Source organism: Cololabis saira, chromosome 6 (assembly GCF_033807715.1).
Source record: "Cololabis saira isolate AMF1-May2022 chromosome 6, fColSai1.1, whole genome shotgun sequence".
Taxonomy (NCBI): Eukaryota; Metazoa; Chordata; class Actinopteri; order Beloniformes; family Belonidae; genus Cololabis; species Cololabis saira.
This window is the reverse complement of record NC_084592.1, coordinates 10,146,660-10,198,963: the sequence shown is the minus strand read 5'-3', so window position 1 is coordinate 10,198,963 and position 52,304 is coordinate 10,146,660. Positions and strand designations below refer to the sequence as shown.

Here is a 52,304-nt window from a genome sequence, read left to right as displayed (position 1 = left end):
AATAAAGAAAAGGATACAATAAAAAAGGTCCAATAAAAGAAAAGAAAAAAACGGGACTGTCTCACAGTTGCATTCAGGCAAAAAAATGTAAAAAATGTAAAAAGATGGGATAAAAAGAGACCCCAAGGTTTTCAGCCACAGCGGTCGGAGAAGCAGGGACCAGCTGGACGCTTCTCTTTCCTACCGAAGCTTCCTGCTCCTCCTCGTCACACGCTCCATCACTGTTGGGAAAAGCGCGGCCAGCACAGCTATCCGTGGCCACGGAGCAGCCAGGTAGAAACAACTTCTCCTATTCTTTCCTGACCGGGGAAAGCAGTCAGTGATCAGGGTCTTGTTGCTGACGGTGGACCACTTAATCCAGGAAAGGGATGACGCATGATCAACCGACTTCTGTTGTTTCTATTTAACGATGCAATCCTGTTTTTGCAGGATTTCTGCATTTGATGATAGAGTTGAAGGTTCCTTATGATTGGATTATTGACTAAAGGACACATATTAGTTAAATTAGTTGGATTTGACACTACAAGTTGTACTTTCATGAAGCTGTAAACTCAACTGCAGACAAATCCCTCCCTGAATAACATCAGCCCGCCTGGTTTCCCCGCTGTACCGCTGAATTCACAAATGTCGCTCAGGTACTTTTCTGCATTCGTTAAAATTAGGATGTGTATAAGTAAATATGAGTTGAGATGTGGTATTTTCACTGGTTTAGTCTCGTTTAAATGTCCAGTGTGAAACATCAAAGCGTCTACTGTGGGTTTCGTAGACAATCTCTGGAACGGTTGCAGCTTCGCCACAGCAGGTCCACATCCTGTGTCTGGGAGTGCAGTCGGGTCCTCTGTGTAGCGCTCGTCTCTTCCCAAGTCCCTTTCCCATCACCTTCAATGGAAGTCAAGGAAAAGCCAAAGGAAGTAAGTCTGCTTCGCAGACAGTTTCCAGCTCCGCCCAAATATTCGAGCAATGATCCCCGAATTATATAAGCAGTTTAGGAAAATTCAGTGCAACCTGAGCGAGTTGACTCAAAAGTAAAAAATGTGATCATGCAAACGCATGCATTAGATCAAATATGCCATAAACCAGTCGTTGGTCCAATCCTGCATCTGAGAGCCAGTCGACTAAAGTTTTGCTGCAGATCCTACAGAGTCAATGTCAGATTCCTGCATTTCTGTCAAAGCAAATCAATGGGATTAAACCATTCCTACCAACAAGCAGCTTTACTTCACGCTTATAAAACTTAAATTTGGCTTTTAGCAGAAGGAAGAATTATTTTACAAATATCTTCAAAACAGCTAAGCAGAGCAACAGTATCTGAAGACTTACCTGATGAGATGCTGTGACCAGGATCTCCCAGTGCAGGTGAGCGATGACTTTAGGTGACGAGGTGCAGCTATACATACACGAGAACCGCGCTAAGAAACCAACTAGATAGTATTCAATGATGAATGTGTGTCAGACTTTTATAAACAACTAAAAAAATGAAGTGACATCTATTGATCTCCTGGTCTTTTATGATCCGCATTTATAAAATTGATTTATTTTCATCTATAATGGAAAATTAATACCCCTATCAAGACCCAAAATGTCATCAAATACAATTGTGGTGTATATAATTTATTCTTTTTAGAGTCATCAGCTGAGTCACTGGATACTAGTTCACTATCTAGCATTTGTATGATGTTGGTATTTATATTTGTTTCCTAATTATTTTAGTCTGGAAATTCCCAGCAGGAAAACTGTGAAATGCTGTCCTTTCAGAGGTGGCCTGAAAATGGTTAAAAATAACACAGGCAACCTTTTTAAGCATTTAAGGAGCCGTCACATGATAAAGCGCGAGTTTATCGAGTCAAAGGGAAAGAGGGATGGACCGCAGCATCAAACACTGGAGGTTGTTTTGAAGAAAAGAGAGAAATTCCCCAGAGAAAGCTAGAAAGAAAGCCACGGCGGGACGGACAGACGGTAAAATTCATGACATTTCACGTCTGCTAAAAGAAGTGCAGACGGTCAGCTTTGCGGTTCAAGTGTGTTCAAATGTCAAAACATAAGGTTAATTTATGGGTTTCTTCATCTGAAAGATGTTAATGTTTGTTCGTTGAAAAAAAAAAATTTGTGATTTAAAAAAAAAGAAGAGTGAGAAACAACTCTGGTCAGCTCACACCTAAAGCTTGGATATCAAAATAGAAAAATAAATTATATGGTAACAGGTCTACTTCTATGACAGAAATGTAAGGGACCTTTGCTTACGTCACTGATTAGGGATGGGAATTGATAAGATTTATGATTCCAACTCCATTTTCGATTCTGCTTAACAATTAGGTTCTTAATTGATTCTCTTATCAATTCTCGTCTGGAAAAAAACAACAACAATGAGGCAAATGGCGCTAATATGATAGGAAGTGTTTGTTAGTTAATTAGTTACCTGGAGTATTATTAGCCAAGGACATGCTAACGTTGCTGCTGCGTTGCTAGGTCGGATAAAACTGTCATCTCTCCCGTCCACTTCCATTGAAAAAACAGGGTTTTACATCACTTTATTTCTAATAATTGTACCAAAGAAAATCAACAGCAATTAGATACAAATAAAAAGGAACTCCTTCGGGTACAGCGTAGTGAGTTTAAAAATCTGAAGTTTTTAGTGAAAACTAAATCTTTTGATCAGTTTAGCTGATAGCACAGTGGAAGGGTTGAACTGCAAGTCTGGCCGTCCACATAGCTTTATCCATATTTTTATAATTTACCTTCGGTTTTGGGATGAAATGTATTCCTGTCATTCTCTCTGGGTAGCGGGTGTCACTTTTACAACTATTAATTCAATTTCAATTCAATTCAATTCAATTCAATTCAATTCAATTTTATTTATATAGAAGTTCTTTCTAGGCGCTTTCCAGAGACCCAAAGCATGACCCCCGAGCAATTATTACATAAACATAACATAAACAGTTACCATTTTAAGATAAATGAATAAAATGCTTTCAAGTCTGTAGCTATCGGTTGTAGCTGCTGCCGTGCCGACTGTTTTTTGACGTACGTTTCGGATTTCTGCAAGTTTGGGATAAAGATACGCTGCACCCTCACTACACTGTGTGCAGTGTATTTCCAAGTGTTCCTTTTACTAATCTACAAAGTTTTACAAAAGTAATCCGGTGATTTAAATTTTGATCCAAGGCAAGTAAAAACATTGCTTTTTCCATTGATGTGAACGAGAGAGACGGCTGTTTGGTGCAACCGGATATTCTGACCCGGATGTAGCAACGGAGAATAATTTTTCTGATCGGTCAGTCAGGGACCAATCAGAAGGCTGACAAAGGGTCAATTACTGACGTTGGTCCGGAGCTGATCAGAAACGCAACATACATTGATTGTTATTGCTCTTGTGTCTGCAAATGTTTTTGCATGGTGGTATACTGTATTTCCTCCCTTTGATGAATTATCCACTTAGCAAGTATTGCAAGTTGCCCTGTTGTCGTGTTTTTTACTGAAATGTAACCAGACTTTCGATCATTTGTGAAGCGTTTGCTATTGACTGCTGGCTTACGCACGTTGCCAGCAGTCACGTTGCGTAGCAACATGCGTAAGCTACGTAACGTGCGTGATGACGTCATTCGTGTCCACTGGAATAGAAAAGGGAATCGTTTGCAAAATTTCCAATGAATTGAAACACTGGGAATCGGATCTGAACAAGAACCAGTTCTTGATTCCCATCTCTATCACTAATATAACCCCGTCACGGCGCCTATTTCTTATGAAAAAATCATCTGCAATTCTGAATCTTCGGACCAATAGAATAGACGTCTCCACTTGTGGTGGACCATCTCAGATACCGCTGAGCCCAGACATGTCGACGTTGCCCTCAGACAAACCTCCGCTTTGCACAATACATTTTAAGTACCCAGCCGCCAAGGAGTGACAAATCAGTGGTTTTATACTGCCGATCCCAAAGTTGGACAAAAATGGGGAACGTCATGCGAGACCTGTCAAATCAACATGCACGACATGAACTGTGTCTTTATTTTTATGAGCTTAACTCTCCCCGTGTCTCTGTATAATATATATCATCCTGCGAGACCCTTATTCAAATCAAAGAAAAACAGGATCCCGACTTTACAGACGGTGGATGAAGACATCTTTAGTTTCGGACAAATTATTGCAACTGCTGCTGCCGCCGTTGTGAAAATAAGCAACAGATGACGAAGGCAGCAGATGATCACTCAAGTGATTATTCAGAGGCAAAGCCCCCTATGAAATGCGGTGATGTATTATGATTAAGTGGTTTTATAGCACAACTAGCTCACATAAATGAGACTAAAAACAGCTGGTAACTAGATTTGCATGGTTTTGCATTGCACTAAGTGACCCAGTGATGCTGGAGACGTGTACGGTAAATGTGAAAAAAAGCGTTTCCATTCCACTTTTGCGCTAAAGTGGATTAGCAACATGTCTGAAAATCATCCTCATGTAAGCGTAAAAAGGTTTTTGAAATGTTTGACAGTTTTTATTTCGATTCTAGGCGTTTCCATTACAGGTTTTCCTTTGTGATATTCAGGTTTTGCACAGTTCAAACGGGGATGGGATCGTGACTCAGCTGATGCTATCAGCTCCTTACTCGCACTAAACTCCCCATCCTTACTTTATTTTTTTTCTTATAACGTGGCAGGTCTGAAAATGCCTGAAAAGCAAAGAATAAATAACATTTTAATTGATGAGAAAAACGGTCTCGGGTTCACAATTTGAGCAAAGCTTTTTTACTACCACGGTTTATCAAAATGTTACTGAAAAAAACATGACAGCGTATCCCTTTAATTGTGTTATGGGTGAGTCCGAGGAAAATAAGAAAATACAGCCAGATAAATAAGTCACATCATCCAGATCACGAGTACTGAAAAACACATTGATTCAATATGTTTCACACAGAAACGGAGCAGGACAGCAGGTTAGCGAGCGAACAACGAGACAAACTCTTGTGTTTTTCATCGCCTGGCTAAATAAAGAAGAGACGATGTGGGAATAACAACGAGTACAATGCCAAAAAAAAAAAGAATTGTGAAAAGGAATAACGTGGGCTGTGTGAGGTTGACAGCATATGTTCAGATACTCACTGTATTGTGCACAAACTCACATGTATACACACACACACACACGCACACACACACACATACGCCCTGGTATGCGGAGTCAAAACTCTCAGGGGAAATGAGGGGAGCAAGCTTCACCACACTAAGTAGAGCTTAGAGGGTCAAAAGTTTAAGAAGCGCAATTACCTGAAGGACCTCGGCTGACCCCCAAATTTCTCACCTTCTGTTCCCCCACACACACATGAACACACACGCAAAGGCCTTTGACAGCGACGATTTACAGCCGGCAGCAGGAGGGACTGAAAACTTATACACCACCAACAGGCTCGGCGAGAAAAAGACCAAGCGTCCCACGTAAGCAGAGTTTATATTTTGATTACACTTTCAGGAATTGTAAACGATCGCCGCAGCGAACGGCGTCAAATTAAAGCGCCATAAGTCACCTGGACAGGGTCTGACAGCCTCTCCTCAGCCCACTCAGCCTGTGTCCACAGAGAGGTGGTGACAGCAAGCAAATGGCTTCAGATAATGTATCGTAATATCACATTAATAAAATGCTCAGTCAAGCCAAATGTGATTCCCAGATGCGGGGACAGGAGGGTGGAGAGAGAAGGCAGAAAGCGGGGGAATAAGACAGAGGATAGATGTAGCAGGAGCTTGCGTTATTCTGACATGACAAAGCAGCTTTTTCTGACAATGTGTAGAAATACTTTGACTTTTCTGCAGCCGGTAAATGAACAAGCGGCCGGACGGCTTTGGGCAGGTGTGTTGTTTTGTTGGAAAAACTCTTTTCTTCCCGGATTGTTGCAATCCATTTTAGTGACGCATCACTACCTGGTTAGCATTTTGCACTGTACCCCGAGGCCCCAGTGATTAGGGCTGGAGGTCAGGTTGCACCCTTGTTACATCAGCAAACAAGCCACTGACTATTAAGACTGGGATGCGAGAGCCGTCCCAGTCCAGATCACGGCCCGCCTGTGCTGCAGGCGGTTTGATGCAGCTGTCCACATGCATGTATGAGTGAGTTGTGACCAAACCTGACCAGACATGGGCCCATCTCCTCATCAGGACGGGATTAGCAGGGCAGGGCTGCGCCATGACGTAACCCTACCTGAGTCCCAACACTAACCAGCTCCCTTTCTGTCTAAGAATGTGCAGGGATGTTACGACCCAAAATGAGAAACACTTGGGATGATTACAAAAATTCAAATGAAAGAAGATCCAGTGATTCTGGCATTTGTTTCCCCTCGCTGTAGGAGTCTCTTGAAGCTGGTGGGTATTATCTGTGAGAGACAGAAAGCTGTAAAACAACTGACAGATGTATTTGGTCTTCATTTCAAAGATTGATTTTCAACCTTATTTTAAGCTACATGAAAAAAAATGAAAGTGGGCTATAACTTTGGGAGATTTATTTGAAGTGGTGTGCAACAGAAAAACAGGCGTCTTTGCCTCGAAAATGGTCTCCACTGGGAGCCAAACATCTGACAAAAATAGTCCTGTAGCTGTAATTTACAACTGGAGTAGAATTGTTTTCTGACCAGCTAAAGAAATGTCGCAGCATCTGCCAAAGACAACTGATGTTTGATGAGCATAGCAGGTCTAGTAATGGTTTTCAGGGGGAAAACATAGATGAACAGAGGAACGATACGAAGCACAGGGATAAAACACTGAAATCAAACAGAAGCTGGACTTCTCAGGTAGCAATGAGGCTGCAGTGAGCGCAGACAACGAAGCAGCTAATGATCTTAACACTCATTCAAATGCAAGCATGGATTACCAAATGCATCATATTTCACTTGGAATGAGAAGAACAACTCTGGGTGGGATGCAGAGACGGAGGAAGAGAGATGGGGAATGAAACAGAGAAGGAATCAGAGACAGAGAAGGAGATGTGGAAGAACAAGAGAGCAGCTAAGTGTTTCCCCATGTGCACTGGGGGCAGCGGCTGACCCTGCACGGGCCGGTCTGAGCCGGAGCGCTCGGCCCCTCCACCCTGCTCTCTGTGCCGATGCCCATCGGCACCGGGGAATCGCTGGAATGAAAGAGAGCCAACAACACTAAGCTCTGTTCGGCTCTACAGACGTTACAGAAGAGCGTGGTCCCTCCGGGAGGCGCTTATCTGTGCAGGCGCAGGGTCCGACACTAACCAAGTTACAGAGAAGATGCAGAGAGAGAGAGAGAGAAGCCAACGGGCAGAGAGGCATCAGTTTCAGCTAAAGAGAGACTCCAGCTGACACGCTCAAAAACCTTGCAAACTGCAATATTTGAAAAGTTGAAATTTGTAATATTTGAAAAACGTGCTATTTTCCATTTTAAATGATATAAATATTACTTTCACAGCAATATTTATATGTGGTTATATTATTAAAGGAAAACATAATTTTTATTGATTGTCATGAGAAAAATAGAAATATACAATTTGATGTATCTCAAAAACTGATATTAGGCTGTCATTTCTAAACAAATAATCTTACTGCTGATTTTAATACCACTTTGGCAATGGCATCAGTGTATTTCTATCAAAGATTTAACAGCTTATCACTGATTTAAGTCCGGACTTTCTCAGTTACTCTGTGACGTTCAGAAGGTTGTCCTTAAATCTTCAAATGCCTGATTATCTAATTTTCTGACAAACTCAACATAGTCAAAATATACATAAGATTCTCAGCAAGCTTCTAGGATTTTTTTTTTTTTACCATTCCTAGTATAGTTTAGTACTTAAATTGATGCTAAACGTTTCTGGAAGGTGGGATAAAATACATTTTTTAACTCACTCAATATTTGGAGAATCAGAAGACAGTTTTGTATACGGTTCATATAAGAATCAATGTAATCATTATTTGATTAATGTATATTTTATATATTGCAATGCTGCTTGCAGAATTACTTCCCAACATATCTATGTTTCTCTAGACCTGATGAAATGTTCTTTTTCAAATGGCAAATTGTTAAATGTCCTTCAAAAGAGATCATTTGTTTTTACAGAACTATGTTAATTATAATGTTTTAGATGTTATTTCATATCAGATGTATTCAAGGATAAGGTGATGACCCATAATTTTCCTTTATGTATAACATCTTGTGTAAGGTTTTCTAGCATCTTTATTTATTTACAAAAAGAGAGAAATATTTTTTTCAAAATATTTCATTCGATCAATAAGAATCTTAAAATTTTTTCACATATAATGTATATAGGTTAGCAAATTTTGATAGTTTTTTTTAGATATTTTAGGTATTTTAATATTAGCCCATATATTTAGGTTTCTCAAAACCATACATGCAAAAAAACATTGGAAGAAGTAGCATATGATGAAATAACACCAAATAAAGGTCAAATATTTGTCTGATGCTCTTGTGCTTATTTTACAGGTTGACATTTTAGTTTCGGTGCCTACTAGAAGCGATGCTGCATGTAACAGCTATTTAACGAATGCAAAAATGATGATTAGATGTCTGTTTTCATGGAAAGATCGTTGTCCGCTCACTATTTACTGATCTTCAAAAGTCCATTCAAATGTACCGTACAAGTAAACATATGAAACATCCATTAAATGAAGAATCGTTCATTGGCACAAAGATCTGTAAACCACGTCGGGAGAAATTAAAAACCCAAAGGGCAAAATGTGACCTCTGTGGATGTTTGTCTCCACCAGGAATGTCCGGGGCAAAGACCTGAACAAGGATCTGAACCGCTCTGCGCTGGGATTGTGCTTGCGTGGGATTTCTCCAGGTACTTAGGCTTCTTCTCAAAGTCTGAAAACACATCAGGTTCATCTGTGATTCCAAATCCCTCATAGGAGTGAGCATGTGTGGTTGTTTTTCTGTGATTGGGGGGGGACGTGTCCAGGGCGTAACCCTGTCGTTCATCTGGAGAGAGCTGGGATCTGCTCCAGCAGACCCTGAATAAAAAATACACAGGAATGGTTGAAAACCTCTGACATTAACATTTACACCAGCCTCATTTGTAATTCATGCTTTATGTTGTGATAGTTTGTAGAATGATCGTTAGGAATGGTTTCAGGGTATAGGCGGGGTTTTATTTAACTTTTCCTGTATCATTTAATCCAGTATGTTTCCCTGTATACAGTATGTATATTTTAAGTTGTTTACATTTTGTGAATGAATATTATAACAAAAAAATAAAAATAAAAGTGCAAATTTAGAGTTATAATTTTAAATTGAATAAAAATATACTGAAACTGACTGAAAGTATTTTAAGAATGACACATCTTGCCAAAATCCTCAGCTTTGGGGAACCAGTGTGGAGAAAAACAACGTGAACACAGGTGCTCCCGAGGCATGTGGGTCCGTGCGCTTCCAGGTTTAAGATTTGTTGTCATGAGTAGAGAAAGGCACGCAGCCAGTAAACAGAAAACTTCTTCTCAGGTATCTGTTTTGACTAGAATAACCATTACTCTATCACACTCGCATTAAGTCATCCCCATCCTGCACGTTAATTTCCATGTACAAGTGCATGTGCACATTTCCAGGTGCACGAGGCACTCGGATCCTCTTCACTCCAGAGACATTCATAGATTTCAGACATATCGGTTTTTACAGTGGCCCTGAGCAGAACAGCAGTAAAGAGAAATGAGGACAAAACAGGAGAAGCTGGTTCTTTCCAACAAGTCTCTGTGTTGTGTTTGTATTCAGCGGAGACATGCTGAGAGAAGACATCATCACCAGGAAAGGGTGATTCATGACACCGTTTGGTGCAAACTGCTTCCCATTCTACTTTTGGAAACTTTAGGAGTCTGAGAGTGAAGTGCTTTGTTAGGAAAATATGAAACTGTGGGGTCTTCAGGATGTAATTGAGCTTGGTTATTAGTGGGTGACTCTCCAACCAGAGGGTTGCTGGATTGATTCCCGGTCCCGTCACGCGTCAAAGTGTCCCTGGGCAAGACATGGAGCCCCACATTGGCCCATCCACTCGCAGTGCCGATCCCAAGCATGGATAAGGGAAGAAGGTTGTGTCGGGAACATTATCCAATTTATTATTATAAACTTATAACTTATCCAATTTTTTTTTTTTTATTATTATTATTTATTTAAATCTGGAACGAGCTTCCTCCCCACATCAAAATGGCCCCCACACTAGAAATTTTTAAATCTCATTTTAAAACGTATTTTTATTCTTTGGCTTTTACGGTAATCCAGCATGAGAGTTGTGTGCTCTCTGTCCTGTCTTTTATGTTCATGAATCACTGGTTGTTGTCTGTTTAGTATGTTTTTATTTCGTGCTTTTATGTGCTTTTATCTATTTTACTCTGTTTTTAGTTTTTACTATTTTAATTATGTCTTGTTTTACTCATTGTGCAGCACTTTGGTAACTGTGTTGTTTTTAAAATGTGCTGTATAAATAAAGTGGATTGGATTGGATTGGATTATCCAATTTATTATTACTTTTTTCAAAAACAACAAAAACCAAAAACCCTTACGCCAAATCACATGTGGAACACAATGATCCACTACGGTGACTCCTGCAAAGGGAGAAACCGACAGGAGTTTCTATTTTATACTATAACAAACAACAAATAGATTCATATGCAAAAGAGTCACATTTAACTGTGCAGAAAAGTCAAAGGGACCATTTTCACACCTTGACTGTCACTGATTAAGCCACATGAATGTTAACTGCTTATTTTAAAAGCACAATTTCCTGATATCTTTTACATATGTTTATATTTTTACAAAGTATTACCTGTGTATTCAAAGTATGCGTAATAGATACAGACCTCACCATTGTTCATAAAAGATTAAAATGCCCAACCATTGAGTCACTCTGTTGTTCACGCTGGGTGATAAGCTGGAGATGACAGGAAGCGCTGAAAGACGTCACGGTCTAATTCTGGGAGATGTTCTCTTTTATGGAGCAATCGGGCTTCAGAGGCCGGCGGTGGCGACGCAACGTCTTTGGTTTGCTGTTGCTGTGCCAACTGAGCATGACGGGGCAGAAAATGGGTGAGCAAACTGAGATGACTATCAGGAGAAACAGGAGCACTGGATGAGCAAGGGGGAGTTGTGGAAATTCCTCCCTCATCCGTGACGAGCTATTGAAAGCGGAAAAAAAAAAAGAAAGAAGCCCAAGCATGTGTTCGATAAGCTCCCTGCCACCACCGGCCACATCCACGTCTCCCATTGTGACTCGGTGCGTCACTGAGGAGGCTAATATTTTAGTATGTGTGAAAGCACACCGGCAGTAAGTGATAATGTCATCGCTGATGTAACGTGCTGTTTCTGTGCTGAGAGCTAAGGGCTGAGCTGCTGTCAATGCATGTGCTTACACAGACAGTTTTACATGTTTTAATACTTCTCCCAGGTTCTACCAATATTCTCTTCTGTCTTTTTATTTATTTACATTTAGCATGGGAGTGTAGATACCAAACTGACTAGCATTCCTCATCAAGGGAGGGATGGGAGGTTCAACCACTTGCGATGGGACTTATGTTTCAGGACTACAGGGGCCAGTTGCCACAACTGTGCGTCGTTAAGCCCCTGCACACTCAGAATAAAAGCTATGTTGACATGCTCTGCTTAACGCTGGACAACTGTGTCCAAAGAGGGATTTTGATTTTTTTTTTTATAGGTAGTAACTGAATTTTAACGAGGACGTGATTTAAAGGAGTGGGAAGTGGGAGGCAACTGGCAAAGAGATGTGAGATGTTGTCGGTTTTGGCTTCATTTTAGGAGTTCAGCACTTAGCTGAGCGATTTGTGGACAAGATTATCTCCTAGTAAAAGGAAGGCATATGACCATCATTTGATGACGAATGGGATAATAAATCAACCAAAGGTCTTCTGCAGTGGTCTTGAGCTGTTTTACACCTTTAGGTCAAACTCCTGAATTGCCACATAAACTCTGTCCCAACAGCGAGGACCACTGTGGGCATCCCAAAGGACAAATATGCAAATTAAAGTTGCCGGAATACGTTTTTTCAACAAGGTAGCTAGGCTTATATACTCTGCGATCTGGTGAGAAGTTCAGCAATTCAGAAAAGACTCCGAATCAGAACAGCTCCTGCATGCTGCCAGGAGCCAGTCGTAAATGTCGGTCCTTTTGAGGGACGCATGCAGAGCTAAGATTCGTTGCAGTTCCTGGATTGGCCGCTAGACGCTGGCCTGACTTCCATTTCAAAATGTCTGACTTCAGAGCAGAAATAAACATTTTTACAGCCTGGTTCAAAAAACAATTTCGGTCTCAATCATTTTATTTCACACTCATGACCAGAGGTGTCAAGTAACGAAGTACAAATACTTTGTTACCTTACTTAAGTAGAAATTTTGGTTATCTATACTTCACTGGAGTAATTATTTTTCAGACGACTTTTTACTTTTACTCCTTACATTTTCACACAATTATCTGTACTTTTTACTCCTTACATTTTAAAAACAGCCTTGTTACTCTATTTCATTTCGGCCTTTAAATAAAACTATCCAGTTAAATTGCTCCATCCGGATAGAGTGAATTTGGTTGTGGTTGTTTCAGATGTTCTTGTCCAGTTTTGTTCTTACATCCGTTCCCTCAGATTCCTGCAACTAAACTTGGATGTACATTCCAATAAAGGTTAGGATAAATGATAACATGCCTCTGAAGTTTGACTTTTTGCACCATTACAATACTTATAGGCAACTAGTCATCATATCTCCTGCTCTCTGAAACACATGTTAATGCTCAATAGTACACATATATGGTTCTTTAATATATTTGCATTATACTAAGATGCATTCATTTTCAATGGCTTTTGTCCTTAATGGCTTTTTTCCCCCTTACATTACTTTTACTTTTATACTTTAAGTAGTTTTGAAACCAGTACTTTTATACTTTTACTTAAAAAACTTGAGTTGATACTTCAACTTCTACAGGAGTATTTTTAAACTCTAGTATCTATACTTCTACCTGAGTAATGAATGTGAATACTGAAGACACCTCTGCTCATGACAACTCATGAGGGGGCGAACATTTTTGTACCACCCCTGGAGAATATATAGGATGCATTAAATGTATTTTTAATATGATGGATTTTCAGCCAATGGCTGGCCACTATCACTTCCTCATCCGTAATCATCATGCTACTGTGCTTAACGAAGCAACCAGACGTTTTTACTAATGAAACGTCGGCTAAACACGATTTCACCACCGAGTCAACATGTTAAACAGTATATTCTGCTGTAAATATCTGCCGTCAGCTCTGGAGATATTTCGGGGTTGGGCTGAAGAAACTGGGAGCAAAGCAAACTTTGATTGACATGTGGCGGCCGCGTTCCTGGTTTCTTGAGCAAATTGCTGCGTGACCTAATGCTTCGTCCATTGTGTTATACAAGCTATGTTCAAAGCTACTCATTAGAAACTATTGGGTCACGTGATTTAATGCTCCGTTCATTATTTTTTACAGTCTATGGGCAAAACACTCAGGAGAGGCAGATATGGAAAGAAAGCCAGAAACATTCACAATAAAACAAAGCAAAGGCACCACACAAAGGATAAAAAGAAAACCAAAATCAACTAAACTCAGGACAAAAGCCTCTGTATTATGCTATTTTGAAGTTCATGTATTCTGAAAAAAGGGTTGCAATGAACTACTTTAACATAGACTGTTTCTAAAAGTAACTATTGTCCCTTACTTTGACTTTGACTTTGACTTTCAGAGGACAAAAATGCAGTGCTTTGTCTCTGGAGGCTAAAAAATGAGAAAAATGAGAATGAGTCTCTATTTTTACTGAGCCTCTTCAAACCCTTGGTGTGGCCTTCTGGACTCTTAGTCCCCCACCACAACATCCTCACTCCACTGTAATTGGTCACTTTTCTGAACCAATCAAATGCAGGGTGCGGCAGGACTCCTGGGAGGGGCGGTCGGGCGGAGTTGCTCAGCACGCCTTCCACACATGCATGTTAGCGTCACCAAGCATTATTGGTGGAACGGCTGTATCAGTGACGGTCTGTTATAGAGCTGTTGGATCCCGAGGCCGATCTGAAAAACAGCCCTCAGCCTCCACTACAACTGTTGCTTCTGAATGGTAATAAATTAGTTAAAGACATAAACAGTTTTGGTTGCTTCATGGTGCTTCTCCTACCATTCACCTGGCAGGGCAGCAGACGATGCCTATAAAGCCTCCCACGATGCTAATAAGCCAGAACATTGTCTGCTATCCTTTCTCCGTGAAGATTACTCTGCCTAACATGTAATCCTGGGGCAAACATTGCAATTTATTCATACTAAAAGATGCATCATCATCAATCATGTCAGCTTTTCCCTCTGAGCAGAGGTGTTAGATCATAGTCATAATAAAAAATTGATATGTGGTAAAAATGTGCTGTAAAAAAATATGTGTTGTAAAAAAAAAAAAAAAAAAAAACAGGAAACAGCAAAGCACAATCTTGCACCAACGAAACAGAAAGCCCACGTGGGGTCCAGACGTGATTGTTCAGTGCTTGTAGTCCAGTCATCGAGCCCAGACTTCTCTTAATGTCATCGCAATTATGTTTTGGGGGAAAAAAGGTCTAAATTCTTGCATTTTGTGCATTCTGATACATGTTTACTTACTACTTCATCAGTACTGTACCACTTGAAATGCAGCTACATGGCATAAAAGATGTAGAGCAGATGCTGCAAATCAATAGATGAAAGTCAGTAAAGGTTCTTAAATTATACAGACTGACATGATGGAGCATTCCCACAACCTCTATAATCTCCACTTCCCTCGACCACCAGGTCCTGTTGAAAACACTTGTGCTAGCACTGATAGCAGTGTGTGTCACCAAGCCATAATGAACAATGTGTGTGTACATGTGTGTACATGTGTTTCTGCACTATGTAATGATTCTGGTGAATAAACAATGCTATAGAATGTTTTAGTTTTTGTTGGTGTTTAATTAGAAACATCAACCTACCTATTATTCCTTTAAAGTTCTGCAAATATTCTGTAATATAACCTCTTTTTTACATTTCATATTTTTTTGGAATGAGTTTGTGGAATGAGATAAATGTTTCTTTGTTAAAGAAAATACTTAGTCTTATCAAAACATAATGGTTTAAGCAAACATTCAGGAAAAGAAAGGAGCCACATTGCATACATGTTACAAATTGGTTTAAAATAGGCTTAAACCAGGCTAACAATGACACAACGGGTCCTTTTTGTTCATCTGATCATGGACAAAGAGGAAAGCCTCCAGCTTTTGGACTCTTAAAGCTTTTAAACGCCAGTTGCGTTTAGTTTTTTTTTCATGTGATCAAATCAGACTCTTCAGAAAATCAATTTAGGCTTTTTCATCAATAATAGTCTTTATTTGTTTATTTATTTTTATACAAACTTTAACATGAGGGATTTCGGAACCCTGTGCTGTTTGACAAGCGCATAAACCGCTCAAGATAGGCTGAAGAAACCGTCCTGTCCAATAAAATCACTGAACAAATGACAATGGATACAGCAGTTTACAAAACAATTGGATTTTAAAAAGTGAAGAAAAAATTGATTTTACCTCAGGCATATGGCTTCCCGCTACTCCAGGTCAATGTACTCTCTGAAATGGCTCCTCTGCTTCTTCCAGCTTGAAGATAGCTGTCGTGTCAGTCATGGGTGGGGCCGGGTCAGTGTTTTGCAAGTTTCAAGCATCTCTCATTTCTTTATCCTCAAGTCCAAGTCAACTCTCAAGTAAAGATATGCAAGTCCCAGGTCAGAAGCTTCAAATTTCAGGTCATTTTAACAATGGTGCAAATATTTGTCACATGTAACTATAGACCATGTATTCCTTTCAAATCTGCATACACAACACAGTAACACTGGATTGGCACTGCAGCGCTGCAGAAAAGCACAACGTCGGGTGTGTCCAACACTTGTGGCCGATGCCGTCGTCATGACGTGGGATTATCGATGCTTTCCATAGGCAATCTGCCAACTATTGTTTTTGAGTACAATCTGTTCATGAAAAGGGGAGACAGAAAGATGAATTTCACAGTTGAAGACATCGACGAGTTTTCACTCTATTGTCATCCGACGTGTGTTCAAAACGACCCACTTGTGCTTTTGATTGGAATCCGTGTATGAGTTCATTGGCTAGACTCCCTTTGTGTAGAGTTGTGTACGGATGGGGAACGCACATGACGCTGCTGCATGAATCAAGCGTGACAACATAACACATGCACTCCAGAGATCTGTTTCAGAAAGGAGGTTCAACATATTCCAAGTTAAAAAACTAAATCAGTCAACAAACCGTGAGAAAAGAAAGTGAGTTGCCAATATCAAAACTGAATATGTGCACTCTGAGTTACTGTACAAAGACATCATCAATCGAATCATGCAGCTTTCTGTAGAAGCAACAGAAGCAGCAGTAAGTGTGAAACAACTGATGTGGGAGAAACCTGAAGTATGGCACAAGGTGGATGATATTTCTGATCACATATATCACATATATAGGTAATGTCACCGTGCAGAACAACAGTAGTGTTGATGACCTTACAATAGTGTGAATGACTGCTAGGTTGACCACAGTGAAATACGTATTCATATGTATTGCTTTCTATGTCATGTGCAGCACTGAGAACTTCACTCCTGGAGATTCCCTCATCTAATCAAGCTCTGCCACACCTTAATGTTATCCACCTGTGTCTCATTGCCTGTGTCTATTTATTAACTCACCACATGAAGTTTCCCATTGCCAGTTTGTCTTTGTCCCTTGTGCCAAGCAGTCTAAGCCTTTGTTTGTTGTCTTTCCCTTCAACCAGCTTGTATTGTGGACTTCCCTCTGTTTTTGGATACCTGAGCCTGGAAACCTACTTTGTGTACCACCCTGGACTGTATAAAAGGTTTATTGAGTTTTGTCACTGGGTCCTTTGCCTTCTGCCGCATGACATTCTCAATGCAAATGCAATATGTCATAATTCAGATGTCTTGAGACGTTACGTTATACGATCAATTCTCTTGACCACATTAGTGGCACTCTTCCACTAGTACCTACTCATCTCAGCTCGGCTCGATTCAACTCTGCCTGGTTTCTTTTCCGTAACAATTCAGTACCTGGAGCGAAGTAGGAGGTTGGAGCGAAGCTGCTGTGACGTATTTGATTTTGTGATCTAAACGAAGAAGACAACACTAAAGATGTAGGATCTGTGGCTTGTGTTTGATATCAAGTTAAAAAATTAGTGAGAGAAGCTTCAAGCGGCGGCGCTTTTTAATTTTTTTTTATTTGTCTCGGCGTCTGCTGAAAAGTCAGTTGGTAGCCGCGAGCAGCTATGAAGTGACAAAGCTGCTGGTAGATCTTGTCGTTCCTTATCGCCCGTCTAGATCCCTTTTTAATTCTCTCCTCAGTCACCAGGTTTATGAACATCTGCACCTCAGAGTTGGATCATGAAACAGACTTTTGTGCTGTTATTGCTGGTCGAATAAAATGAACAAGAAGCCGTCAGAGTTGCTCGTTCACTGACTTCACATCCTGACTCAGACGTGTGACTCCAACCCCCCAACCAATCGGTGGCGTGTAGTGTGATGACGTCAGATACAGCCGACTCAGCCCTTAGAACCTCGGCAGAGTAGTTACAGAAAAAGTATCTACTCAGCACGTTAGACCCTTAGTGGGAAAGCGCCAAACCGAGTGGAGGCGAGCCGAGCCGAGCCAGGCTGAGTAGGTACTGGTGGAAAAGTGCCATTAGAGTCAGTTATCATGGTAACGGAGTACGAGTTATGTACTTGTATGACTAAAAAAAGGCTTGAAGAATCCCTCCGTGGTTTGTTTCCGGTACTTGGGGCAACCATTCGAAGAGGTTATGCCATTATTCCACACATCTGAGTTCAGGCCATGGAGGCAGCTGCCTATGGAGCTCCCATTGTCCTCTATCTCCTCTGTGGAAATGCAGACGTGTTCCTGAGTCAGGTGGGAGACAGTCCCTCCAGTGTGTCCTGCGTCTGCCTTGGGGCCTTCAACCACTTGGATATGTCCAGAACAGCTCCCTAGGAGCATCTAGGAGACATCATAACCACATGTCCAGACCTCAGCTGGAGGAGCAGCGACTCTACTCCAAGTACCTCCCAAGTGGTGGGGCTTCTCATTCTTCAGTCACCAGCACAGTTTGACTGTAGGTGAGAGTATGAACGTAGATTGACGGAGCAGAGAATACGGTCTTTTCTCTCAGCTTCCTCTTCACCACAACATACCAGAACACAATACTGCAGAAGCATCCTCGACCTACGCCTTGACCGCCTGTACCATTCTCCCCTCACTCGTGATCAAGTCCCTGAGATACTTCAGCTACACCAATTGAGGCAGCACCTCACCCCCAAACTCCCAACCACCCTTTTACGACTGAGATTTACAATCTCTGATTTTGAGGTGCTGATTTTCATCTCTACAGCTTCATACTCGGCTCTGAACTTGTCAGGGTTTGACACTTCCTCCCAGTTTTAGTTTCAGTTCTGTCTTGCCCCGCCTGTGTCCCATCTGCCCTGATTGTGTCTGCACCTGTGTCTCGTCATGTCTCGTTATCCCCTCAGTATATCTTGTCTTGTCATTCCTTGGTTCCCTGTCGGCCCGTACTGGTTCTCCCTCCATGTCTCCTCGTCGTTTTTCCTGTTCCTGGTTTTTTGTGTCTTTTGATCCTGCTCTGCAGCGTTTTGTTTTTGCCTTTTTGGAATTAAACCCTTTGTTTTTGAGAACTCCTGCCTCTGGCCTCCCTCTCTCTCCTGCACTTGGGTCCTAGAAAACCACACCCCTAACAGAACGGACCAACCACAATGGACCCAGCGGGAGAGCGCCTCACGTTAAGGGAGTTTTTGCGCCGGGCCGAGGAGGGGGAGTATTGGGACCCCTTTTGGGGAACACGCCTGGCTCTGGGTGGGCCCAGGAGCCTGCAGGCTCAGGGGAGGCTACGGCGTCAGCGCCAACCCCAGCTTGTTCCGGCTCCAGCTCCTGCTCCTGTCCCTGTTCCAGTGGTGGTCCCGGACGCACCTGTCCCTGTTCCTGTGCTGGTCCCGGACGCACCTGTCCCTGTTCCAGTGGTGGTCCCGGACGCACCTGTCCCTGTTCCAGTGGTGGTCCCGGACGCACCTGTCCCTGTTCCAGTGGTGGTCCCGGACGCACCTGTCCCTGTTCCAGCAGTGGTCCCGGACGCACCTGTCCCTTTTCCAGCAGTGGTCCCGGACGCACCTGTCCCTGTTCCAGTGGTGGTCCCGGACGCATCAGCCCCTGCTCCAGTGGTGGTCCCGGACGCACCTGTTCCTGTTTCTGTGGTGGTCCCGGACGCACCTGTCCCTGTTCCTGTTTCTGTGGTGGTCCCGGTCGCACCTGTCCCTGTTCCAGTGGTGGTCCCGGACGCACCTGTCCCTGTTCCAGTGGTGGTCCCGGACGCACCTGTCCCTGTTCCAGTGGTGGTCCCGGACGCACCTGTCCCTGTTCCTGTGGTGGTCCCGGACGCATCAGCCCCTGCTCCTGTGGTGGTCCCGGACGCATCAGCCCCTGCTCCGGTGATGGTCCCGGACCCCCCCCCCCAGCCAGCTCCGAGGACCCGTGCCCCCCCACAGCCAGCTCCGAGGACCCGTGCCCCCCCACAGCCAGCTCCGAGGACCCGTGCCCCCCCACAGCCAGCTCCGAGGACCCGTGTTCCCCCCCAGCCCGCCCTGGATGTGGACTGTGGGGACATCTGGGATCTGTCCCTTGAGGGGGGGCCAGCGCCCCGGACCCGGGTACCCCCGCAGCCGGCGCCTCGGACCCGGGTACCCCCACAGCCGGCGCCTCGGACCCGGGTACCCCCGCAGCCGGCGCCTCGGACCCGGGTACCCCCGGAGCCGGCGCCTCGGACCCGGGTACCCCCACAGCCATGTCAAGTTCCCGAGCCCCGTCAAGTTCCCGAGCCCCGTCAAGTTCCCGAGCCCCGTCAAGTTCCCGAGCCCCGTCAAGTTCCCGAGCCACGCCAAGTCCCCGAGCCACGCCAAGAATCCCCGTCACGCCCCCCCCCACCCGAGACCCACGCCAAGACCCAGGCCTAGGCCTCGGGGACGCCCCCCCGAGCTGTCTCGCCGGTCTGCCCGGCCTCGAGGACGGCCCCCGGAACGCTCTCGCTGGTCTGCTCGGTCCCGAGGTCGGCCCCGGAACTTTGGCCGTGTGTGGCTTGGGCCCTCCTCCAGGCCCCCTCCGCCCGCCCTGGCTGTTGACTGTGGGGACATCTGGGATCTGTCCCTTGAGGGGGGGGGTACTGTCAGGGTTTGACACTTCCTCCCAGTTTTAGTTTCAGTTCTGTCTTGCCCCGCCTGTGTCCCATCTGCCCTGATTGTGTCTGCACCTATGTCTCGTTATCCCCTCAGTATATCTTGTCTTGTCATTCCTTGGTTCCCTGTCGGTCCGTACTGGTTCTCCGTCCATGTCTCCTCGTCGTTTTTCCTGTTCCTGGTTTTTTGTGTTTTTTGATCCTGCTCTGCAGCGCTTTGTTTTTGCCTTTTTGGAATTAAACCCTTTGTTTTTGAGAACTCTTGCCTCTGGCCTCCCTCTCTCTCCTGCACTTGGGTCCTAGAAAACCACACCCCTAACAGAACTGCTTTAGGAAGAGCAAAAGGACCCTGACAGTCCAACTCTTACAGTAGAAGAATCAAACTCAATATCACAAAATCAGAATGCAATCAGAACTATCAGAACTGGGACAGAATAACCCAGATGGACAGACCTAATACCCCATATTTTCAGAGCACCACCCTGAGGATACTCAGAGGGACACAGTCAAATACCATCTCCAAGTCCACAAAGCACATGTGGACCTATTGGACAAACTCCCATTAGGACCCTAGTAACAGTATTAATGGTCCAGTCTTCCACGACCAGGACCACATTGTAGCTGAAGCCAAAGCTGCAACCTTATTCTTGGTTCACCAGGTTTACCTGGAGACAGAATAGTTTACCTGAAGTTTGATTGATTTACCTGGTATCAGGATAGTTTACTTGGAGTCAGGATGGTTTACCTGGAGTCAAGATGGTTCATCTGGAGTCAAGATGGTTTACCTGGAGTCAAGATGGTTTACCTGGAGTCAAGAGGGTTTACCTGGTATCAGGATGATCTACCTGGAGTCAAGGCGGTTTACCTGGATTCTGAATGGTTGATCTAGTGTCTGGACAGTTGACCGCCAGGAACGTCAGGAACCAGCAGCTCCAGAACAGGTCTGTAGAACCAGTTGGCAGGTGTTGTTCAGCTATGAGACGGTGTTTTTACCATCGGGGAGCTGAGTGATGGGTGTTGGTTAAGGAGTCCACCAGGGATGCTGCCAGGAGTCATTTTTTAAACTCCTCTTGAGGAAATCAATGCACTCTGGAAAAATCTAAGAAAAGGTCCAAACAGAAATCAGCTATTTGTATTGTTATGGTCCAATTACTGTTTAACTATTTTATGAACGTTATTTATGAATTATTCAAGGGACAGTGTCCCCGCCCAGGCATGGGTTACTGGGTCTCACCCTGGAGCCAGGCCTGGGGGATGAGTTTCCTCCCTCAGGTGCTGTACCCTCCCTTAGAGACGGGGGGAGGTTCAATCATTTGGGAAGACTTGGAGTGGAGTTGCTGCTCCTCCACACGGAGAGCTGAGGTGGTTCAGGTACCTGCTGAAGATGCCTCCTGAATTCCTACCTAGGGGGGGTTTATGGGGGTGTCCAAGGCCAGAGAAGATCCAGGACATGCTGGAGAGATTGTAACTCTCGACTGGCCTTGGAACGCCTCAGTATCTCCCAAGAGGAGCTAGTGGACATGGCTGGTGAGAGGATGTCTGGGCCTCTCTGCTTAGGCTGCTGCCCCTCTTACCTGATCTTGGTAATGGAAGGTAATGGATGGATGAATATTTATCCATCCCTCCTAAACCTAATTCTATCTGGGGCACGGGGGTCTGCTGGAGCCTTATCCAGCTCATTACAAGCGAAAGAGAGGGGTACACCTTGGACAGGTCGCCAGTCCAGGGCAGGGTTGGATATTTTAAAAGGAAAATACAAGAATTAAATTACATTTAAAAAGATTTAGATGTAATTTATTTACAGGAATTTCTGATTTAGGATTGTAATGCTTTAAAAGGAAAATATAAGGTCAAAGTTTGAAAGAGATTTATTAATTTATTTTTTCTACTTTATATGCTTTTATAAAGATGGCTTCAAGGAGGAAAATCGTCTGTTTGAATAACAGTGAATACAAACCATTTATGGAAGTATTAGGCTGATTTGCCAAAATAAAATACGTATGTACTACAGACGCTGTAGATACTGTATACTGTGATGTATGTACAGTATACAGCTGGGATTTCTTTATTCATATTTTCCTTTTAATTTTAGAGTAAATCTTTGTTATATTTATGACAAATTTGGGCAATTTTCAATTAATGTAAGTTCAAAAATGCTTTATTAATCCCCTGGAAGGAAATTAAGTTTTCAAATTAAAATGTGAGTGTTATTTTTTTTTTATATATGAATCATTAGTGACACTGAAGCTAAAAATACACAAATTATTTGTTTCGATGTACTTGTTATTTTTTGTCTTTATGTCAAATTTCTAGTTATTGGTACGTTTATCTACGTGTAAAACGTAGAAACTAAATTAGGCACAAACATGAGAAGACGATTTATGTGGATGTTTTTTGACTACTGGAGGAAACCGGAGCACCCGGAGAAAACCAGAATACAGTACGGAAGAACTCAAACTGTACACAGGAAGAGCCAGCTGGGATCTGAACCAGGACCTTCAGTGAGACAACAATAAAACTTAAGTGTCTAAGGGCCCGATTTACTAAGATCCTAAATAAAGAGTACTAAATTGCGTGTGCACTGAAAAAGTTTGCGCGTGCTGTTTGCGTGTGGTTTGCGGGTGATCAACTAAGATTGCGTGCGCAATTGATAACAGGTGCAAACCTCAGTATTTAAATGAGGTGTTGCGTGTCTTACGGTTTGCGAGCGCAAACTTTGCGCTATGGAGAGTGGATGGAAAGCACAGTCACAAGTCACAAGCGCAAAATGAAATTTGACGAGTTGGAGTTAGAGATATTAGTGGAAGAGGCAAATTGTTGTATTCAGCACCCCTGCCGTGAAAAGCACCCCCTTGTATATTCAATGATAAGTAGACCAAGAAAAAAACAACACACTGACACTTCAATATATTTATATATACACACTCACACAACCACACAACCACATACTTAGGAGTTTATATTATATATATTTACAAATATTATGGAAGACAACACAGTAAGCAGGCTTGTAACGCCCGCCAATGTAATAATGCCCGCAAACGTAATAAACCACAAACGTAATAAAAATATGCAGTTTTTAATGTAATAATCCTGCAAATGTAATACATTTCCCACAAACGTAATAGTCGCTGCCTACTACAAACGTAACACGCGATTTCCCACAAATGTAATAACTATTACGTTTGCTTAGTTTGTTTTGGTTTAATGAATTTGTGCAAATGGAGGAGGAGGAGAGACCTCATCTCATCATACGCTTCGGGTTTGCGCGATTCGGGTTTAGAAGCGCACCTTCCATGAGAGAGACGCAACAACTGTTTGTCTGTTTTGGAGGTGGCAAAGACAAAGAATAGATATTTCCTCACAAAGACTGTTACACTGGATATTTGCGAGTACATTACCCAGACCTATGGTGTGCCCAAATTCAGAGCGCACAGAGCGCACAGAGCAGAGAGCGCACAGAGCAGAGAGCGCTTTGCCACCTCGGTGGCAAAGCTGTATCCTGGGGTGCCAATGACATGATCTGTAGTTTGCATTATTCGTTTTGGAATACTCAATTTAGATATATACTGCATGGGATTTGGACTCAGAATAATGGCTGTACACAAGTATTTACAGCTGATAATGAATCACTGTGAATACATCAATGTCAGTTACGTGTATTGAATGGATGGATGACAACTAAAAGCGTAATCAGACAAGCTTTTCAGTGTTATTTTGGACATAAACTAACATGACAGCTCGGACATCATTTTTAATCATCTCTCCAGTCTTGATGCTCCGGTCAGCTCGAGACAATTGTCTCCAGCTGACCGTGGCATGCCGTGGCAATTATAGCCATTATTATAGTCCAAATCCCATCTAAATTGAGTATTCCAAAACGAATAATGCAAACTAGTAGATCACGTCATTGGCGCACAATAAGAAACTCTTTTTTACTCCATGAAAACACGTGATTTATTTATTATCACAAATAAAAAAAATGAAGATGCCTCCTGTGGCAACCTTTTGCTGAATAATACTCGATTTAACATTCAAATAAAATATTTCTCCTTTTGCATGTGGAGAATCCTCACCACAATAGTAATGCTGTGGAGATTAGCACCTTCCTTTCGAACGTATTAAATACAGACGCAATCACAATACGCGCAAAAACTTTCAGGCTTGGTAAATCTCATTGCGCGTGGTAAATGGACCAATTTGCATCTTTCCCTCCCAGTATTTAGCGCGTTCTGGTGGGTACGCCCCATATTGATTATTCATCAGGGCAAAAGTACTAAATGGATTGCGTGTGTTATTTTGCGCACGCTATTCTTTGCACGCTGTTAGTAGATCAGCTTGCACCTTGGTTTGCGGGTGCTGTCAAGTTTGCACAGGTTTTTACACACGCAAACCTTTAGTAAATCAGGCCCTAAGTGTTTTGCGTCTGCTTTACGTCAACCATGGGTGACGCTGAAGCTCCTTCAGGCTGGGACGCTGTTTGGGATTTAAAATAAAACACTTATGCAGGAAATCTTGACAGTCTGCAGAGATATCATCCCTGGTTGTGATCTCGTCTTCATGGTAATAGTCGGATGGGAAGTCTGTGTCGTGGAGAGTGTCATACAGGACCACTCCCATCTGCCATGTTGTTGTAGGTCCAGCAGTGTACGTATTAGTAACAAGCCACTCCGGAGGGATAATGTTGCCACAGAAGATCCTATAGCGAGATCTTTGCGCGAAGAAGTGACTCAGCCCAAAGTCTATGAGGCGAACTCGTGGGACAGATGAACCAGTCTCTATCAGGATGTTTTCTAGTTTGATATCTCTGTGGAAGATGTTATTGGCCTGAAGATGTACCGCTGCATCCAGCAGCTGTTTCAGGATGATTCTGGCCTCGTCCTCCTCCAGCGGACCTCCGTTTTTCCAAATGTAGGTGCTGAGGTCTTCTGAAGGCATTGGTCTCTCCATGACCAGAATCAACTCCTGATCCAGATCATACCATATCCTCATCGTCGGCCTTCCTCTTGGCCTTTTTCTTCCTTTTATCCCCCCCAGGAATAGCGTGAGTTTCTTAATATCCGTTTTTGTAAATACCCGGCTATGTGTAAACGTGGCCTAAGTGTGTCAGAATTTTATTTAAAGAAAACCTGATACGAGTTCAAAAATTGGAAGGATGTGATCTGATGAAAATTCACCAACACAATCGTAAGCTCACAGGTCCTACACCAACAAGTCCAAGTGATAAAACACTGACTGTCCCCAGATGCAATAAAAGACCCCGACCGCATGGCTAAACATTTATACTATAGGTGGAGAGGGCGTGGTTTAGATTTTGCCGCTCTGTGGTTTAGGGTCCTGTAGGCTCGTCTCCCCGTCCAATCCGGTGCTGCCAGAAAAGGGAAGAAACTACATCCAGCGACACTGGAGGAGAAGAAACTACAACCCCCAACCTTTTGTCTCTGTTTCTTACATGTCCTTTGTTGGAAAAAAAAAACTTATTGACTACATGATACAAAATGAAGATGGCAGATACACTAAACATATTGGAAAGATGAGGAATAATTATTCAGACATGAAGATTGTATCTGACATGAAATATGAAACTCTACTGATCAATAACAAAATAAACCAAAGAAAATGAATGACATGAAAAGTTAGAAGATGGAATGGAAAGGTACATCTTTCCGGTCTAACAAGTGTCGTGTGACTAGTCAGAATAATGAAGGCGGTTTGGATTTGTGACAATAAAAAAAAAATGAACAGAAGAAAGTTAAATTGTATTTAGGGTGTACTTTACACCAGTTTTATCTCCTACAGCTTAATTCTTCTCCCCTACAGTAGCCATTACACACATACGGTGAAGGAAACATCAGAAATGCTTTGCCACAAGCTGTAACTGCAGGAACTGCACAAACTCTGGTGATGCAGATCTTCCGAGATGGTATTCCTCCACTTGTAAATAGTGCAAATGAGGTGATGATGTCATTTAGCAACTTTTACAACAGCCGATAGCTACATCTCCCGTTCTTTGTCTCTCTGTGTCAAAGAAAGTTGGAAGTTGTTCCATCTCCGACTGATCCTCGACCCACATGCGTTTCATTTCATTTTTTGTTGTTTATATATTTGCAACATGCTGTTGTAAAGAAGAGAGCTCACACAGACACATGTAGCTGTGATGACTGGTGATTAGTGTCTTAATCTTTAGGGTAATATGTCAAGTGTTTTCAACTCAACAGCCTCAAATCCAAGGGAATTTAGTCTTTGCATTTTGTCAAGTGTAAAGTTGGGAAATGAATGACTTCACTCTTATTTGAGTCCCAGTCATGTGACTCGAGTCCACACCTCTGGCATCACTTATTTAAAAGCTATCGTAACGTACGTCTGGAAGCGGCTAAACTCCTGAACCTGAACTCACCGTCCTCCCTCCTCTTCAAATTAGGATATACCAGGGCAGTTCCTTCTCTTCCTCTTCTTAGTAAATCAACACAAAATCATTGTTACCTCTGTGTTTTTTTTTTGTTTTTAAAACCTTTATTCACAAAATTGGACCACATTTGAAGGGAATTACACGACCACGTCAATTTTCGCCTTTCAAATTATTCACACACTAATCAATAGTGTGCTAATCAATACCAAAGAATCGTGGTATTGATTAGCATTGCCTTTAGCGTGCACAGACCGTTACAGCTCATCTATATCTGTATATCTGTACCTGCAGGGATCATGTAGAAGTCAACGTGTAGAACACATCATTTCTCCCAAGGTCAGTTTTCCATAACACCTTATAGCATAGTGCTGGAAAAGAGTTATTTCCTGCTTTAAAAGTGTTGGCCAGAGCTGAAACACATTACTTCTTTAACGCCTTGTTATTGAAACACACATGCACACCAGGAAGCATCTCTCTTCTCCAAAGCCTTCTCCCTGTAGCATCAGTTTTCAAGTTAACTGGACTTTGCAGGATCACGCTCAAACCAGTGGAGCCTTTCCTGCCAAGCCTTTTCTACAGAAGTAAAAACAAACTTTCATGCGATTCGCACTTATCCCATTGCCTCAGGTTCCCTCCCACGTGACAGTTGATGAAAACGCAGACGGTTGTTTGCGAATGGAGGAATAAGGAAAGCATGTGTTACCCCTTTTACACCAAGCCCGTTCCAGGGCTGGTTCTGGGCTAGAGCCAGACTTAGCACCAGTTCTTTGGTTTTACACAGCCTAAGCACCGGCTCCTGGCTCTCAAAACTGGTGCTAGACAAGAACCAACTCTTTGCTGGTCTAGGAAAAGAACCACGTTACGTCGGGAGCTACGTGCTTACGTCAAGGGCTGGGGGCGGGGCTGGGGGCGATGTTACTGAACAACCAAAGCAGAGTAAACACGGAAGAGCGCCATTAAGAATATCACATATAAAAAAATATCACAGAATATCTGTACCGTTTCTGATTGTGTGGGCACTGCGCATCATTTTTAGACACAACAATGAACGGCGGAGGGACCCGGAGGGACCCTACGTCGCAGCAAAATGACCACAATAGAGAAGTTCAGAACAGAACACACTGCAGGCTGATTTATGGTTCCGCGTTTCACCAACGCAGAGCCTAAGGCATAGGGATCGCCGTAAGGCTGATTTATGGTTCCGCGTTACACCAACGCAGAATGGTGCGCGTCGCCGCGTACCCTGCGGCTTAGCCGTTGCAACAGAGCCTGCAGGGCAGCTCCGCAGCACCGCAGCCACCGCCGCTCCACGGAAGAGCACAGCGTAGTCCTCCATCTTTGTTTTGGTGACTGAATTTGGCGCTAGTTGTACTGGGAAATGGTGACGTACACAGACGTATACAGTAACGTGATGACGTGGCTCTCTGGCCAGCTGCTGGCCAGCACCAGCTTGTGTAAAAGCAAACGGTTCTCAACCGGTTCTTACTTAGAACCAACCGCGAACCGGCTGTAGCACCAGCACTAGCACCAGCCCTGGAACCAGCTTGGTGTAAAAGGGGTAAGTGTGAATGTGTTTTTGATGCAAAATCACTTTCAAGAGGAGGTTGTTGGGTCACTGTTGCTGGAGGTAGAGCTGAATACATCCTGCAGAAGGGTGGAGTAATTGACCGTTTCCAGCGCAGCTCCGTCAACATGAGGCCTTGTGTTCACCACAAACTACAGACAAGATGGGCAAACATCACTGCATAGCTCTGAGAACATAATGGGATTTCATTATTGAATGCTCATTTTTTTAATATTGCACAGTGATGTTACTTGTATGAAAATGGTCATACTTTGTCTTTTATTTGTTTGATATCTTTTTATAAACTTTACACACCCTAAAGGCACCTACAATAGTCACTGTGGGATACTTTAACAGTTGTTTAACCTTTCGTTTTTTAGTCTGGGCCTGTCAGCATGACATTCCTGTTGTGCTTGACACCTTCAAAGGTTCACTGGGCATTTCAGATTCGGTTTTTGAAAGTTTGCCTTCAAGCTTTTCAATGAGGGCAGAGTAGTTGAACAGATATTAAGCCACCAGTTTTAGCTTGGAAGTCGCTGAGACAAAAAGCAGCTGGAAACCATGGCAGGGGAAGACATACTGTCAAGTAAGCACTGTGCTAGGACACACACACACACACACACACACACACACACACACACACACACACACACACACACACACACACACACACACACACACACACACACACACACACACACACACACACACACAGTCGGTCCACTCTCATTCGGACCACGCAGGCTTGCCTTTGTTGTCATGCTCGGGTGCATATCTCTTCTGCTCACCTGTTTCTGCTTAGGTTTGGCCGTAGTAAAGCATTCCAAATCAGCATTCGATAGGAAAGAAACAAATGCAATGGACGAAGAAACAAATGAGCTTCAGTGTTTCCTTATTCTTTGATCACCTCAGTCTTCATGTGTCTGTGTCTGTGTGTCACTCTTTTTAAGGTTGTGCTCAGGATTAATTGTCCTCGTGTCCATTTGACTGTTCCTTTCCACTCACTTAATTCTGCCTTTGGCTCACTTGTCCTCTGAGTCATCACAGACTGGGGTACAACTCAGATTGATTTTCAATTAAATCTATTTATAAATCTGTGCACACACCTTGAGACTACTTACCATGTCCTCCTGATTGAGCTTCATTTAAAAAGTTTTTCTCATTTTTTTCCTCTCTCATCTCTTCGTGTTTCATATGAATTGCTGTCGTCTTTCTCACTTACCCTTAAGACGTCCTCTGGCATTACTTGTGGAGCGCAGTGATCTTCCCAGTTAATACCAGCATGGAAGGCATTATAGTCAATCTTGTCTTCATCAGCAAACCTACAGCAGACATGCATCCCGATAATTAACAAATTCTTCAAATGAACGTGTTGTACTGGTCCATAATTGGACCAGCTTTAGTTTGAAAGTCAGTTCAGAGATGCTCCATATGTTCCAAGTAAAACTGTATAACAAAATATTCTTTTGTGTCTCTCAAAATAATCCGTAAACCCTTCGGTGGAACTGTATGGTGGGACTTTGAGTAGAAGTGGGCTCTTACTTGCTGAGCAGATCTTCAAGCAGCTTTTCAGGCAGGGGAAGCTTGAAGGCTTTACATATGTTCCTCGTCTCCTTGGTGGAGAGACGGCCAGTTCTAGAGACAAAGCAGAGCATGAAATAACATTAATTAATTAATTAATTAATTAATTAATTAATTCATTCATTCATTCATTCATTCATTCATTCATTCATTCATTCATTCATTCATTTGCAAACACAGAAAAACAACTGCACAGAGAGTTGAAGCAGTTAAAAGTCACCTTGAATTGTACTTTGGTGGGACCTCCCTCAGAACCAAACGCAGATATGGACGACTTTAAAAGTTGGATAAAACAACATAGCAGTGCCAGACGTCTTGCATACTTTGATGATGGTGGTTTATAATAGAAAAGGTACGGTAAGTTGAAACTTGCTCCATATTAAACATTAAAAGTAGATAGCTGCAGGTTGCTTTGATGTGTATTTTGCTGCCTCTTGACCAGCAATGAAACTGCCTTTATATCTGGACTCTAAAATAATAAAAGAATTTAGAATCCCCTTTACTTTTTACTCAATCTTCCAATGGCAATAATATTTCCAATATCTTTTCTATATGTTGCATTGCCTGCAAGATACAGTAAAATATACTTGACATCACATGAGAGTTGAAAGATGTTTATGATTGTCAGAATCATTAACTAAATGTATGCGGGTTTCCATTACACCAGGCAATATCCAAGGTTTGAGGTGGTAATCACACAGCTGTCTTTGGCGCCCTACTGAAATGTGGCTACGCAGATTTGAATATCATTTTGAATGGACTGGTGTATCCAAATATTTGAATGGTTCTGTAAATGTCTTACAAATATCATTTGAAAATAGTCTGTGAAGATTCTGGCTTCGTTTTCAATATTTTTATTTATATGTACGCCTTTGGCAGACGCTTTCCAAAGTGACTTACAGCCAGGGAACAACATTCAAGCTCCAAGACCCATGAAACATCACACTCTCTGGTTATCTAAAAACACTGCCATTCCACTGACAACATTGTTCTTAAGTCTCATGTCTCAAGCTGACATTGCATGAAGACAATGTGGGAGTATGAAACGTTGGATTTTTGCTCTCTCAGACCATTATTGTTTTCAACAGCACTGCCAGATTCTCCATTCCTGTCGTGCCATCCTCATTGCAGGAACAATGTGATGCTAACTAAGGGTGTCAATGGTATAAACAGACTACTCAGCAACACTGTGGTACTGATAATCATCCATATCTGCTAAGCCTAACGTTAAAGGTGGGTGTAAGCTCTTGTCATTGGATGGTTTTATGCACAAAATGAAAAGGACAGGGAGGCCAAGTGCGTGTGTGATTGTTCCTGTCCTGCAGAACTGCATGCTGGTCTTCAGGGTCCATCTGGTTCCAATGCTCCCCTCTCACATTGCTGGAACGAATCATTGCTCGGAGATATGAGGTCAGAGGCTGCACGATTGATGTCTTGTTGTGATGCGATCTGCCTCAAGGTTTTTGTATGTGTTGCTATTGCAGAGGGATCTTATTTTACGCTGTGTGTGCGGGTGTGGGTGCGTGTCTGTGGTACATTATATGTGATACCCACTTTTGCCGGTCACGCTGCCTAAATGCTCTGGCCAGTTCATGGAGCTCCTGAAAGCTTTTCCTCTTGAGGAAGTCCTGGGCCACAGCAAGCATCAATCCCACGTCCTCCTCAGGCTGTTTGCGCTCTGAGAAACATCGGCTCACAACCAGAACTTCATGCTCCGTCAGACCGCAGTCAAGGCCCATCAGGAAGCTCCTGTGTCCCAGATATGACGTTTGTGAGATACATGAACATGAACAGCATTAAAAACATCAAATAAGTTTTCTTCAATATGAAGAAAATAATGCATATAAAGTAGAATGCCTCTTTTATTTCCTACTCTGTATAAATTGTACCCAGAAAGGTATAGCACTATTTAATCTTCCAGCCTCCTATTGAATGTATTCATCTTGTCTACGTGAACACCATTAGCATCAACATGCTGCAAAAGCACTATAAGATCTGACAGATTACCTAAAAATCGATGCTTAAATTTGGGTTCCAAGCAAAATGGCCTTCAGATGCTCTGAAAATGATCTGCGTCATAGAGCTTCACTGCATCCACTGAGGTTTTACTTCTAGTTAGCTCACTTTCACATGTTCTGTCCAACGCATGTTGTGTGATTGAAAACCTGTCCTGAGTGCTAACAAGTCAAATCTAAATTTGTATCTAAAAAATCTCCAATTAACAATCTGCAAAGTTCCAAAAATACATCTGTTTTTTAATTATTTTTAATTATCTCTCTGCATAGTACTTGGTGGAAAAAGGTACATACATATACATACATATACCGTGGAAATGTGAAATGCTGCAGAGCTGATGTGGACTGATTTCTGTCAGGATAAAGCCATCACCACTCTACAGTTTAGGCTTTGGTCTGATGGTCCCCTTTTTCGTTCAGGAGACTAAACCATTGGGATATTTTTCATTTTCAAAGCTACTCCCTGTCTTCTCCCATCTTAACAATGGACCTTCATCTTTCACTGAAGTTCTTCTACTGTCTTTACCTCCATTAGTCATTCCCTTTATCTATCCCTAAAGCCTCTTACTGAACTGGAGAAAAAAAAGATTAAAAAATGCTGCTCCCTCAGCTGTCTCTCTAAAAAGAATTCAAGCAAACTCGGGCCAAAGCATAAAAAGTTACACATATTTTTTTCTTTATTATTAGTTTAATAATGAGGCAGTACACATGCTGGCTGAACTTGGCACATGCTGTGCTTAGTGGAAACTTGCATATTTTATGGCTCTGGTGTTGTAAAATTGGTTAAAAAGAAATTCAGTCCAGACCTACAAAAAAGCCCCATGGACACATGCCAAACGTCCGACAGGTAGTAGGCCACTTTGAGTTTATTTACAAATGTATGGCCTCATTTGGATGATTCCAAGGCTTCACTTTTTAAAAGACTTCATTATATTATTTATTATTTGGTTAATCTTTGTTTTGAACCCAGGATCAGAGCTGTTTGTTTGTTGGTTTCACAAAACAATCCACTTCCATGGAGACTAGACGGAGAGGGAAGAACAGAGGTGGAAGTGGACTATCCAGTCATAGGATTGTGTTTGACATCGCTTCATTATCTTCACTAGCCACTTTTGTAGTCTGGGTGAAGTTAAATAATTGCGTGGGGGGCACAACTGAAGAGGCACTTATAAAAAGGTGTTGTAAAGTACGTTAAAAACAATGCTGGGTAATCTCACTGTTATTACAGAATCTCCTAAATAATCTGCAATAAAAATCTGCTTTGACGGAGGAAAAAAAAAAAGATTAAACATTTTGCTATTTTTTATCTTATTTTGAAAAATCATAGACTGATGGAGAAATAATGTTTATTATTTGTGCTCTAATGATGCACAATTTCTATTTGAATGTTAATCATTTTTGAAAAACAGTCTGATTATCTGGTTATCACGTCACAGTAGTAAATTATTTTAATGATGCAACCAATTATTTTGAGAAAATTGTCTGACATGATTATTTTTTTTAATCTTAATGTCTTGTTTTCTGCTCAATAAAAGAGTTGGCATTGGTTTGAAATGGAACTCTGGCCATTTTGCTTTTTACTGCACCTGAATGACTGATACGGGATGAGGCCGGTGTTGCCGGGGTCACCGAGAGCCAGAAACTTTCTTACTTCAGCCTGTTTTCCCTCCGGAATGGAGCGCAGTTTGCTGAGGATGTTACCTATGTTGGCTTTGGGGAACTATTTAACACACACAAACACACACGCTTTAACCATGCACACAATTCTTTAATAACTCAAAAAAAAGATTGCCGCTCGACATTATTGAGCCAAAAACCAAAACTGGAAACATGCATGCGGTAAACAAATCTCAGTCCATTGGTTTACCTCCTCTGCATGCTGCTCCATGTAGTTGAGTGTATATTCATCTGCGTCCAGAAGCTGGAAGACTTTACCACAGAGGTAAATGCTTGCTCCAACATACAGATCCTGAGCTGTGAAGTACTCAGACGGCTCGCTCTTAAACAGCTCCTGGCCAGGCTTCTTCATGCGGCGACGCTCAAGAAACCTCCCACCCAGCATACCTTTTGCAGAATGCAAGACTGTTAATTCCACATCACATCAGCCATCTCGTTATTTCAGTGGTATAAAATATTAGTATTGAAAATACAGACTACTTAGCTAGTATTCACATTTATATCATATTGCAACAACTTTACATCTTACACCATTAAAAATACAATCAAACTGTGAAAGGTGCATCAGAGGAAATGTATCTCTATGTCATGTGTTTCCACAAACTTTGGGAACTGGAAGCTCAGCATGACTACTTGAGAATCCAGGAGAAGAAAAGAAAAGATTTCTTCTCCTGGACAGTCCTATTTCTGATGAAGCTTTAGCCCAGACTTTTATACCTGAGTTTTTCTGAGGGGTCTCAACCACACTCATAGTGTCATCACAGAGGTGGAAGGAGATGAAAAACACCCTCTCTGCCTCAAATGTATCAGTGGTCATCTTGGCACGGAACGTGAGCGCATTACTGTTTAGGCCACATATGGAGGGGACATATACACATGCACGTTGTGGGAGTCTTCTGGTACAAACATGTCCTCACACAATTCAATATTTAATTTGATTATAACTGTGACTGTAACTCATAGGCCTACCTGTCTTTCTCCATAAACTTATTGAAATCTTTCCTGGGGGGTTTGGGCAACAATTTCAGACAGGCCTGCAACGAGTCCTCCTCTGAGCCAAAGCCATTGAAGGGGGGCACAGGCTTCGGCAGCTCGGGGGCTGGGGGAACTTTGTACTGCACTGGAGTGAAGTCCTCTGAGAGAAAGGAGAAGATAGACAACACAAAACTCTCAGAAGAAGGGAGAATGAAACACAAGGGGAGAGCAAGAAGGATCAGAGGGAAGCAGGTAATCCATCCCTGCTCTGACCTCTGACTGCTCCGAGTCAGACAGGACCCTCCATCATAGGGACCTGTCAGTCGGGGCTGTGCTTGCTTTTCCACTGTGACTAATGTAGCATGCCCAAAAACCTGCCCAGGGTGGTAGACACATCCAGGACAAGCTTGTGTTTCTGTTGCTGGAAACCTCTTGTGGCCTCTGGTGCCTTCAGCGTGTCATGGAGACAAAACAGTACTGGAGGCCTCAGTATCTCATGTCAGGAGAACATCGGACCTGAATCATTTCATTAGTTCAAATACATATGGACCAAGAGAGAGAGATAAACAACCTAAAATGTTCACAGCTGGGCTTGTTTTTTAGGTATATGCATCCTTGTTACACCCAACAGTCTTAGGAATAGGTCTTGCAAAGAAGGCGATCAGTTTTCTGGGGCTTGCTCTTACTGCCCCCAAGTGTTCACATCAGTGTAATGCAACACATCATTATCAGACAAAACGCCTAAAGTCGGTGGAAAAGCACACACTGTTTAAATCATTTTGAGTCCCATCTGAACACCATCAAAATCTGTAATGAATAATTTCAGATATGAAAACGAAATAGCCCCCCTAAGCTAATATTTAAAGTTGCCTGTTTTGCTTTAAGAAGGAGCTAAAACATTTGCAGAAAGAAATAAAAATCAGATGAACAGCAGACATGGTTACCAGTGCCTCACCTATGCCATATTTGGAGCGGTAGTGTTGTTTGGTGAAGTCATCGCAGTCAGCGAGGACCACTCTCCTGCCCCACACGTTTACTTCACCACCCACAGCCAGGTCACAGTCCTTATAAAACTCCTCACTAATAGTTCCCGTCTGCAAGTAAGTGAGAAAAGAAAGGGAAGAATTTCATAAGTTAATTCAAAATAAATAAACATGCATTATTCTTATGTGTTTTAATTAAAGCTTAATTCACACAAATGTTTTTCTCATAAATAAGGCAACTTGAAAGTAGGGCTTCACATTCTTTACACATGACACTAAGATATGAACACAGGTCTTTTGTGAAGTTTGCAAACATGTCCACCATCCTAAAATGCATTTCAAACAGTCATGAAAAGTCTAGAGAGAATAACCAATCTTGCAGAATTTTGCTCAAAGAACTACTTGATGACCAACACTGACAGAACCAGGGAGCTGAACGTTAACTTTTGGATGAAACCAGACCCAGATGAACACCGCCTTTCTATATCTATAAAGGTTTATTGGAAGAACTTTAACTTCTGGTTAAACAACAGACTCCCTCCCTGTAATCTACTTGTTGACTGCTATGAAGTGTAACCGGGGCTGAAACAGCTCATACATTGCGGTGGTCCAGCATGAAGAGTTTCGAGTTGGAAAAGTGGACACCATTCTGCGTCCCGTAAACATGGATGCAGGTGGAGAAAAGGAGGAAAGACAACAGTGTGAGACAGAATGAAGAAGGGATTTCTCATTAGGGATATCCTGGGTTTTTTTCAGATGGTGGATCATGGTAAACCTTTGAGGCTGACATTTAATAAAAGGCATCGAAGCAAATAAAATTACTGGACTGAAAACACACAACCACAATCATGATTGAGGCCTGGCTGGCTTTCAAGATGAATTAGGCTTTAGTTAGTAACTGGAGGAGAATGCCAGAATGCTTGAGGGAAACTGGATGCTGCAGTCCTGTCAGAGAGAATGAGGTCTCAACGGGGTGGGGGGTCGGGTGGCTGTTTGAAGGAAAGACCAAGAAAATAACTGAGGGAGGTACTGCAAACATTTAGGTTTTTCAAATAATTATTTATACATGCAAACCATAACAGACCAAAAATGTTCCTGTCTTTTATGATCATTTCTGAAGTACCGTCACGTGAAAAAGAAAACACACATTTTCAGTTCTAAGGTTTTATGTATAAGGTCTAAATATTATACAACTAAAACTTCAGATCAACAGCAACATTTGATATATTATTCATAAATATTTATTTTTGAAAAAGAAACCCAAAACGCAGAATCGGTGAGTGGTAACTATGTATAAAATGTGAATAAATACTTCCATAATCACTCTTAATCATGGACTGTACAGAAAATAATGATGAACTAGCCTGAGAGAAAATACAATGATGAATAATGAGGTCTGAATATTTTTAAAGTTGCTTTCATCAACGAAAATTATGACTAAATATCGTCGACAACGAACCTTTATCACCTGAGGAAAACGAGGCAAGACGCAACGAAAATGCTGGTCATGTGACGATAACAATAATTAAAGCAGCACAATGTAACTTTTCCACCTTTATATAATATTTCCAGAGTCATTGTGATGGTACATCAACCTCCAACAGGTTTAATGACACCTCTGTCATGATCTGAGGGGTCTGTATCGCCTCCACTGGCACTATGTAACTTGGAGGTGCATGGTAGGAACCCTTCCACACTACTGGTAAAGCACTACCGCTTTTGTCCAAAGGAGACGCCAAACTCAACAAAAGGTGAAAGTTACATTGTGCTGCTTTAAATATATAATGCAATATCGTAGAGGAATAAAAACGAGACTAAAATGTAGATTACAAAATAAAAACTCTGTGTCTTCATTTTTGTTGACCAAAACGAGACGAGGTGAAATGTTCTACCAAACATCCTTAATCTCCATGTTTTCAGTAGTTTCCTGTGGTTTAGTTCTGCTGCTGGGTGACGTTAGTCCTCAATCCCAGTCGCTGCAGCGGGGAATCAGATCCAGAAGATGCAGTTGCAGAGTTAGAGGCTGATGCCGTTAACGCAGAGCTCTAGGTTCACGTCAATTAAAAACAAAGTTAAATAGACACGATCTTTGGATACACTTTCCTACATAGACGTAGAAAAGAAAACCGAATGTGTCGTGGAAAAAGAAAAAGATTGGGAGAAATGCGGAAATATAAATATGGTGTAAACTCAAATTAGATCGTCTTCTGTATCTGGAATGAATGTATTCTTGAGTCTATAAGGTAACAATAACATAATAATCAGATAAACTTGTTTGAATTGTAAAATGGGTTTGGCTAAATACAATCTTTGACTAAAACTAGACTAAAATGGTCCTGGACAATTCTGACTAAAATAAGACTAAAATCCTCAGACTTTTAGTCAACTGAAACTTGACACAACTAAAAGGAGAATGAACGTGACTAAAACTAATAAAAAGTAAAATGATAGCTTGACCCAAAGACTAGACTAAAACTAAAATTGAAACAGGCTGACAGAAACAACACTGTATTTCTGAACTGATCATAGAGACCACTTCTCACTCGAGATGTTTGTGATCAGCTCTCAAAATGAAGTCATTACAAACTAGTCACTAAAAGTGGTAATCCAATAATATAGAATAACTTAATCATTACCTGTTACCTATCCTGTTGAAAGCAATTTCTGCCACTTCAAAGTTACAAAAGATGCATTTTGATCACGACAATGTTTCCAGGAAACATTTAGAGGGTTTAGAGATAGTTTAATCTCAGCAATAAACCCACAGCAATAACCCTTTATGAAGAATCTTTCAAGAGACTATAATCAAAGCTACTGCAACAATTAATTTCCCTTCGGAGATAAATAGAGTATTTGGAATTTGAATTTGACTAACTAAACCTTGGTCAGACGTTAGGACTTGAGAGTGCCTGGTAGTTAAGTGGTGGACTTTAAGGTGCAAAATATTTCTGATTGATCAAGTACTCCCAGTGTCTAATTTATGCCCTTCTGTCTAAATTCTCTCATATTTAATGTCTACAATGGCTCATAAAATCCAACCTTAACATGTACCTCAACGGTGTTTGTTAAAGTTTGCCCCACATTCAAACTCAGACATTCATCCCCACTTCAGTGTGGAAGAGGCACATCAAACTGAGCTGCTGCCGTCAAATAAACCAGAGGATGAATGAGGAGTATGAACTTCTATCTTAAGAACAAAATTCTGAGTCAGAGCAATATTTTTTTTCTTTAATAGTGGTTACATGCTAAAGGACAAATTTAATGGTGAATTTTAAGATTTAATTTTGTTGTGTTGGGTGGGAATGGAACAAAAAATAAATCACCTGTGTCCAACTGGACTCTAAGCAGTCTGACCAGCACTGATCTAGCTGGACCCTGATTTTTTGCTTGTGTTGTTCTGTCAGATGTAAGTCGCTTTTGATAAAAGTGTAGTAGTAGTAGTAAAAACAACAACACCTCAGCAAAACCCTGTAAGAAGGTGGCACGATATGAACTTGTTGCCCAGATCTGCTCCTCAGACATAAGTCTTCCAGTGAGTTGGAGAATGGATTAATTCAGTGTTTCGAGGTACTTTACATTGTAGTTGAAGCACAAAATACTACAGTGTAGGGGAATTATTCATTCTTTAAAAAGGTTCCTGGAGCTAGAAGTAAATGGATGTAAATGGATCAGATGTGTCAAGTTGGTTAATATGTAATCGTGCTGAGCTGTTTAAGTGAGTGCTGGACAGTATTGTTGTGCTGCGATTGAGGAAATTGTTAAAGTGTAATATGTGGTCTGAAGTGTTCATAAATGGCTGCTGCCAAAGGCAAAATGTAATTTACTTCATTAAATTTATATCTGAAGTAGGTAGCACAGAACTGTAACACTGATTTTCAAAAATACCCCCCTTCTTTTTTTAAATGAGTTGGAAGGGTGATTGACTGACTCCCCCCCTTTAAACCAGCTCATATGAGCAGAGCTAAAAATAGATAATTGAAGATTGAAGATAATTATTTTCCCTGTGGTATTTTGAACAAAGCATGCCTAATTTCATTGTACAAGTATAATGATAATAAAGGCTTTCTATTCTATTCTATTATTTTCTATTACAGATATTTCATTTTTCCAATAATATTGTGTTAACTTTCAAAAAAGAGGCTTAATAATTATGTCCTGTTATTATTATGGGATGAGCTCTTACAAAAGCTCAGATCATAATGAGATACTAATCACATTTATGACATTAAATCGGTTCTGAGAGCATTTCCGAGAGGTCAAATTATTAGTAAAAATACTTAGTAATAATTATGAGACACTTTTTCATTTTTATGATAGACAATACAAGCTAATGTTTTTGCTAATGGGTGAAAAAGGATTAATGGGCGGTTAATGATGACAACATAATTCCTTACACTGTACTCAGACAATATGATTGACTACCTTAAAGGTAACAAAAAGGGACAGGTCATCTTTACATAAAACATTTAGTAATGGGGACCATCACATACCTATTCAGTGAGTAGCTGTATACAACAATGAGTAATACCCAATATTATATATTAGTGACTAAGTAAGTCTTATCTAGCAGTCAGTTTCTCATTTCTTCTCTAGTAGCTATGCAAACATCTGTATAAAGTGTAAAGGACACTTCACCTTGGGTAATTTGCTGCGATGCAAGAATTTGGTCCTAGCATCTCTTCCTGAGTTTGGTGGGATCACTTCCAATATCTCTATAGTGTCATCGGCAAGGAAGTAGAGAAGTATGAGCTCCCGCAGGTCTCCACACGCGCTCTCCGAATCATCCCAGTAACAGTAGAAGCGCAGCAGTTCACGGTCGTGGTCCAGGAACTGCTTCAGCGTGTCACGTCTCTCATAGGGATGAAGGGGATTCATCTCATCCCACTGAAAGAGAGACATCAAAAGATCACATGTTACTATAAAAACACTCCATTCAGTTTTTAGTTAGTTATTTATTTCGGTCAATCACAAACATAAAAATCAACAAACAAGATAACACAGGTTTTTCCCTGGTCAACATTGTGATTATTTTGACCGAAAAGGTCTGGGCTTGAAGCATAAAGCTTATCTTGCCCCACCTTTTAACAGAATAGAATATTCAAAAAGAACAAATGTAGTATCATAAGTCTACACAAAATAATAATAGTAATAATAACAATAATGACGATGATGATAATAATAATAGTAATATTAATAATAATAGCAATAATAATGATAATAATAATAATGATAGCTCTGAAAACAGAAAGTGAAAAGATGCTAAAGAAACCGACAAAACCAATTTAGGTTGTCATTTCATCTCATGCATGTGTACATTCTTCTTTGTTTGCTTATTGTGTTTCTATATATGTGTCCATTACCTTTGCTTTGAATAATGTATGCTTTTATTGAGTTTGGTAGTTTAAGGTCGTTGTGTAATGAGTTCCACAATTTTACTCCTAAAACAGATATGCATCTGCCCTTTGTGTTTGTTCTTATTGCTGTTGTGTCAAACATTGACAGTTCCATTTTTCTGGTGACAATTTTACTCAGAAGAAAAAAGGAATAGTTAATGATCAGGAAGGAACTTTAGTTCAACTGCTCCTGCTCATAATATATTTTTTACAATTCACTAAGAAAATAAAAATCTGAATTATACAAGTATGATTATGATGCCTACCTGCTTCCGGAGGTTGCTGTAAGGGTCATCGGGCACATTAATGGGTTCATTCAGCTGCACCCCCAGTTTTGTCAGAAAGTTCCTTGTGAAGGTGTCACAGTTGGTCAGAGTGAACGTGCGAGAGTACAGCACCATCTGTTGGTTGAGGTTGAAATCATAAACGTTGTAGAACTGGTCATCCTTTGGGGGAGGGAGAGGGACCCGGTGGCGACGAATCAAGGTTCCTGAAACAGGGATCACAAGCAAAACGCTATTGATTATCAGGTATAAAACTGCTCATCACTGCTCATCGTGCTGCGTCTCTTACTGTGATGGACTGTTTAGAAAGCTAGAATCTTGGAAGCATGAAAAATAAATAAATATTGCTCTAATTTCTGAGTGATTTCCTGTGTGGTTGTAGACACCTTGAGGGAGGCCACTGTTCTTGTATTGTGTCTCCACCACCTGGATGGTGTCATCTTCCAGGTAGAAGTAGATCTGACACTTTCTGATCCGGTGTTTCTCATTTTGTGCAAAAGGCACAGTCTCCTCAAAGTAAGCTTCAAAACACAGAACCTGGACAGACAGTGTATAAATCATAGATCAGATTTAGTGTATTCTAATTATTGTGTTTAGTCACTGGAGTAATCATTAATGCTACAGAAATGGCGATGCTAACATAGCATTGTTTGAAAATGTTGAAGCTGCTATGTTAAAATACATAAAGAAAAAACAAATATTAGCTCCAGAGTATGAAGATGAAGCTAATCAGTTTCAATCCACCTGCTTATCAAAGGCTATCCATGATGGCAGATCACGGCCCTGTCCTTTGGGATAAACAGAATGTTTTGGTTTAATGTTCTGGCCCTCCAAACGCTCGCCTCCAATACCCGGCTTCTCTGATCCCACCAGCATTGGAATTCCATTGGAATGGTCGAAATGTTGGGATTTGTGAAATTTCTCCTGTCCAAGCTGTAGCACAGAATACAAAAAATGTCATAGTTTCTGTTAAAGACATTCTGCAACATGCATTACTTACATGAGTTTAGGCTGCACATATTTTTATCTAATGATCTTGAACCATAACCATACACACATTCCTGGACATTATAATCATGAAACACTCCTACATTACTTTTAAGTTGCATATATCTAACAGATCATATTCACACTCAGTAACACTTCTTAGGAGTTTTTATGTTTTTAAGTGAGGTTAAAATGTTTATATATGTTTGTCTACTAATTTTTCATATAAGAGAATGTTGACCCTGGTTTTTTTCTTGTCATCTTCAGAAACATTTTGTATTTCCAAGGGCCTGATTGTGCTGCCAATTTAGTCAGAGATAACATGTTCTATAGGCCTGGCAGTAAATGAAGTTCAAGAATGAAGTGTTTGATGAAAGAGGGCAGTCTACTTATCGGAGGGATCGGCTTTTGATTCTTATAGTCCTATAGCTTCTTTAAAGAGCCTTTGTACAAAATATTAAACCTTATATCACTTCCAGCTCTGCTACTTAAGGAGGTTCTGTTGATACTTTTGATCATCACTGTTATGATGAGCAAAAATGTCAATTTCTTAATTGGATCATCATGAGCAATGTGTTAAATAAAATAAAACAGCAGGAATGTGGGGGATGCAATATTAAATGTTTCACTTTCAAAAAGAGCTTGGGTGAAATGCCTCTCTACCTGGATTTGAGACTTTGATGGCAGACAGAGACTGCAGACAGAACAATCTGGAATATGCATACTTGCTCAGATCTTGGCCGGGTACTCTGGCTTTCTCCCACAGTCCAAAACTGAATATGTCAAGTAAATTAATTCTACATTGCCTGTTACAGTTTGTGTGTTTTTTTGTGTATATGTAGCCCTGTGACAGACTGGCACCATGTCTAGGGTGTACTCACGTGGGTTGTGTAAATTAAAGGGAACCAAAGTATGCCATGAAATGTTTACACACACCATTACACTACCTACACTAGCCTGAATCGTTGATACAAGACAGATGGATGGATCAATGCTCTCATGTTATATACACCAAACTTTGACCCTACTATCTGAATGTTGCAGCTGAAATCAAGGCTCATTAGACCCAGTAACATTTTTCAAATCCTCCTTTGTTCATATTTATATATATATATATATATATATATATATATATATATATGGGTTGTGGTCTCTAGCTTGGGCACCACAACCCATATATATATACAAGCAACCCCTCATGTAAGGGGATAGAAGAGGAACAAACTTCTCTGTTGCACTGCCTTACAATATACATTAGGTTAATTGGTGATCCCACTGTGTGTGTGGTTGGACTGATGACCTGTCCAGAGTTTACTCCTGTCACATACATGAATATAAAGTATATACAATGCCAAAACTCAAAACGTGAATTGCAGCATCAATATGTTCATTCATTACCAACTCCCTGAAAAATAAATAAGGGACACCTCATCGGCAGGGCCGGTCGACCAGATTTTTTAACTATTTGATTCGAACTTGAATTGAATTAGATGCATATTTTTGAATAGCCTGAATACATGGAAAACAAATTATTATCCAGCAATTTACTTCAATACAAAATAACAAAATGAACTGAATAAAGTAAGTATTTTTCTTAAACATAAACCTGTCCTGCTTAACTTAAAATTGTATAAATTAATATAAAACCATATATAAAACAATAGAAAGAAAGCAGATCATCCATTCTGTAATAAGTGCACATTTTTAGTGCAGTAACAAAAGTGCAAACAGAAAGTCTGTAGAAAACTTGTAAACATATTTGTGCCTCAAAGGCCATGACTGTAGGCTACAGTTGTAGTAAAACAGAAAAAAATAACTTGTGAACTCAACATCTCAATGCCATTTTCCATTGGCATTTTATGACTATTTTCTGACTCACAGTAATACGGGACAAAGTGCGTCCCTTTTCAGCTCAATACGGGACTTTAGTTTATAAATACGGGACGATTCCGTTTTTCAAGGGACGGTTGGCAACCCTGCTGTTAAGCCTGATTTATGGTTCCGCGTTAAATCGACGCAGAGCCTACGCCGTATGGTACACGACGACGTGCCCGGTACGGTGCGCGTCGCCGCGTACCTTACGGCGTAGGCTCTGCATTGGTGTAACGCGGAACCATAAATCAGCCTTTAACCGATGTCTGATAAACGAGCTTCGTTTATCCGACAACGAAGTCTATCTTAGCTCAGTACCAACTGAAGACATGCCGTCTATATTAATATACTTACATGAGTATTGCGAGAGCTCCCTGGCAGAAACGGTAAAGCCATGGCGGTAATACTTTAAAACGTGTTTTTCCTTCAGAAACTTTTCAGTCCCTCCGAGGTCTGTTTTTTGGTTGCCATGGAAGCGTTTTGTACGGGTCGTCATAGCAACCATCGCCGACGCCAATCCGAAATGTTCTAAATAAAATAATTGTATCAACTCAAAATATAAGCTTGTCAACAGCCCATAAAACATGTTTTCTGTTTACATACTTTGTCGTATAGTTTTAACAATCCTGTAAACTAAAACAGTTATTTACTATCCCTTTCATAATGTTTAAGCTATGGGATGCTCTCTGAGTAAAACCCAAATAAATATAATATAATCATAACATATAGTTACACAAGACTAAAGGCCAGGAGTAAAGACATACAAAGGATACATTTGATGTAGTTATTTTTATTCAGATACTGAGTAAAACCATAGTCTTCAGTACCTCAGGCATCAAATCCCCCCCAAAAAATACATAAAAATGATGACAGGGAGGCAGATACAACCATTTAGCACACATGATAGAAGTTTAATCTCATCATTATCCATCAGCACTGAATATGAACATTCAAGTTGTCACTCTGAAGATGATTGTGATGTCTAGAAAATGCAAAGTATAATTCCTGGCATTTATGGAGTCTGATTGGTGGAGAATTTAAAGGCTCTTAACACACTGGCTGAGCAAAACCAACGCACACTTTTTCCTATTGGAACAATATCAGTTTTCTAAAAATAAATAAACAGGAAGTGATGACATTCTGATAGGCTTTCAATTTTCCTTCACAAAGTAACTCTTCAGGACACACATAATCACTTAAACCAGAGAGTGTTTAGAGAGGGCCCTTCGGATATAAGGGGTTTGAACAGATTCGGTTAAGTGTTAACAGTTTCAAAGACAAAAAAGGCGCAGTTTAAAGAAAAGATATATCTTAATACCTTCCAGCAATGATTGATAGTTTGCCTTTCTTTTTTTTTTTTAAACATCAAAGACACATGGTTTTTGGCAGACCCTAAGATGCCAGGCCGAGCAGGAATCCCCCAACGAAGCCACTGGTAACAACAATGTTTTTCTTCACAAACTCTGTGGACTGAAAAAAAGACATATCTTTTAGTTTTTAAAGTGGTTACAACTCGGCTGATGTTACTCGTCATGCAAGTCAACCACATGTGAACTTCATTCCAAATTGTATGACAACAATTTTGAGACGAAAATCTCCCTTTGAAATATTTTTTCTTTTTTCAGTTGGTTTCAGAAAATATTTAAAGGAAATTAAATCAAATCAAACATTTCATACTAGCTGTGTTGTATAAAAGAATATATACAGTCTCCAAACTGAGCTTAGATTGATTGTTAGCACTACGTGCATGACACAGTAAAATTCAATGATTTTATCAGCAAAAGGTTAAAAAGCACATATTACAACTCCAAATTAACAATATATTTATTCTAGGGGCGATACGATACACATCATGATACAATGCAATATCTAAATTTTGCAATATATTGCAATGATATATATAGTTTGTTGAAAACTGTAAAAGGCATTATGCATATTCAAATCCGAGCTGCACGTACATCAGATTATAGTGATAATTCATGGGACAAACTGTGTAAAAACAATGTAATTCAAATTATCCATACCGTTTTATTGTAACTATACAAGCTAAAGTTACAACATATTTGCAGTTTTTCATATTATTTACATCATATGAAATTAACATTAGCAATATTATTTAAGCCCATGTATACAATAAAGTCGTACTGGATTTACAACCTTACAACATGATTTATTATTTGAAAAATTAAAAAAAAATCAATTCACATTTTGAATATTGATTTTTTTTTCTTTTTGAATCAGCCGGGAAAGTATTGCGATATATTGCCATATCAATATTTTTGCCACCCCTAATGTATTCAAATGTACCCAGGTTGTGTCTGCTTCATATATTTAGAAGGTTCTAACAAAATAATGTTTTGCTTGAATTGCAAATTGGAAAACTATGAATTTAAAATTTAATGTGAGAAAAACTTCAGGGGAATGTGCTGCTTGGATCCAACATTTACTTTGGTCATGTCCTTTTTTTAAGTCTCTTATTGAAAATGCATTTTGTATGAGAAATGGGTAAATTACAAATATTCACAAAAGTCTGACAAAGCCGACGTCTACCTAAAAAAATCTTACCTTGTCAACAAACGTGTTTAGCTCAGGAACTGCCTGATTTGTTCCCTTCTTTAACTGCTTCTTTGCTTTGTTGACATCCTTCTCTACTCTCTTCCAGTCAACTTGGACATAACCACTGTTGTTGGCTATCTGGAAAGAGTCAAGCAAAGGAAATATAAATGAGGCGGATTCTTAGAAATGTTTGAGCCACACACATTCGTTAGAAGTCGCGGGAAAGTACCTGCAGCAGCAGAAGACCTCCCCCCACAGCAGTAGCAGCAACTTTTCCAACCTTCTGGAACAGATAACCTGCACACCTAAAATGAATTACAGAATTTGGTGGTTACATTTTTATGTTAACGTGCTTCTTACACACAAAAAATATCCAAAATGAGAAACTTTAGATCTAACAAGAAAAAGACAACATGTTTTTAATTGCTGTCAAATACTGTGATGCATTCCTGAGACATTTACAGTCGAATGAGAAGCTTGTTAGTACGATTATAAGCACTGGTTTAAAGTCAAATGCATACATTAATTCAAGTACTTTTTGAAGAGAGCTTCAAAGTTCTTCAAAACATATTTGAGTTATCCTAGATACATACATGCAGGCCTTGAAGGTGCCTGTGATCTTCAGGGAACAGTCTGTTTAGTTAAATCTAATAGTTGGAATCTGCTCCCAAACTACAGGATTTTTTAAAACATTATTTATTGTTTGAAATAATAAAATAAATAAATAACCCTAAACCCTAAACCCAGCCAAAAACAATCATCACGATGTTCATCCTTCCTCGTTCTGAAAACTACACCTTTCTCAAGTAAATATTGCTGATGTAGGGGCGATGTGTTATTCTACCTCCCACAGAGGTTACGTTTTGTTTTGTGGATAACGCCTCCCCGCTCACCTTACCTGCCCTTAACTTGCCTTCAGGCCCGAGGTGACAACACGCCTTGCATTTATATTGCCAACGCGCGTTAAACACGCATTCATCATCCAGTGAATTAGCGGGATCAAATCCAAAAACGCCTAATAGTTTCTTGTTCTTTTGACAACTTGCCATAGTATCACCTTTTATCATTCACCCGTTTTGTTTCTAGGGGTAATGGTTCTTTGCCTTTTCAAGTCTTTACCACCTTCTCTCAACTTACTGTTTACTATTTACTTCCCTAAGTATCAACATGTTCACACCACTTAATCCAACTTGCTCCTCAAAGCATTTACAAAAAAAAAAAACACATTGGAAATGGGATATTTGACTGCATGTGTTTGTTTGCAGCTGCAAAGCCTATGGATCCGCTGAAGGAGTCTGGAGTCATGGTCCATCATCACAGGACCACCTGCTGGACTTCCACTTGGAACCATCCCGAATTAATCCTGAACTACAGAGCTGCCAATGAAATCTTGCAAAGAGACCCTCCATTTTAAATGGTGTTTTTTGGAGAAATCTGAAATGACCACTGCGTTTAGCCAGGTCTGGATTAACATGAACTGCCTGCTCTTACGTAAGCTTTGTTCTTGGACCCTTTCAGACCAATCCACGGCCAGTCACAACAGTCTAAAAGTAGAGTTAACTGCACAACAAAACCTATTCTCTGCCAGAAGTCAATACAGTGCTAAGTGCTAAGGAGCAAAAGTGATGACTGATAAATGAATGAGGACTTGTAGCCATTGATTAAGCTGGCCACGAATCACATGACCACACCCCTAATGATGCATAAATCTGCTTTATATAAATCTAGTTGACGTGGTTTGCACCTGACAGTTGGTTTGAACTGAAAAAGCCTTACATACGAGAGGCTAAACATCTACAGGAACCAGGCAAGTAGTTCAGCTGCCTTTTCAGATTACCAGGATCAGGATAACGGAGAATCTACACCAGCACAAGCAGAGGACCGTATTGACTGTGCACAGGGTCTGCTGTTTCAGGCATTCTGCTTTGGGGGAGACATTAGACAACACGAGTGAATGGTGGTCTGAAAAAACATTGGTATACCAGAGTCACTTATACTTATCCACAGATAACTCAGGGTAACTGAGGAGTCAAGGGTCGTTCAGATAAGACACGGCCACCAGTGTGCTCTGTTTTGAAATCAATTCATTTCTATATGTTGGATGATAGAAATAAATAGAAATAAATAGGTTTCACTTTCACCGTGACGTGGGTGCTGTCCCTAAACTAAAACTGAAATATATTCAACTTTGCTTTGACGACACTGTCACACATCCATTTGCAGACAATCTTCGCAGCGGAGGAGTCGTATAATATGAATTAAAAAAGATATTTTGACAAAAGGAGAACAGCTTTGGTGTAGATAGAAGGTGCCAGTGTTCAGCTGCAGCTCCTGGATCACTCTTAACTCTCCAGTCTATATGTTTGCAGATATCATGGACCTACACCCTCACGTCCTTTGCTGCAGCCGTCTCCTCCTCTTCATCAATGCATTTAAAACCAGAGCTTTTTTAGGGATGTGTGGAATGCTACAGTGTGCATCCTATTCATCTCAGAGAACTACTTAATATCTGCCAACCACTTCCTGAAAAGCTTTTTTGGTCGCCTAACAATTGTTGCCTTACTAGTCAATGGGCCAGAGCCCAAAATCTCACTTGTCAGTACCACTCAAGGTGACCAAGCTTATAATTTTTGAAAAGATCCATGTCTGTAGATGATATTTTGGTATGATAACTCTTCCTGAGTGGCAGCTGGATCATAGTTATCAGCTCATGAAGTTACCCACCCCCTTCAGAAAACTACATTTTAGATGCTGGTGAATATCCTGGTTTAGACTCATGTACAGGATATCTGTCAATGTTTCACTATATTGTCTTTGGTATCATTTTAAAGGGGGGCTTTTAAGCATTCATTCAAGCTAAGATGTGAATCTTTCTGACCAACATAGAGGTCACTGCGGCTCTTTAAAAATAAACAACACACATTTTTACACAATTTTCTCCTAAATGATATACTATCTTTTAGCTCTGTGTCAACTAGGAACAACAAAGACACAAAATACAAAAACTGGGATACTCACAGGACCATAAGGATTCAGGAAATGTATAATATCCCCATACAGCTTAGCTTCAATGAATGGTATCATTTTAAAGGGGACCTTTTAAGCAAAGATAATATTGTGAAACATTGACAGATATCCTGTACAGGAGTCTAAACCAGGATATGCAGCAGCATCTAAAATGTAATTTTCTGAAGGGGGTTTTAACTTCATGAGCTGATAACTATGATCCAGCTGCCACTCAGGAAGGATTATCATACCAAAATATCATCTATAGACATAGATCTTTTCAAAAATTATAAGCAAGTTTTGTTTGGTCTGGCCCATGGACTGTACATGGACGCAATTGTACTGCGTCCAACCATCATGGCTGAGAGAGGCCCTTTAACATGAGGCCCCTGAATGCATCATGGTGCGTTCGCGGTGCAGCATTTACCATCCGCTCACTCCTCCTATGGCGATCTGCGTGGCGACGGAGTATTTCTCCGCGACGGGGCCGGAGTTTTTACCGAACAGGCGATTCCACCATCTCTGTCGTTTGGCGTACTCCGTCAGGTCCACGACCTTGTCGTAAACCTCCTCCTCCAGGTCTATGAGGGGAAACAAACACAGTTAGCATCCGTGAGCACGCCGAGACACCAAAACACACGTCTGCCATTTAGTTATAGCGTGAGCAGAGGGTTGTGGTCTGTTAATTACACCGAGGTTTCCTAAATAAGCCGGACAGGAATGGTGCCGGAGGAGTTAAGTCTGATTTATGGTTCCGCGTTAAAACGACGGCGTAGCGTACGCGGCGACGCGCGCCGTAGGCTCTGCGTTGTTGTGACGCGGAACCATAAATCAGCCTTTACGTGCAGCTTTCTGAACTTGTCGTAAAGTTGCCGGCCTGAGTTAAAGCCTCAGCAGCGCTGGAGTTACAGCTGCGATCACAGTTTAAACGCTCATTCACCAGGGATCGTGTGAGCTGACAGACGGGTCCAACATCCGAGTCGTGCACGGTTCATACAACACGTTTTGATGGAAAGATAAGCAGTGTTTAGGCCCACTTACCCTTGCTGCGATTCGCCATTTTGCAGTGCGCAGGTCTGTCCTCAGACGCACGCACGCGTCCTCATTTACATAAATTGACATCAACGAGAAAAGGCGAGAGGAGGACTGAATATCTGCAACAAGAAAGTTACAGACTGAATATCTGCAACAAGAAAATTACAGACTGAATATCTGCAAAAAGAAAGTTACAGACTGAATATCTGCAAAAAGAAAGTTACAGACTGAATATCTGCAAAAAGAAAGTTACAGACTGAATACCTGCAAAAAAGAGAGTTACAGACTGAATATCTGCAGAAAGAAAGTTACAGACTGAATACCTGTAAAGAAAGTTACAGACTGAATATCTGCAAAAAGAGAGTTACAGACTGAATATCTGCAAAAAGAAAGTTAGACTGAATATCTCCAAAGAAAGTTACAGACTGAATATCTGCAAAAAGAAAGTTATAATAATAATAATAATAATAGTAAACTTTATTTGTATAGGACCTTTCATACATAAAATGCAACGCAAGGTGCTTCACATAAAAAGAAATTTTAGGCATAAAACATAACATAGAAATAGAGGGCATAAAACAAAAATCAAAGCAGCATAGTGGAAGCAAAAACAATAGCAGTAAACCAGCATAGTGAGGACATAACCAACACATAACCCAAAAGATCGATTAAAATAATCAAAATACAGACAGTATTTTAAAATAATTTAAAAGATCAATTAAAAGCAAGTGTGTAAAAGTATGTCTTCAGCTGTGCTTTAAAAATGTCCACAGAGGCTGCCTGTCGGAGATACAGTGGGAGTTTGTTCCACGCAGTTGGGCCGTAAAAGCAGAAGGCCGCTTTACCATATTTTTTAGTTGTCATTTTTGGGGCACAACTGAAGACTGAATATCTGCAAAGAAAATTACAGACTGAATATCTGCAAAAACGAGAGTTACAGACTGAATATCTGCAGAAAGAAAGTTACAGACTGAATACCTGTAAAGAAAGTTACAGACTGAATATCTGCAAAAAGAGAGTTACAGACTGAATATCTGCAAAAAGAGAGTTACAGACTGAATATCTGCAGAAAGAAAGTTAGACTGAATATCTGCAAATAAAGTTACAGACTGAATATCTGCAAAAAGAAAGTTACAGACTGAATATCTGCAAAAAGAAAGTTACAGACTGAATATCTGCAAAAAGAAAGTTACAGACTGAATATCTGCAAAGAAAATTACAGACTGAATATCTGCAAATAAAGTTACAGACTGAATATCTGCAGAAAGAGAGTTACAGACTGAATATCTGCAAAAAGAAAGTTACAGACTGAATATCTGCAAAGAAAATGACAGACTGAATATCTGCAAAAAGAAAGTTACAGACTGAATATTTGCAGAAAGAAAGTTACAGACTGAATATCTGAAAAAATAAAGTTACAGATTGAATATCTGCAAAAAGAAAGTTACAGACTGAATATCTGCAGAAAGAAAGTTACAGACTGAATATCTGCAAAAAGAAAGTTACGGACTGAATATCTGCAAAAATAAAGTTACAGACTGAATATCTGCAAAAAGAAAGTTACAGACTGAATATGTGCAAAAAGAAAGTTACAGACTGAATATCTGCAAAGAAAGTTACAGACTGAATATCTGCAAAAAGAAAGTTATAGACTGAATATCTGCAAAAAGAAAGTTACAGACTGAATATGTGCAAAAAGAAAGTTACA

At 40.9% G+C, this 52,304-nt stretch overlaps 2 protein-coding genes across 2 annotated transcripts; both read right to left on the bottom strand.

Moving 5' to 3' along the window:
• Window positions 1-28,261: 28,261 nt before the first annotated feature.
• efhc2 (EF-hand domain (C-terminal) containing 2) lies at window positions 28,262-44,395 on the bottom strand. The gene is made up of 14 exons (XM_061724306.1): window positions 44,354-44,395; window positions 41,885-42,073; window positions 41,527-41,677; window positions 41,123-41,346; window positions 40,099-40,347; window positions 35,436-35,574; window positions 34,475-34,640; window positions 34,223-34,362; window positions 33,696-33,892; window positions 33,415-33,548; window positions 31,368-31,562; window positions 29,775-29,867; window positions 29,455-29,554; window positions 28,262-28,384 (listed from the first exon to the last, which is right to left on the bottom strand). The coding sequence occupies exons 1-14, from the start codon at window positions 44,393-44,395 to the stop codon at window positions 28,262-28,264; spliced, it is 2,142 nt and encodes a 713-aa protein (XP_061580290.1).
• Window positions 44,396-44,769: 374 nt separating this feature from the next.
• fundc1 (FUN14 domain containing 1) lies at window positions 44,770-50,670 on the bottom strand. The gene is made up of 5 exons (XM_061723266.1): window positions 50,603-50,670; window positions 49,989-50,142; window positions 46,785-46,860; window positions 46,565-46,693; window positions 44,770-45,469 (listed from the first exon to the last, which is right to left on the bottom strand). Exons 1-5 carry the CDS (start codon window positions 50,619-50,621, stop codon window positions 45,392-45,394), a joined length of 456 nt encoding a protein of 151 aa, XP_061579250.1. The 5' UTR covers window positions 50,622-50,670; the 3' UTR covers window positions 44,770-45,391.
• Window positions 50,671-52,304: the final 1,634 nt, after the last annotated feature.

What these genes read in the sequence shown, in the direction of transcription:
- fundc1 (XM_061723266.1), bottom strand. An exon ending in ATAGGAGGAGTGAGCGGATG is followed by an intron (nt 46,861 to 49,988) that starts GTAAATGCTGCA and finishes AATTCATTTTAG; the next exon opens with GTGTGCAGGTTATCTGTTCC. An exon ending in GAGGTCTTCTGCTGCTGCAG is followed by an intron (nt 46,694 to 46,784) that starts GTACTTTCCCGC and finishes GACTCTTTCCAG; the next exon opens with ATAGCCAACAACAGTGGTTA.
- efhc2 (XM_061724306.1), bottom strand. Translation starts at nt 44,395, where the DNA reads ATGGCTTTACCGTTTCTGCCAGGGAGCTCTCGCAATACTCAT. An exon ending in GGATAGCCTTTGATAAGCAG is followed by an intron (nt 41,678 to 41,884) that starts GTGGATTGAAAC and finishes CTGTCTGTCCAG; the next exon opens with GTTCTGTGTTTTGAAGCTTA. An exon ending in ACAGCAACCTCCGGAAGCAG is followed by an intron (nt 40,348 to 41,122) that starts GTAGGCATCATA and finishes TCTCTCTTTCAG; the next exon opens with TGGGATGAGATGAATCCCCT.